The 72,089-nt window shown below is 38.3% G+C and overlaps 1 protein-coding gene and 1 long non-coding RNA gene across 2 annotated transcripts; both read left to right on the top strand.

Annotated features, from left to right (window-relative positions):
• The first annotated feature begins 26,390 nt into the window (after positions 1-26,390).
• On the top strand, positions 26,391-31,253 carry LOC140842922 (probable U3 small nucleolar RNA-associated protein 11). The gene is made up of 3 exons (XM_073211126.1): positions 26,391-26,512; positions 30,974-31,073; positions 31,131-31,253. The coding sequence occupies exons 1-3, from the start codon at positions 26,391-26,393 to the stop codon at positions 31,251-31,253; spliced, it is 345 nt and encodes a 114-aa protein (XP_073067227.1).
• A 26,199-nt stretch (positions 31,254-57,452) lies between these two features.
• Positions 57,453-58,430, top strand: LOC140803384 (uncharacterized). Its single transcript, XR_012111860.1, has 3 exons — positions 57,453-57,682; positions 57,769-57,825; positions 58,372-58,430. It is a non-coding gene; the product is annotated as an uncharacterized lncRNA (long non-coding RNA).
• The last annotated feature ends 13,659 nt before the right edge of the window (positions 58,431-72,089 follow it).

The raw sequence follows: 72,089 nt of genomic DNA, 5'->3' as shown, positions 1-72,089 counted from the left end.
CAGCCAGATAACTCCGGTGAGAATTATATTCCCAGTATAAATCAACGAAACATGCCATTCATATAAATAATATAAAGCATGTAACAGACATTCATAACATGTATCCAAATCAGAACATAATCCATATCCAGAATAAATCCTATTCTAAACATGTACCATCATCAGGAACATAAACCGTCATGTACCATATTCAGGACATAACCAACATCAATCAATATAAATTGTCAATTAGACTCGTGACTCCATATTTTAGACTAGACTCAATCCTAGCCTAGGGATCCCGGTATCCAGACGTTGGCATTCCATATCGACCAACAGTAATAGAAGAAAATCTTATTCTATCCACGTCGATATGATATCGATCACCAGTAATAGAAGAAAGTCTGATTCTATCCACATCGATAGCCAATCATCCGGTGACAGACTTTGGCACTAACGCCAATACATTATCTTGTGACATTGTGCAATGTGCCCGTGGCTACCCCGCCACTATCGGGTACTTTTGTCACAAGATTACTCATCTAATGCATACTCCTATAAATCCATAGAACATGCATTTAATCAAATCAATAAACACAATGATAAAGAATAATCATAAGTATGTGATTTAAGGAAACTCAAGTACATCCTACTTGAGTCGATGTCCCAATACCACATTGACTTATACCTTTATCTTCTCGGTCGGACGAAGACGAAGTCCCGAATTCAACTCTGTCCATACCCAATCTAATAATGAAAATCGAATAGGTATAGTATCAATAAACAATTCAATTCAATACATGTTCTGATCAATGCTCAAATCACAATACAATCTGATCAGTGTCAATCGACATACGATACAATAATACAATCTCAATCAATACGAAATCTGATCAATATCAATCTACTAATGTTTCGACGGCATAACAATACAGTCTTGATAACCCCGTCAGTCCCAATATCACAGATATAATACCAAACTTCGTAATCAGTACCAATACCACTCATAATCTGAACGATAATACAAATCTGATATGAAATCTTAGCCAAATCGATTCTGAAAATCATAACAATTACAGAAAAATTTTGTTCTTTAATCTGACTTTAATCATACGATGTCTAATGTATCAGAAACACCATATATAATTCCTATTTAATTCTGACAATATCATAATTTCAAATCGTATCTAAACTTAACAAAACTTACGTCCGGTTATAGCCTGTGTCGCTAGAAACTCGGTGTTGTATTCGGATTCAAAATCGAACAAATGGATTTGGCACAATCGGAATTGGAAATCATAAAGAAGCTAAAGCTTTTCCTGGAACCTTTTCTCGGTTTCCTTTGCTTTGGAATGAAGAAAACTTATATATATATATATATATATATATATATATATATATATATATCACACGTTGCATGGTTAAGGGCAAGTGGCAACTTTTCATCCTGCATGACTCGCGCTCGGGCGGTTACAAATTACCGCTCGGGCGCTGAAGTTTCTGTCCAGATCCTCAACCGAACATCTCCTGGCGCTCGGGCGGTCACAAATTACCGCTCGGGCGCCACACTTTCTGTCCAAGAAGTAAAAATTGGCGCTTGGGCGGTTCTTTTCTACCGCTCGGGCGCGAGATGTTCGGTCCAACATCTTGAGATGTTCGGTTCAACATCTTGGCTTATATTGTAACGATGCTCTGCTTCTTCATTTGAGTTCCTATAACCTCAATTCTATCAATTAATCGTCTGATGACAGTAATTAAATCTCGGGCATTACAAGAATACTCTTCTACCATGTCGTGTAATGCTTTGACTAACTCAGTGCGTGTAAATTCATCAGAATCAAAGTCAAATACCTCTCCAGATGTCGAGGTTGAATGATTATTTGCCATCAGACATTTGATCTCATCTTCATCACTTTCACTTGAATGGCTTTCAGAACCAGAAAATTCAGAACTTGAGTCTGCCCATTTGGACTTACTTTCTTCTGCAATCATTGCCTTTCTGTCTCTTCTGGTCTTTTTATCATTGCGTTTGAAACCCTTCTTCCTCTGGTCATCCTTCTTTGGTTTTGGACAATCAGCAATGAAGTGTCCAACTTTTCCACAGTTAAAGCATGCCATATCACTAGGTGATGATTCCTTTTTGAAATTGCGGTTGGGACTTTGAAATGTTTTGTGATTCTTTCTCATGAATCTGGAAAACTTCTTAACAAATAATGACATTGCGTAATTGCTTATCTGTTCAGCACTTCTCTCAGAAGTGTTCTCTATAGCAGTAGCAGAAGATGAAATTGGGGCAACTGTAGTAGTAGAGTTAATAGTAGCTGCGAGAGCTTTGGTTGGTGGATTTGCTAAGGGCTCTTCTCCACTTCGAACTTCATGCTCAAACTCATATGCCTTTAAATCCGAGAACAAGTCATGCAATTCTAACTTGTTTAGATCTCTGGAAGCTCTTACTGCCATTGTTTTGACGTCCCATTCTCTGGGTAGGCCTCTCATTACTTTTAATGCAATTTCTCTATTTGCAAAGTCTTTCCCAAGAGCTGAGAGTTCATTGACGAGGCTGCTGAATCGTTCATCAAATTCATTTATAGTTTCTCCAGCCTTCATCTTCATATTCTCAAACTTCTGCATGGCTACAGACAGTTTGTTTTCCTTTGTTTCTTCGTTTCCTTCACAGATCTGAATTAATTTTTCTCAGATTTCCTTGGCAGTGTGGCGCATCTTGATTTTGCCGAAGGTATTTTTGTCGAGTGTCTTGTACAAAATTTCCTTCGCAACATTGTCAAGATTGACTTTCTTCTTGTCTTCACTTGTCCATTCATATCTTGGTTTTTCAAGCATCTGAGGTGAACCTTCGGTGATAGTAATAGCTGGATTTGGCATAAAGATTTTTAATGGACCATCTTTGATGACATATCACATGTCATCATCTTGAGCCGCAAGATGAGCGTGCATTCTGATTTTCCAGTCATCGAAATCTTCTTTTGAGAACATTGGAACTTTGCTGAAATGAGCCATTTCTGTTAAATATTTTTCAGAACAAGAATAACTCTGCTCTGATACCACTTGTTGAGGATCGAGTTGAGTTTAGAAGGGGGGGTTGAATAAACTCGACGACAAACTTAATAAATTCTTCTTTTGATGTGCTAAAATCCTGTTAGAGATATTAACAATTCTTGTTCAAGTTCAAAGACCAGCAGATCACAAGATAATGTGCGGAAAACGATCTGTTGGTTAGTGGGTGAAAAATGATAAAGCAGAAAAACAGTAGATAGCACAAGGTTTGTTTCTGGAAGTTCGGAGATGAATCTTCTATGTCTCCCCTTCTTCTGTTTACAGAAGATATCACTAAAAGACTTTGGTGAATACAGTACAGCAGTTGTACACACCCACTTCAACAGGACTTACCCTTCGCCTATTGAAACTCTTAGCTTTACAACTCAACTTCTTGAATGATCTTAAGTTCTGGAAAAGACTCTTTTCCAGTTACAAATTCTTCTATCAATGAGTTGGTGAAATGAATAGCTTAAGAAGATATAACTGAGAATAGCTAGCACAATATGATCTTGATGATCAAAAGTATGCAATGAAGCGTGTGCTGATTTTTCAGTGTTGAGCTTTTTAGATAACTGAAAGTTCTAACAATGCTTGAATGATATTATTAATTCAGATTTTTTGTTTCAACACCGATACACTTGACAAAATCCTTCATCTCCATATATAGGCTCCATTTAACGTTCCAAAATCTGAACGGCTCTTTAACTTTTCAGTGGTTCAGCTTTATTGCTTAAAATGGACCCTACAAAATACATTAAAAATAATCAGTCTCAGTTCATACCAAAAATGGTAAACCGTCTTAAATGTTCTCGTATAACATTTAATGGCATTTAATGAAGCAATAAATGCTAGTATCACGTTAATAGATCAACGTAATATTTAGAGACTTTGAGATACGCAAGATTCTGTTAGTGTTTTCGAATTTTGTATCCTTCTAGTTCTGGTTTTAGCTAAGAAATTATTTGTTTAAGCAGTACTTGATAAGTGCTGCTACTAGTTTTAATGCGATCTAAGTGCTTCTGGTTTACATCTACTGGTTTTGTACTAACCCAACATCTACTGGTTTTTCTTTAGCATCTCCACAATAAATTTAATTCTAACAGAGTTAATTATAATTCCATTTATGCGTGCATGATAAATATTTATGGCCGTGTGTCCTTTTTGTCTTGTCTGGACTTTCTACTGGGCTTCTATTTCTTCCCAGAGATCAATTCTATCCCGTCATTATGAGTGCTGTATCTTTGTATAAATTTAATGGGAATTGGGGGAAGATACTTTTCTCCATCATTTATCCTTGCCACTTGACGAACTTTGGTTCAAGAAATCGAATTGATGCACAAGTGCTAGAGCATTTAAACCCAACTGATGTTTCCTTTATCATGAACTACTATCTATCATATTCCCTAAAGGGTCTTGCTTGTTGGCAATCGTTGCTGCATTTTCCTAAAATTTAATCCTTTTTTTATGTTGTATCTTTCTACTTTGATTTTGGGTATTTAGTTTTATTCCAAATGACTTTTTTGTTTCTTGTAAAACATAACTTTATCGAATCAAATGGTTGGTTATCTGTCCGCCGTGCACAAATCCTTTTCCTTTTGATGAGTTTTGCTTTGGTTGATTTCCAAATTTCTTTTCAGTCTCTCCTTGGATTTAGGCCTTCATATTACTTTTGTTTCTCTTCTACATCGAGGAAGTTAGACTAGAATTTGTGGTTGAGGAGTTTAGTTTAACCGTGTATAGAAACACGGTCAACATGCAGGAAGACAGATTCTTCATATCGACAGCTAGAGGCTAGAACAAAACGGTTAAAAGATCTAGAGAAAATATACACGGATATGTCTATGTAGAAAGAGTTACAGATATCAATATTTAAGAGAGTACGTTATACGCTTCATTTTTTCCTTGTTTCGCTGTAGGGTAATCATTTTAATGCATCATTGGTGCAGAAAAGGGGTAAGAAACGCAAACTGCGTGAAGATGAAATGGTTAGTCCCACTTCAAGACCCGTGTATAAATGACGACAGGAAAGGAAACGTTGAATAGAATACTTATATAACGAAGATTTCTTGAATGAGAGAACCTGAGGAGGGGACGTGCAACAATATCCTGTAGTCATCTAGGAAGCACAATTTTCGTAACTGTGTTATTTTTTAATCGGTACAACCGTAAACGTTGAAACATAATTTTTCTGTGACTGATGTTGGAAACAAAAGTATACTTCAATGTTTTCATAACCGGATCACCTTCATAACCGGACCGGTGGTCGAATCGAAAAACACATGTTGAATTTATGGTGTGACTGAAAATTGTTATATTATATAAAATAATAATATAATATTATAAATAATGAAAAAGATATATTTACCGATATAGTGATATTTCATGCTTTTAAGTTCCCAAAAATACTCTGCCATTAGAGCAGTCAGATCCATCAAATTTCACTGCGAAGAACTACAATAATGTGTGTAAAGTTTATAGCTTATATTTTCATTGTCGAAATTTTTTCCATAAAAATATAATAGAAAAAAGTGAGAAAATAGAGTGTTGTTTTGAATGTTTTTTATATATATTTAGAAAACTAACATTTAAAAATATGTTCTATTTAGATATATGTGTAATAAAAGAGTTATATTGGATAGAGTTCAAACAAGTTTTATGGTTTATCCATAAGTTTTTAGGTTTGCTACCTTTTGCTATGACAAGCGAGCAAACTTGGGCCGCCACACATCGATTTGGTATTTAAAGAATTCGGTAGTGAACCCAAGTTGGTGATTTATTGTTAAATTTGATCGTGAATTATTTAGTTCTGGCCATATTGATAAGTTGTTTTTGATACTGGGTGAAGAAATTTGAAGATAAGGCATTTCTAGATTTGATAAAAAGATTGTATGTATGTAAGATAGTCAACATTGAATTGGGTGAGGTTTGTTTAGGCAGGGGTCTGCCTCAAGAATCTGCCTTGAGTTCGATGTTGATCAATGTTTACTTTAATGTGTTTGATAAGGAAGTTCAAGAATTACTATTAAACACGAATAAAGAGATTCCTAAGTTCGTAGAAAATGATCTTTTATCGGCTGAAAGAGATTCAGACCATGTTTTTTTAAAAGCCATTGAAGATTTATGCTAACCGATTATTGGATGAGATATTGATTGTTACTTCAGGAACAAAGATTGATGGCTTTAGAATTGAAGAATAGCGTAGTGAAGTTATTAGAACGTGATTTGGATTTGAGAGTGGATAAACTTACAAATGTCATTCATAGCGCGGTTCACTACAAAAAAAACGGAAGTCGTAGGGACGGTTTTATTAAAAAAGTCGCTATTATAACAACGGTTTTTCCTAAAACGTCGCTGATAAGTACAATTTATTGTACTTTTATTACTTGTTTTTAACTTGGAATTTTTTGATTTTTGAGCAGGTTTTATTTGATATGTTGTTGTTTTTGTTATTGTAGTTTGGAAGCTTAGAAATGAGAGTTTGGAGTGATATAGTGATGAATTAGAAGGTGCAAAGGACAAAGAGACACGAAGCAAGAGTGAACCCGCGCTGCTTACAAGAGCGCACCCGCGCTGAATGTCGAGGCATGACCGCACCCGCGGTCATGCAAGCGCCGCACCCGCGGTGTCACTTGATGAACAGGAGAGTTTTTTGCGAAAAGGTACCGCAGCCGCGGTCCTTAGACTACCGTACCCGCGGTCATGCACAAACATTCCTCCGGAAATTGTGAAACTTTGTAGACTTTGAGGAAAAGAAGGGGAAAATGGTGTGCCTCGTGGGATATCTTGTCTAGACTATAAAAGGGTCTCTTTTTCATCATCTAGGTTATGGAGAGAAGCTAGAAAAAGGGTGGAGGCTACAAAGAAAAGGATTGAAGATCAAGAAGATCATCTCCAACAAGTTCTTGCACATCTTTGGACAAAAACTTCATACACTCCAAAACTCTTGTTCTAAGTTCTTTCTTTCTTTATTTTTACTCTTATTTTGATATGTCTTGTTTAATATTTATGTGTTGTTGTTTTATTTTCATTATTATGAACTAAATCTTAATTCTAGAGGAATGATGGAACAAAACTAGAAACCATGTGTTGAGATTCATGATTTATGCTATATAAGTTGTCTTTATTGTTCATTTGTGTTTTTCCAATCTTAATGCTTTCATTTTATTGGCCATATCTTGAATGATTTGTATGTTTATAAATTATCACTTGAAAAAGGGAATTTATAATCAAGAAAGGGAAAAATACATCGATGGTATTTATATAGTTCGAGAGCACATATATTGCTATGGAAGCCATTAAAAGAATTTAGCGCTTGTTGTGTTATTTAATTATCGATTGTTGACGGAGACGTTGCAATCTTTTGTTAGATAATTAGTATCTACTTAGCTCTCGAGAGAGGGAGTAGATAATTATAGAATTCTTGGTTAATGAATAAGAAGGACAATTATAATATAGCTACACAAAATAACACATGGTGGATAGTTGCGTGAAATCGGACCTCTAGATCTTTTATTCCATTGTTGTTCAACTCTGTTTGGTATTACAATTAAATTTATTTTCAATTCAGTTATTGATGCGAACAAATCTGTTATTTGATTATTCTAAATAAAATCAAGACTATTTTAATTACAAGCATTAATATAAATTCAGAAAGACATTCCTCGTGGGATCGATACTTGTACTTCAAAATTACATTTTACTATAACTTGACACCGTGCGCTTGCGAGCATTAAAGAAAACACGCAACAAGTTTTTGGCGCCGTTGTCAGGGAGTGTAAAATTTGAATTTATATTAGTATTGTTACCAATTAGTCTAGATTTTAATTTAGAGCTATTTTTATTATACTACATTAAACACAGATTTGTTTATTGTTTTTGTTTGACAGTGCATGCGAAGATCGCAAAATCTTGACTTGCTTATTTTTTATCCTGAAATCGAAAGAACCGCAAGAAGGTTAAGAAAGGCAAGAAGAGAAGAGATTCGAGCAATGGCTGAAAACAGAGACAATGAAAATCTACCCCCTGCAATACCCATCAGAGATCATTTTAGGCCAGTATTGAATGCTCATTATTCTGGTATAGCACGAGGAACGATTAATGCAAACAACTTTGAGCTCAAACCTGCATTGATAAACATGGTTCAACAGAATCAGTTTGGAGGAGCCGCTACTGCAGATCCTCATTTACATCTCAGAACATTCCTTGAAATTACTGACACGGTAAAAATAAATGGTGTTTCTGATGATATAATTCGATTGCGTTTGTTTCCTTTTTCTCTTAGGGACCAAGCAAGAGGATGGCTCCAATCGCTTCCTTTGGGGAGTATCACTACATGGCAGGATTTAGCAACCAAGTTTCTTGCAAAATATTTCCCACCTGCAAAGTCTGCACAGTTGAAAATCGAGATAAGTACTTTTAGGCAGACTGATTTTGAGCAATTATATGAGGTATGGGAACTGTATAAGGAGTTGTTGAGAAGATGTCCAAACCATGGTTTCGAAGATTGGGTACAGATTGAATTATTTTACAATGGTTTAAATGGACAGACAAGAGGCACTGTTGATGCAGCAGCTGGTGGCACAATATTTGCTAAATCACCCGATCAAGCATATGATTTGCTTGAACAGATGACCATTAACAGTTATCAGTGGCCGACTGAAAGATCAGGAGTGAAGAAGCAAGCTGGAATTTATGCCATAGATCCTATTACATCACTCACAGCTCAAGTTTCAGCTTTAACAACTCAAATTGCAGCAATGAACAAAGCTAGTACATCAGAGGTTGAAAATGCATCTGTTGTCACTGAAGAACCACATATTCCTGATGAGGCTCATTATATCAACAATAGGAATTTTGGTGGTTATGGAGGATATCGAGGTAACCCTCCCCCTAACACTTATCATCCGGGTTTGAGAAATCACGAGAATTTTTCATATGCCAATAATAAGAATGTTTTGAATCCTCCACCGGGGTTCAATGCATCAAAGGGGAAGGAAAGCCTTCACTTGAGGATTTAGTTGGGACATTTGTTGTTGAATCTAATAAAAGGATGGATAGGACTGAATCTCGTCTTGATGGCATGGAAACTCACATGGGAAATATGGGAGCAACTATGAAATCATTGGAGACACAGATTGATCAATTGGCTAATGCATTGAAAGATCAAAATAAAGGTCAGTTCCCAAGTAACACTGAAGTGAATCCAAAGGAGCAATGCAAAGCTGTAACTTTGAGAAGTGGAAAAGAACTTGAGGTTAAAAATTCCAATGAGAAGGATGAAAATGAGGTGATTGTTGAAGAAGTTGAAACTGAGGGATCTAATACTAAAGTTGAAGTTGAAGTTGAACAACCTCCGGTATTTAAGCCGACTCTTCCATATCCACTGAGGTTCAAGAAGAAGAAATTGGATGATCAATTTGCCAAATTTTTGGAGATCTTCAAGAAGATTCATATCAACATTCCATTTGCTGATGCTTTAGAGCAAATGCCAAACTATGCAAAGTTCATCAAAGATGTAATGTCAAAGAAGAGAAAGTTGCATGAGTTTGAGACAGTGAAATTGATAGAAGAGTGTAGCGCCATACTTCAAAGGAAACTACCACAGAAACTCAAAGATCCAGGGAGTTTTACTATCCCTTGTGTTATTGGTGGTTCTAGAATAAATAAAGCTTTGTGTGATTTAGGTGCCAGTATTAATTTAATGCCTTTTTCTATTTATAGGACTTTAGAGCTTGGCGAGGTGAAGCCTAGCACTATTACCTTGCAGCTGGCGGATAGATCACTTACATATCCACGGGGTATAGTGGAGGATGTTCTGGTAAAGGTAGACAAATTTATATTTCCTGCTGATTTTGTCATTCTAGATATGGAAGAAGACCAGGACACCCCACTTATCTATGGAAGGCCATTTTTGGCCACTGGAAAAGCTTTGATCGATGTGCACAAGGGTGAGCTTACATTGAGAGTAGGTGGAGATGAAGTCATGTTCAACATCTACAACACAATCAAAGAACCAAATGAGGTAAGTACTTGTAATAGCATTGATGTAATTGACTCATGTGTATCTCATGTTGGTGCAGGAAGATTGACAAAAGATTCTTTGGAGAGATGCTTGTTGGAATCGGCGTCTATACTGGATGAAGATGATTGGGATGTGCAAGAGGAATTACTTGCTCTCGATACATTGCCTAGAGAAAAGATTGATGTGCATAATGTAGAAATACTTGAAGATGCAATTATAGAGGTACCAAAAGTATCCCCTGAATTGAAGGAACTTCCAAGTCACCTCTGTTATGCATTTTTAGGTGAAAATTCAACATATCCGGTAATCATCTCTTCTTTTCTTACTTGTACTGAAAAAGAAAAATTGTTGAGGGTGTTGAGAGAATTTAAATCTGCTCTGGGATGGACAATTGCTGATATAAGGGGAATTAGCCCTACTGTTTGTATGCATAAAATTTTGATGCAGGAATCATATTCACCTTATCTTGATCATCAGAGAAGGCTTAATCCTGCAATGAAAGAGGTTGTAAGGGCTGAGGTGTTAAAATTGTTAAATGCTGGTGTTATTTATGATATATCTGATAGCTCATGGGTTTCACCAGTACAAGTAGTGCCTAAGAAGAGAGGAATAACTGTAGTGAAAAATGAGAACAATGAATTGATTTCAACTCGCCCAGTGACTGGTTGGCGAGTATGCATAGACTACAGGAAATTGAATGATGCTACTAGGAAAGATCATTTCCCACTTCCATTTATTGACCAGATGCTTGATAGAGTTGGTGGCTATCATTATTATTGTTTTCAAGATGGTTATTCAGGTTACAATCAGATTGTCATAGCACCGGAGGATCAGGAGAAGAATACTTTCACTTGCCCTTACGGTACATTTGCTTTCAGGAGAATGCCATTTGGACTATGCAATACACCTGCTACTTTTCAGAGGTGTATGATGGCCATATTTTCTGACATGGTTGAGGAAATAATGGAGGTTTTTATGGATGACATTTCTGTATTTGGTACATCTTTTGATCATTGTTTGCAAAATTTAATGCTCGTTTTGCAGAGATGTCAAGCTAAGAATCTAGTTCTGAATTGGGAAAAATGTCACTTCAGGGTTCCCGAAGGTATTGTGCTTGGCCACAAAATTTCAGCTAAAGGAATAGAAGTTGACAAGGCCAAAGTTGTGGCAATTGAAAATCTTCCACCGCCAAAGAACGTGAAAGGAATAAGAAGTTTCTTGGGACATGCCGGGTTTTATCGTCGTTATATTAAAGATTTCTCTAAAATTACTAGACATTTATGTAATTTGTTAGAGAAAGATTCGACATTTATTTTTGATGATGATTGCTTGCAGGCATTTAACAAGATCAAGGCAGCACTGATTTCAGCACCCATCATGATAGTACCTGATTGGAAGGAGCCCTTTGAACTCATGTGTGATGCTAGCGACTATGCTGTGGGAGCAGCATTGGGACAGAGGCGAGATAAGATGTTCAAAGCCATCTACTATGCAAGTCGTACACTTAATGCAGCCCAACAGAATTACACCACTACTGAGAAAGAAATGCTAGCAGTGGTGTTTGCATTCGACAAATTTAGAACATATCTCATTGGCACAAAGGTAACGGTTTTCACTGACCAAGCAGCTTTACGTTACTTGTTTGCAAAAAAGGATGCCAAGCCCAGATTGATACGATGGATACTCATACTTCAAGAATTTGACTTTGAAGTCAAAGATAAGAAAGGTTGTGAGAACCAGGTGGCTGATCACCTGTCACGACTAGAGCTGGAAGAACGAACTGAAGGTGGAGCTATCAACGAGTCATTCCCAGATGAGCAACTTTTCAAGGTAAGTGTTACATATCTGTGGTTTGCAGATATAGCTAATTTCCTTGCTGTAGGAGAATTGACTTCGGATTTAACGTATCATCAAAAGAAGAAATTTCTTCATGATGCTAAGTTTTACCTGTGGGACGATCCATTCTTGTTCAAGAGATGCGCTGATCAGATAATCAGACGATGTGTAGCTGAGGAAGAAGCAGGTACGATTCTAGAGCAATGTCATTCTTCACTTTACGGGGGACACTTTGGAGCATCTAGAACAGCAGCTAAAGTATTACAGTCAGGTTTTTATTGGCCTACTTTATTTAAAGACAGTTATACTTTAGTCAATTCATGTGATAAATGCCAAAGAGTTGGCAATATTTCTAGACGACATGAATTTCCACTAACAAATATTTTGAAGGTGGAACTCTTCGACGTCTGGGGTATTGATTTTATGGGTCCCTTCCCATCTTCGTTTGGTCAATCATACATTTTACTTGCTGTCGATTATGTGTCAAAATGGGTGGAAGCAATTGCCACCAAAACTAATGATGCTCGAGTTGTTGTTAAGTTTGTCCACAGGAACATCTTCACGAGATTTGGAACGCCTAGAGCCATTATCAGTGATGAAGGTACACATTTCTGTAACAAAATTTTTAATTCACTATTGGCCAAGTATGATGTGAAGCACAGGGTGACACTGGCATACCACCCGCAAGCTAATGGGCAAGCAGAGATATCCAACCGGGAGATTAAGCAAATATTGGAAAAGACAGTGAAAACAAACCGGAAGGATTGGGCAATCAAGCTAGATGACGTTTTATGGGCATACAAGACTGCATACAAGACACCTATCGGGATGTCACCTTATAGGTTGGTCTTTGGGAAAGCTTGTCATTTACCTTGGGAACTGGAGCACAAGGCATTTTGGGCCATCAAAAAGCTAAATTTTGATATGGGAGCATCGGGCGAGCAACGACTGTTGCAGTTGAATGAGATGGACGAATTCAGGAATGATGCATACGAGAATGCCAAGATATACAAAGAAAATACCAAGAGATGGCACGACAAGCAGATTCTTCGACGAGAATTTGAAGCAGGACAACAGGTGTTATTATTCAATTCTCGACTGAGGTTGTTTCCTGGTAAGTTAAAATCCAGATGGTCTGGCCCATTCACAGTAGAAAAAGTGTACCCACGTGGTGCAATTGAACTAAAATGCAAAAATGACGAGACATTCAAAGTCAATGGTCAGAGGGTCAAGCATTACTTTGGCAATGAAGTGCGACACATGGTCAACATCCCACTGCGAGAACCAAAGTAGACTGATGAAAGTCAGGCTGATGACGTTAAACCAAGCGCTTATTGGGAGGCAACCCAATTTTTTTTGTTTATTTTGCATTTTGATTTTGGGGTTGATTTTATTTTTGTATCATGTTATTTGCGTTTTTGTATTTTTAGATATAATGTGTGATTTTATCTTCCCAAATTTAATGATTTTCAATTGTTTTCTTTTTAGGACTGAAAAGTTGAGAAGAAAAAAATTTTGATAAAACAGGAGCGCCCTTACAGTCTCATGTGCACTGCACCTATGCTTGAGGTGCATTACATTTTCAAGAAAATTCGAAGCAGGAGTGCACCCGCAGCACAAAGACAGCGCCCCCGCGCTAGGAGTGCCGAAGCACTACCGCACCCGCGGTGCTTACATGACCGCACCCGCGGTCGTGCATTATGGAGAAATGCGCGTAGCTGCCGAACACACAGCGCACCCGCGCTGCCTAAGCGATCGCCCCTGCGCTAAACTGCCGAGACAAGAGCGCACCCGCGGTGCTTACATCACCGCACCCGCGGTCGTGCACTATGAGAAATTCATGCAAATGTCGAGAATATAGCGCACCCGCGCTCATTAAGACACCGCACCCGCGCTTCTTATTCGAACACACACCGCACCCGCGGTGCTTACATTACCGCACCCGTGGTATTTCTTTTTAAGGGAAAAATCGAGCATTCCTCAACCATTACCGAAAATTTCATTCTCAAGAACCCTCACTTCCATTTTCGAAATCCCTACTCCAAACACAACTCATACACCAAATCTTTGTTCTTCTTTCAACAAATTCATCACTACAACTTACAAATTTTCACACATTCCATCAAATACCTCATTTCTTTCCATCAAATTCAAAAATCCAACCTAGGGTTGAAAAAGGGGATTCAAAATTTATTCAAGAATTTGAACAAAACTTTGTTTTTGTTCTTCAAGAAACAATTCAACACACCCAAGGTGAGCAAATTCTAGCAAATTTGTTGCTAAATTCGAAATTTGTTATTAAGGAAGGAAATTATTCATTTTGTGAAGCATATTGTTGATGTTGGGAATATTGTTGATTGAGTATTGTGTACATTGTTGAAGTGTGAATATTGTGAAGTAGAAGTTTGGGGGATTGCAATAATCTTGTATTTTGAGAAGTGGGTTGAATTAAAGTTGTGTTGAGAAGGTGTTCGACAAAATGCCACTAAAAAGAAAGTCATCAAAGGGTGCTTCATCCTCATCAAGGGTGAACTACGATGCGAGTAGGTTTTATGATGAGAGGGCGGAGGAACAATATGGGAAGATTTTGAATAAAAGCATTATTAAGGAGAGGGGATTTGATCTTAGTGCCCCTGATACTCAAATTGAACAAATGCTTAGGGTTCGAGAGTGGGAGGAGTTTGGAAGACAACCACAGGATGCTGTCATATCACTTGTGAGAGAGTTCTACGCTAACTTAAAGGTTAGACATGATCGGTTAACGGTATTTGTGAGAGGAAAAGAGGTAGCCTTTGATGCACGTACAATCAACACGATATATGGCTTTCCTGAAATCATGCACGACGAGTACGAAGAATACAGAAATGAGCATGTTGATTATGACAGTATTCTTCAGACTATTTGTACACAGGGAGCCGAATGGCGAATGAGAGAAAATGTGCACTTGAGCCTAGCAAAGTCTGACCTCAAGGAAATGGCCAAATATTGGTATTCATTCATTTCTGCTAGGATCAAGCCTACCGAACACACCACTATCGTGATCAAGGAGAGATCCATTCTCACATTTTGCATTATGACAGGGAAGACAATTGATCTAGGTCGATTGCTTCAGAATTCAATTTTCGAATATGCAATTGGCAACTCTCTGAGTGGACTTCTCCACCCCTTTCTCATCACCATATTGTGCCAACATGCGGGAGTGACTTGGGATCCGAATGAAGAAGTTCTGAAGCCGAAAAATCCTATTGTGATAGCTCAGGCATTTGTGGGAATCAGAGGTAATCAAGCAGCACGTCGAGCTGAAAGAGAATTCAATAGGAGAGCTGCAGAGAGACGTGACCAAGCCCAAGCTCAAGAGCCACAGCCGCAGCAAAGGCATAGGAGAAATAGGTTGAATCAGTTGGAAGAGGATATGCGGGTACAATGTCAAGAGAATGATGCTTTTCGGTATAGGACCGATACATTCATGGATTATATGATGGATTTCACATCGGCGTTGGTTCATCAATTTCCATCTGCTTCCACTTCGTGACATCCATTTCCACCTCCTCCCCAGTGGCCACCAGTTTACCACCCGCCGGAGTTCCAACCACCCAACAATGATGACGACGACGAGGATGATGGCAATGACCACTGACGGTTGTTGCCCAGTGTATGTGCATTTTCCTATTTATAATGCCTATTTACATCGAGGACGATGCACATGTTTAAGTTTGGGGGAGTTATTTTATTTTATCTTTGTGTGTTTTGTTTTAATTTATTTGGAGTGTTTATTTGCTTTTGTGTGTTTATTTATTTAGTGTATTTTTGTGTGTTTAATTTTTTTGGTTTATTTTGCGTGTTTGTAGTATTTTAGTCATGAAATGTTTAATGAATTGGCCAGTGATGAAAATATTTTTTGTTATGGAAAAGCAATGTCATGCATCAAATTCATGTTAATTGACCACTTTGAAAATTTAGAGAATAATCATGAGATTTGGTGAGTTTGAGACTTAAAATTTCTATAAAACTTTGTGATTTTTATTTGACATTGAAATAAAATTTTTGCAAACATGTAAATGATTTAGGCAATCTTTGAATTCATTTGGGCCATGTATATTATTCATAAACATTCATTTGAAGACCTTTTGAGCCTATATGAGAATAAAGTTGTGTTTTTTTTTAATTCCTTGGAAGCCAAGCACATTTCTTTTTGAATATATATGTATTTGGTTGATGCATTGAGACACCATTTTCACGATGATTAGAATTCTACTCTTTGATGGTGAATTGAGATTTTGTCTAGAACTATCCAAACATCACTCGAGGCGAAATACGGACAAATTATGATTTAGGTGATTTTTTGATCGATTGAGCCTTTCAAGCTACCAAATAAATTATTTTATCATTTGTCACCTCTTTGAGCTTATATGACTTTGAATGGCACACGTAAATATGTGTAAAAGACCCCATTCAAATAATTTTTCAAGTATCCCACAATTACCAACCTTTTGAATATCTTATACAATTAATTCCTACCTTCTCAAGGGAGTAAGAATTTGAAAAAAATTGATTTTCTCCTACAAAAGAAAAATGACTAATGATACATTGTTGAAAATTGGAGAAAAATGGGAGAAAAAGAGATGAGATGAATAAAGAAAAGAAAAAGATAAAAATGGAGATCTAAAGAAATAGTGGAGTTGAAAAAAAAAAAGAGAAGAAATTCAATTTACTCCCTTATTTGAACTCCTAAACTTTATTTGTAGCCATGAACCGAGGCCTAACATTATAACCATTGAAAATCCTATTAACCTAGTCATAGTTGTCCAATATACTAGTGGAGAGTGATTAGGAGGATCTAGCCTATGGACAATCGATAAACACTGTATTTGAATAAGAATTTTGATCAATTTTTCACACACCTCATTGCATCAAATATTTATTGGGTATCCATTTCTTGAATGAATATTGCTTTGAACCCAATTTTTACCGAAAAAGACCTTGTGATATGTGTTTGTAAAAAAATTTGAAATCAATTGATAATGATTTGAAACATGGTTGAAGAGATTTGAAGTTAGAGAACGAACCAATCACATGATTCTATCCGGATGAACAAGTGGTTGAAGTGATTTGAATTGTAAATGCATGATGGATTTTGAATTTATATTGAGGCCAAGTTCTTTAAAAATTTTCATGACTTATTTATTTGTTTGTTTGTTTGTTTGTTTTTGTTGTTTTATTTTGTTCGGGACTAGCAAAATCTTAAGTTTGGGGGAGTTTGATAAGTGCAATTTATTGTACTTTTATTACTTGTTTTTAACTTGGAATTTTGTGATTTTTGAGCAGGTTTTATTTGATATGTTGTTGTTTTTGTTATTGTAGTTTGGAAGCTTAGAAATGAGAGTTTGGAGTGATATAGTGATGAATTAGAAGGTGCAAAGGACAAAGAGACACGAAGCAAGAGTGCACCCGCGCTGCTTACAAGAGCGCACCCGCGCTGAATGTCGAGGCATGACCGCACCCGCGGTCATGCAAGCGCCGCACCGGCGGTGTCACTTGATGAGCAGGAGAGTTTTTGGCGAAAAGGTACCGCACCCGCGGTCCTTAGACTACCGCACCCGCGGTCATGCACAAACATTCCTCCGGAAATTGTGAAACTTTGTAGACTTTGAGGAAAAGAAGGGGAAAATGGTGTGCCTCGTGGGATATCTTGTCTAGACTATAAAAAGGTCTCTTTTTCATCATCTAGGTTATGGAGATAAGCTAGAAAAAGGGTGGAGGCTACAAAGAAAAGGATTGAAGATCAAGAAGATCATCTCCAACAAGTTCTTGCACATCTTTGGACAAAAACTTCATACACTCCAAAACTCTTGTTCTAAGTTCTTTCTTTCTTTATTTTTACTCTTATTTTGATATGTCTTGTTTAATATTTATGTGTTGTTGTTTTATTTTCATTATTATGAACTAAATCTTAATTCTAGAGGAATGATGGAACAAAACTAGAAACCATGTGTTGAGATTCATGATTTATGCTATATAAGTTGTCTTTATTGTTCATTTGTGTTTTTCCAATCTTAATGCTTTCATTTTATTGGCCATATCTTGAATGATTTGTATGTTTATAAATTATCACTTGAAAAAGGGAATTTATAATCAAGAAAGGGAAAAATACATCGATGGTATTTATATAGTTCGAGAGCACATATATTGCTATGGAAGCCATTAAAAGAATTTAGCGCTTGTTGTGTAATTTAATTATCGATTGTTAACGGAGACGTTGCAATCCTTTGTTAGATAATTAGTATCTACTTAGCACTCGAGAGAGGGAGTAGATAATTATAGAATTCTTGGTTAATGAATAAGAAGGACAATTATAATATAGCTACACAAAATAACACATGGTGGATAGTTGCGTGAAATCGGACCTCTAGATCTTTTATTCCATTGTTGTTCAACTCTGTTTGGTATTACAATTAAATTTATTTTCAATTCAGTTATTGATGCGAACAAATCTGTTATTTGATTATTCTAAATAAAATCAAGAATATTTTAATTACAAGCATTAATATAAATTCAGAAAGACATTCCTCGTGGGATCGATACTTGTACTTCAAAATTACATTTTACTATAACTTGACACCGTGCGCTAGCGAGCATTAAAGAAAACACGCAACAGTCGCTATATAGCGACGGTTTTTATTAAAACCGTCGCCTTTTAAATTTAGCGACAATTTACTAACACCCGTCGTTATAATAGCGACGGGTTTATTAAAACCGTTGCTATATTAGCGACGGTTTTTCATTAACCATCGCTAATATTGCGACAATTCCACAAACCGTCGCCATGTGCGACGATCTTGTATTCTACCGTTGCTATGTTAGCGACCCTTTTCAATCAACCGTCGCTTAATTTTAAAGACGACGGGTTTTATCAAAACAGTCGCTATAGAGCGACAGTTTAAATAAACCGTCGCTTAATTTGATAAGCAACGGTTTTCATAAAACCGTCGCTATATAGCGACGGTTCAAGCTAAATATAGCGACGGATTTTACGAAACCGTCGCTAAATATAGCGACGAGTTTTTAAAATCGTCGCTAATATTAACGACGGTTTTGTATAAACCGTCGCTTAATATTAACGACGGTTTCTTAAAACCGACGGTTTATACAAAACCGTCGCAAAAATAGCGACGGTCTTCTTCCAAAGAACCGTCGCTATAAGCGACGGAAGTTGAAAAACCGTCGCTTCTAGAATGCGACGCAACCTCCGATGACGGATCGCGAAACCGTCGTTAAAACCGTCGTCTTACCCTTTTCATTATCTAAATAATAATTCCAAACTATAACAAAAGAATCATTAATATTTTCAATATCAATCTTCATAGTTTAATCTAAAAATTAATGAAACTCTAATCAAATAATTGCATGCACAATGATATTAGTATTATTAAACATTAAGAGACCTGAAGTATTTAAATTTAATGTCATTATCTAATTTTTATGTAACAAAAATCAGCTCAAAAAAATGATAAAATATTTTATTTTGTTTAATAAAAAAATACCGCCAAAGCCTATTTTTATAAAATTTGTGGTTCGTCTATAATTATCATGACTGGACAAAGAAACCTACTTTCTGAGATAGTAAGTTGCACTGGACCAAAGATAACTTTTGGAGACAACTCAAAAGGTAAAATCATGGGTAAGGGTAAGATTATCCATGGTAACATAACTATTGATAATGTTTTATTAGTTGACAATCTTTGTTACAATCTAATCAGCATTAGTCAACTATGTGATAACGGTTATTCTGTGGTTTTTCAAAAGCATTCATGTATAGTTAGAGATTCTGCTGAAACTACTGTGTTAACAGGAAAAAGATAAGGCAACACTTACAGAGTCTCTTGGAACTCAAATCCTGTCAATACTCCTACATGCTTAGTTGCTTCTCTTAGCAATAAACACTGGCTATGGCACAAGAAATTAAATCATCTAAATTTCAAGTCAATCAATTATCTCAAGAAGCAGAATATGGTTGATGGATTACCTGACATTAATTTCGTTAAAAATCATGTTTGTTCTGCTTGTCAGCTTGGGAAACAGATAAGATCCAGTTTCAAGACGAAAGATAGCAAATCAATTTCAAGATGTCTGGAACTATTGCATATGGATTTATTTGGTCATATCCCCATCATGAGCTTAGGGGGAATGAAATATACTCTTGTTGTTATTGATGATTTTTCTAGATTCACTTGGGTAATCTTTCTCGCAGGAAAATATCAAACCAGTAGTCTCTTGATCAAGCTTCTGAAAAGGATTCAAAATGAAAAATCTACTACCATCATTAAAATCAGAAGTGATCGGGGCACTGAATTCACTAACAAGTATCTTGAGCTATATTTGAATGAACAGGGAATTCATCATGAATATTCAGCTGCCAGAACTCCTCAACAAAACGGAGTAGCTGAGAGGAGAAATAGAACTCTAAAAGAAGCAGCTAGAACAATGCTAGCAGATACAGACATTTCTCAGCGCTTCTGGGCTGAAGCTATCAATACTGCTTGTTACACGCAAAACAGATCTATGGTCAACAAAAGACACAATCAAACTCCGTATGAAATATGGAAAGGGAAGAAGCCTAACGTATCATATTTTCATGTGTTTGGTTGCAAATGTTTTGTACTGAATAATGGCAAGAATCATTTAACTGCATTTGATTCTAAATCAGATACTGGAATATTTCTGGGTTACTCTGCTGTAAGCAGAGCTTTTAGAATCTTCAACAATAGAACTCTTAATGTTGAAGAATCGATTCATGTTGTCTTCGATGAAGACAGCAGTGCTGAAATTTCTAACATATCTGATTTAAGTAACAGGTTAGACATGATTCACTTGGAAATTGACAGTGAAGATGATGTAGAAGCTAATACCAAGGATCTTCAAAATCCAGAACCAGACATTCCAATAGTGGAACCAGATGTACAGACTTTGGATCTACCAATACCAGCAGAAGATGTTCAAGAACCTACTACTGGTTCTGTGGAGGACAATCTTAACATATCAAATCAGGAAGATGTCCATTTAAATCCGTTTATCTGGAGAAAATCTCATCCTCCATCATTGGTTATTGGTAATCCAACAGCGCCTTTGAGAACCAGAAGGCAAATGCTTAATGAATATATGCATGCTGTTTTTATATCTCAGGATGAACCAAAGAAAATTGAAGAAGCTCTTCTGGATCCTAGTTGGATTGAAGCCATGCAAGAAGAGCTGAATCAATTCAAACGTAATGAAGTTTGGTTTCTAGTACCTAGACCATCTCACCAAGCTGTCATTGGAACTCGGTGGGTATTTAGAAACAAACTCAATGAAGAAGGCACAGTGGTGAGAAATAAAGCTAGACTGGTGGCTCAAGGCTTCAGACAAGAAGAAGGCATAGACTTTGATGAGACTTATGCACCAGTAGCAAGGCTCGAAGCAATCAGAATATTCTTAGCCTTTGCTGCTTTTAAGAATTTCAAAGTATATCAAATGGATGTGAAAAGTGCTTTTCTGAATGGTCTACTACAAGAAGAAGTTTACGTGGAACAACCTCCAGGTTTTATCGATCATTTCTCTCCTCATCATATATTTAAATTACACAAAGCATTATATGGTCTAAAACAGGCACCTAGAGCATGGTATGACACTCTATCACAGTTTCTTATTGATCATGATTTTACCATTGGAGCAGTAGATAAAACCTTGTTTACTTTAGTCAAGAATAAGCATACTCTTTTGGTACAAATCTATGTTGATGATATCATCTTTGGGTCAACTAACCCCAAATTATGTGCAAAGTTTGGAAAATTGATGCAGGATAAATTTGAGATGGGTATGATGGGAGAATTAACATTCTTCTTAGGATTACAGATCAAGCAACTAGAGACTGGAATCTTTATAAATCAAGCCAAGTATACCAAGGAGCTTCTGAAAAAGTTCGGAATGGAAGCATGCTCTGCTGCTTCTACTCCAATGAGCTCACCTGTTAAACTTGATAAAGATGAAAGTGGTATTCCAGTAGAGGTAACTCAGTATCGCGGTCTTATTGGTTCATTATTATATCTAACTGCCAGTAGACCAGATATCATGTTTGCTGTTTGTATTTGTGCTAGATTTCAATCTAACCCCAAACAATCTCATTATATTGCTGCTAAACGTATTTTGAAGTACTTGAAAGGAACTCAAAATGTCGGCTTATGGTATCCCAATGATTCATCGTTAAATCTTATTGGATATTCAGATGCTGATTATGCAGGTTGCAAACTAGACCGAAAAAGCACGAGTGGTTTTTGTCAATTTCTTGGTGATAGGTTGATATCCTGGTTTAGCAAGAAACAGACTTCCATAGCCACATCTACTGCAGAAGCAGATTATCTGGCTGCTGGAAGCTGCTGCTCTCAGATACTGTGGATTCAACAACAGTTAAAAGACTATGGGATTCAAGCCTCCGAATCACCTATATTCTGTGACAATACCAGTGCAATTGCAATCACACAAAATCCAGTACTTCATTCCAGAACGAAGCACATTGACATCAGACATCACTTTATTAGAGATCATGTGCAGAAGAAGAACATTCGTCTGGAATATATTTCTACTGATCAACAAACAACAGATATCTTCACGAAACCCTTACCAGAAAATAAGTTTTCTTACTTTCAGAATTCTCTTGGTTTGATAGATTTAACTTAATCATCTTCTGATATCTTAGTTAAAATTTTATTTTTATTTAATTGTTTATCGCATTGAACTAACATTAAGATTTTTGCAGAAAAGCAGAAGAGAAAAGTCAGATACGCAAACTGGAGTTTTATTAGAAACAATTTCAGTACATTACACGATGCAAAAATGAAAGCAGTAGATCTACAAGTGCTTCTTTAACCAGAAACTTTACATTTAACTTTTGCTTTCAGTTATATCAGCAGAGCAAAGTACTTCAGCAGGAAGAAGGATGGTCTTCTTCGAAAAGAAAGTCCTAGAAAGAATCTAAGCAAGGCTCGGCCTTACGAGAATCTGGCAAGCTTGGGACTTGTCAGCACTAATATATTGGAAAAGGCTTGCCGAGATAATACTGAAAATTTTAGCTCCATCTATCCACCAGCACTCACTTATTGCATGAGCGAGCCTCTGGACAAGATCGATGCTGCTTTTCAGACTCCAAGAGTTTGATTCAAGGATCATTACGTAAATAATGATATCCTCAAACATCTCTCTGAACACCTTTGCTTCGACTCCAGGATCAGACTCTAACTCTCCTTTTACTTGTATTTTCATTCTAGATCTTACTTGTTTAATCTCGCTCAAAATATGCAGGTATTTATAGAGGAAACAAAGACTCTTGTGACTGATCAAATTCAACGGTTCAGATTAAGAAACAGCCAAGAGTCACTTGTCGCTTTAATGACCATTTATTAATTGCATTTACCGAGGGGGAACAGTATCTTAGTCAGACCAAGAGTTTGACACCTTTTCAGAAAACAGATAGGATGTTTGTCTTTTCGATAAAACTACAAGTCTACTGGTTTTGTCAGAGTGCTCAAATATTTCGGCACTCTGAAACTTCCAGCAGACGTTATCATAAAATGACAAATCCTCTTCTGATTTCTTTAGTAACCGTCTGGACAGCCCACCTTTTTCAAATTTTTCAAAATCATTCGTGTACCTGACAGTTTCTGCAAAACTTTTCAAACACTCAACCAAGAAAATACTGACACGTGTCTTTATGTTTATTTGACGGCTGTATATCTATCTCATATTTCACCTTTTTCAACTTTACTGTTTCATAACTATCGCTATTCAGCTACTGCTTTCTCTCTATCATTACTAACTACTGCAAAAATTTATCTGATCTCATCTGCATACAGAAATGGCTGGAGCATACACCCTTAATGCTTATCAAGTTAACTTTGCTTCGGTTCTCAACATCAAGGATGAGAATCTAGTCAAAATGTTTAAGGATATTGAAAAATCCGGACTCAGAAAATTCCTGGAAGCGCCAGCAGTTATTTACAAAAATGCTCTTCTGGAATTTTACGCTAAAGCAACAGTGCATGAAGGAAGGATCGTTTATACTCAAGGAGATGCATCTATCTCTATTGATGCCGCACACTTAGGAGCAACCTTCCTCCTTCCACTCTCAGATATGTCTGAACTGTTTGATATTTCCAAGACAAATATGTCTGTTGCACTCACCTCTTTCTCAGCATCTGGAGAAGAAGTATCTCCTTCTTGTCACAAGAAATTGCTCAAAATAGAGTATCAGATTCTGGCCGATATTGTGGCTAAAGCTATTTTGATCAAAGCTGGCACCTTCGACAAGTTGACGAAAGAGAAAGTTCAAGTAATGACTGCCATCTCTAAGAGAATTAAGGTGGACTGGAGTCATTTTATTTTCAGAATTTTGAAGGATATGGTTGTCAGGAGGAGCTCTGGTTTCGCTGTTCAGATCAGCGCTATGCTCAAGGATGCTGGTTTCGCATCTACCAGTGATCTAGATGCTACTTCTGTTACCATGATTGATGCAGCAAATGTACTGGCTTTAAGGCCTAAACCAACTGTGGCGGAATTTGTCGTCTTGAATAAGGAAATTGGGGAAACTGCTTCTGAGGCTTCAAAACCTCAAAAGAAAATTTTAAAGAAACGGGTGGTTATTTCGACGGACTCAGACAAAACAACATCAGAAGAGTTTGCTGCTGATGTTCAACCACCAGTACCAACCCCGGCCAAGAAGAAACCGCGCACTATTCTTAAGATTAAGAAGACAGCAGCACTGTCTGAAATTGAGAAGGTACCTATCCGACAGGTCTTTCCAGAAGCGGTTCTTTCTGCTCGATCTACTGTCTCTTTGACTGCACAAGCTACTGTGTCCATTCCAGAATCGGCTACTGCTTCTGTGTTCAAGCCGACATCTGGAATCGTTATTCGAGAACCAGCAAGCGGGTCTTCTCCTTTCCGACCCATTATGCTTATTTCATCTTCTGACAAAGGCAAAGGGAAATTGGTTTAAGAACCACCGATTTTTGGTCACAAAACTACTGTCACTACCGGCGTTGATCTTCATCTAGCCGAGATTGAGACCTCTGCAAACAATGACATGAATTTCTTTGATGAATGGCATACTGTCCGATTGTTTAATTCTTTTGCATATTTCAAGACCAAAGGGAATTATGGCAAAATGATGAATGCAGAAAAGAGAATTTTTCAGCTGGCAAAAACAGAAAATGTCATCGAGGCCCTGTGTAGAAGGAACTTCATCCTCGATCAGCTGAAATGTCAGAAATTAGAATCGGTTCTACAAGTTCTTCAATCGAACTTTGATCCTGTTGTTCCTACTGCTGTTCAGGATCAAAACATTATTATGATTCTATCTGACAGGTTAAAGCAGATGAGTGAGCAACTTCTTGCTCAAGAACAAGGCTTTGGAGAGCCTATTGTTTATCATGTTGGCCTTGTCCCCAATTTTCAACAGACTCAGACAGTTGAGGAAAAGACTACAGCCTCTCCAAAGGCTTTTGCTCTTAGTACTCCTGCATCTGCAACAAGGCCCATTCAGTCTTCATCCCTATTGTCCGTGCATGAACTGGCTTCAGTTGAGGAAGTCATTGAATCGATCGTCCCTACTGTTTCTACTACTCTTGAAGCAGCATCGGCTACTTCATTGCCACCATCTGATTCTCCTACCCCAGGGCAACAATTAGCAGAACCAGATGCTACTTCTTCTCTGCCGAACTTAGAGATATTTTCTGCTGCTCATCAAGCAGAGATGCACACTCTTTTGGATCAGCCCTCTGCACCTTCTACTGAAGAACCATCAGGTTCACAGGCTGTTATTGCACCAATGGAAGAGATGTTGGCCTCTGACTTGGCCATTCCTACTGAAGTTATTGCTCTTTCTCTGATTGCTACTGAACCTACTGATTCTGCAATTCCAGTAGAGAGCTCAGCAGATCCTACTTCTTCTACTGCCGTGGTGGATGCTGCCACTATCTCTACTGATTTGATTACCTCCCCTGCTGCTCCAACTCAGACGAACTCTCGTCTCATTGAGTTTCAGCAATGTATGCTACAGCGAACTCCTTCCCCAGAATCAGATCCTTTCAACTTGGAAATTCAGATTGAGTCTCTGCAAAGAGATCTCAACAACGTGTCTGAGCTGGTAAAACGGATGTCCTGTGAGAACATCTCGGAATTCGCTGGTGCTCAATCATTCAGAGATCGCATGGGAAAACATATTTCCAACACAGCAGAAAACATGGAGAAAATGCTTGCGGAAGCCATTGTGTTCAGTTAGGCTATAGCGCAACACCACAGCAACATGATTCTTACTCAAAATGATATACTCAATCGAATCACGGAGCATGATGATCTCTTCCGATCACTGTCTACATCTGTGGAACTTTTGGATGCCAAGATTGACTCTCAAAATCAATCTATCACTGCATTGGATAATCGCATCTCAAATCAAACTCCGTATCTGGAGATGCTAACTGATGGCATTCACAATATTTCCGGAAGACTGAATGATCTCTTTGCTCATGTTGTTGCCGCTGATGCCAAAAAGGGGGAAGATAGAGGAACTAGAGGTGATCAAGCAGGAGTTAGGCAACCTGAAGATGAGGCTGAACCTTCTAACAGAAGAGATCAAGAACCTCAAAATGAAGAAATCATTTACAGGGATATTGGAACCGATTGATCTTTTTACTTTAATTCTTTATTGACATTATCCTTTTGTTTAAATGATCAATCTGCTTTTTACTTAACGATTTTCTACTGTTTAGGTTTTGGCATCACCACAAAGGGGGAAATTGTTAGACATGAATTTTATTGTGGCGATGATAACTAAAACCAGTAGACCAGTAGACCAGCAGACCAGTACAATAGAATAACTTTTCAGTAGTTGCTGATCTACTATAACTAAACCAGTAGAAAAGGGATAACAATACAAAATCAGTAGAGAACGCTTTACTAACTTTGCTATCTTAATTGTTATCGTTAAAGAGTTCCTAGTACTAGTATTAATTGCAGCATTAAATACTATACGGAGTCATTTAATGCATATTACCCAATTAAGTATAAAACAAGACTGATTGTTTTATAGCTTTTCTGCAGGAACTTCTTTCGGTAATAAAGCTGATTGTATCAGTTATCTGAAGACATACTCTGATTGTGAACATTGAACTCAGTCGATTATATATACTTGGATCAAATCCTTGTTCGACACGACACTTCGCATAATATCATTTTCAAGGAACAAAGCTACTCTCTTATCAGACGAATCTCAAAATTCCTTGAGTACTTAGAAAGTTCAACACAAAGAAAAGTAGCACACGCTTCATAGCTTATCTGATCTTTTAAAGATCATCTTGTGCTACTGATTCTTACACTCTTCAATCTCAAACATCAATTATATTTTATCAAGAAGAGTCTGTAATCTGCAAAGAGTCTTTTTAGAACTTTTTGTTTCGTATATTTGTGAGTTGAGTAACTAAGAGTTTCAGTAGGCTGAGGTGTAAGTCCTTCTGAAGTGGGTGTGTACAAGAGTTGTACTGTAATATCCAAAGTCTTTTAGTTATATCTTCTGGAAACAGGAGAAGGGGAGACGTAGAAGAATTTATCTTCGAACTTCCATAAACAACTGCTGCCTACTGTTTTACTGTTTTTCAACTACTTCATCAGATTGTTTCCGCACGTTTCCATTGTAATCAGGTGAAATTATTCGCACAAGATTAACTATTATCCTTAACAGGATTTTAGTACCTCATCAGAACGAAAAACGAGTAGAGTTTATTCACCCCCCCTCTAAACTCAACTTCGATCCTCAACATAAGGACAGCTTAATATTTATCTTATCAGAGTAGCGCATCGGAAGCGTGGATTATTAGGATTTTAGAATTGAGAGTCTAAACTTTTTGTTTATAAAAGATAAGCGAATTTCGAGGACGAAATTTCTTTTAAGGGGGGAAGGATTGTAGAACCCGTAAATTTGACTACGTATAAGCCATGCATAATTTCTAGTAATTAAATTAAAATGATTTTTTTCTACATGAGTATTTAAATTCTTTTCTTTAAATTTATTTATTTTACGCAGTAGTTTAATTGTTACCTTTTCAATTAAATAAGTGAGGCCGGACTGGAGATGGAGTATTGAGATAAGTTAATAAAGACTTATTTTATCTAAGAAGTGGTGATTTAGCATGTTAGTAAATATAATTTAAAAAGTTGGCATGCATGCAAATTATTAAATTTCTTTGGTATGTTATTAAATTATTTTAAAGCATAAAATGCATGTTTATTCCATCAATTGATGTTTAATTATTTTTATGTATTTTATGCATAATTCATGCAAGGTAGAATTTAATTCATGAAATTTTTAAAGTTCGTGCATTAAGATTTTTAAGTTGGATTTCACGTTCGAACGAGGATCGGAGACCGGAGATTTTTCAGAAAATTATTTTAATTACACGATTAATTTTTATAAATTAATTTAGAGCATTTTAAGTGTATTTTTCTAAAATAGGATTTTATTAGGGTATTTTTACCCCTGAGATTTTTATTTTTAACGGTACGTAAATTTTATCGAATCGGGGGACTTTTTAATGGTTCGGCTAATATTTTCAAAATCTTTTCAACACGAAATATTTTTCGTGAACGTGTTTGGATTTAATGGGCCTACTTTTAAGCTTATTGGGCTTAATTAGCTTTTAAACTTTTAATTGTTATTTTAAAGCCCATTATCTATTATTTATCTATTTAATTAACACTTAAACATTATTTGCCCTAAACCTAATCTCATATCAGCCGACACCCACCTCCCAAAAACATCCTCTCTCGGTTTCTGAACACAGCAGCTGAAAGCTTGAGTTGTTGGTTTGTTTTGCAAAGAAAAATTTCCACCGAGTCACCATTTGCATCGTGGTTGGTTCCTCCTCTCACCAAGGCACACATGTTTCTTCCTTTGTACATAATACACGCTGATATTATACAAAATTTATGTTAATGCATGTAAAACCTTTGATCTAGCTTGGTGTTGAAAGTTTCTTTCGTTTTTGGTTGCAAACTCATGCATTCTTCTGATCCACTCACGTGTCCCTTGAATTGTTGCTAAGGGGTTGCCGAGTTCTTGCTGTTATGAGGCTAGGAACGGTGGTTTATTGCTGTCAATAGGCTGGAGTTCGAGGGATGGTGCGCTATGCTAGAGGCCGTGAGGTGTAGTGGTGTGCTTGGTGTGGTTTTTGGGGCACGTGTGATTTTGGAGTAAGTTCTACAAGTAGGTCCAGTAGGATTTGGACATGATCTTGGGTGAGTTGGCTTGTGACCATGTGGCTTAGGCGTGAGTGGAGGAATGGGAGTGGCCCTTTAATTGTACAAAAGAAGGAAATAATAGTCACGTATAATGTAGTAGTCTGTCTAGGATGGTTCGAAATTTTCACGGCTCGGGTCTTGAGATTCTAGGGTCTTTAGAATGATTTTAAAGTGTGATAAAAAGTTGAGGAAAAATTTGGTTGAGTTTCGGTTTGATTCGGGTTAAAACCGGGACCTCGGTCTAAGTTTTAAAACGAATAGATTAAGTTTGGTTTGGACTCGAGTTTACGTTTAGGAATACTTTTAAATATGTTTTGGAATATCCTAAGGAGTTTGGTAAGCTTCGGGTCAATTTTAGAAGTCTAGGGGTAAAACGGTAATTTTTGGGTTTCCAAGGGCAAAATGGTCATTTTGCACCCGGGGTGACATTTTGGTCCTAGCAGCGCCCTGAGCACGAATCATAATATTTTTAAATGTTCATGCATCATGTTTATGATTTTTTTTCGCTATTATAATAAATATGGTGTATGATTAATTTAAATGAATTAAGTGAGAAAGTGAAGAGAACTCCGTCTCCACCGTGTCGCGTCAGTATTTCGTTTGTTTTCTGTCAAAACAAACCCAGGCATGTTTATATCTCCTTTGACTCTTCAATCAAGTCATATAGATTTTTTAAATTATCGCAAGTAAATGATTTTAATACAGGAGATTGAAATTTTTCAGATTTGATTATGTCATTTAATTATATTACGTGCATAGAAATTTAAAATGTTCATTTTTGAGATTTATGCGATATTGCTTGTGTCCGTAGCACTATCATGGGAGACTTTGTAAATCCGGTCGCCAGTTACCGGTCAGTTTCAGTTTGTACCACCCAGTATACTGTGGCATTTTGTCTGATCAGACGAGCATATTTAAATCCGATCGCCAGCTATCAGTCCGGTCGCCAGTCACCGGTCATTTTGCAGTTTATATTAGTGCAGTGGCCACTTGCGGATACCATAATCTCACCAGAAAATTATTACTTGATATTTATGACAGGGCTCGATGGAGCAACCATTTTTACTACGATGTTCAGTTTAGTTATGCACATATTATAATTGTTTATGGCGAAGTATTTTCACTTTATGACTCCTGATACGACATCTTACCCCATGCAAAATTTTACTATTTATTTATGTACTCGCTATATACGATTTATGCATGCTGAGTCTTTAGGCTCACTAGACTTGATTGTTGTAGGTACTGCTGATGTCGGGGCTGAGGGCGGGGACCGGTGAGCCAGCTCGAGTCGGCAGTAGTGGAACTCGAGGACGTCATTTTCAGCACTTACGATTTTTATGCTCAAACATTTTATCCCTTGTTGAATTATTTTAAATTGTTACTTTGCAAACATTAAATTCTTCCGCTGCTATTTTTAAATATTAAACATTATTTATCAATTTATTATGATTGAGGTCTTTTATGAATTTAATACTTCATTTATTTTAAAAGAAAATTTTTAATTTTTCCGCAAATTTTCAAGTACGGATTTCCGGGTCTTTACACTTTTCTCTATCATTTATCCTTGCCACTTGACGAACAAATCCTTTTCCTTTTGATGAGTTTTGCTTTGGTTGATTTCCAAATTTCTTTTCAGTCTCTCCTTGACTTTAGGCCTTCATATTACTTTTGTTTCTCTTCTACATCGAGGAAGTTAGACTAGAATTTGTGGTTGAGAAGTTTAGTTTAATCGTGTATAGAAACATGGTCAACATGCAGGAAGACAGATTCTTCATATCGGGAGCTAGAGGCTAGAAAAAAACGGTTAAAGGATCTAGAGAAAATATACACGGATATGTCTATGCAGAAAGAGTTACATGTATCAATATTTCAGAGAGTACGTTTTACGCTTCATTTTTTCCTTGTTTCGCTGTAGGGTAATCATTTTAATGCATCATTGGTGCAGAAAAGGGGTAAGAAACGCAAACTGCGGGAAGATGAAATGGTTAGTCCCACTTCAAGACCCATGTATAAATGGCGACAGGAAAGGAAACATTGAATAGAATACTTATATAACGAAGATTTCTTGAATGAGAACCTGAGGAGGGGACGTGCAACAATATCCTGTAGTAATCTGGGAAGCAAAATTTTCGTAACTGTGTGGAAACTGCGTGAAATTTTTAATCGGAACAACCGTAAACGTTGAAACATAATTTTTCTGTGACTGATGTTGGAAACAAAATTATACTTCAATGTTTTCATAACCGGATCTGTAACGCCCCAGATTCGACGACTGTCCTCACTGTATCAAGATGGGTCTTTCCAGCGTGCTTATGTCCTCACTCACACGCACCCTGGAAAACTTCCCAGGAGATCACCCATCCCAAAATTGCTCCAAATCAAGCACGCTTAACTTTGGAGTTCTTATGTGATGAGCTACCGAAAAGAAGATGCACCATCGTGATATGAGTAATACCAATCAAATCTTTTAAGTCCTCTTCAACTGTATAGTTTATTACATTGAACAGTCTCGGAATCTCTCTCATTCCCATGTGGGTCGGTTCATTCATGTTCCCTCCACCTAGAAGCCTTCCAGGAGCCGCTCATTGTCCGTGCAACTGATGGCACCGGCGATCACCCCCCGCCCTCTTCGGCCCCGGGCCTCACATGCCCACCAGCTTCTGCTTGGTTCGTCCCCGAACCACACACCGTACTAAGAGAGTTCGGCTCTGATACCACTAGTAACGTCCCAGATTCGACGACTGTCCTCACTATATCAAGACGGGTTTTTCCAGCGTGCTTATGTCCTCACTCACACGCACCTTGGAAAACTTCCCAGGAGGTCACCCATCCCAAAATTGCCCCAAGTCAAGCACACTTAACTTTGGAGTTCTTATGTGATGAGCTACCGAAAAGAAGATACACCTTCGTGATATGAGTAGTACCAATCAAATCTTTTAAGCCCTCTTCAACTATACAGTCCATTACATTGAACAGGCTCGGAATCTCTCTCATTCCCGTGTGGGTCGGTTCATTCATGTTCCCTCCACCTAGAAGCCTGCCATGAGCCGCTCATTGTCCGTGCAACTAATGGCACCGGCGATCACCCCCCGCCCTCTTCAACCCCGGGCCTCACACTTTCTGCATAGAAATATCCGTGTATATTTTCTCTAGATCTTTTAACCGTTTTTTCTAGCCTCTAGCTCTCGATATGAAGAATTTGTCTTCCTGCATGTTGATCGTGTTTCTATACACGATTAAACTAAACTCCTCAACCACAAATTCTAGTCTAACTTCCTCGATGTAGAAGAGAAACAAAAGTACTATGAAGGCCTAAAGCCAAGGAGAGACTGAAAAGAAATTTGGAAATCAACCAAAGCAAAACTCATCAAAATGAAAAGGATTTGTGCACGGCGGACAGATAACCAACTATTTGATTCCATAAAGTTATGTTCTACAAGAAACAGAAAAGTCATTTGGAATAAAACTAAATACCCAAAATCAAAGTAGAAAGATACAGCATACAAAAAGGATTAAATTTTAGTAAAATGCAGCAACGATTGCCAACAAGCAAGACCCTTTAGGCTCGTGCACGAATGACATAATCTTTATGTTTTTCGAGCAGCCCAAATTTCCTTCTCAAATGCCTGGTACACACAACAAATCATCAATTGAGTGAACCGGAAATATACGTCAAAATATTTCAAAACGGGCAATAAAGAAATTAATGGCCCCAAAAAATAATCAAACTTACGGCTGAGCGCGCTCCTTGTGAGCTTTTCTTGGAATAGCATTCCTTAAAGACGACATCTTTATGCTAGCAAAAAAAATTCACAGAACTTTAAAATCAATTTACGCACTTCAGAAAGGCAAAAACCACTACAGAAAACATAAAGGGCTAACAAAAATCTTGAGTTGAAATAATTTAACCGTGAAACAGTGAAGATTATCGATACAGAAAAAAACAACGGATTTCTTTCGTATTTACACCAAATTCAAAATAATTATTAAGCACAGAAGACTCGCCTGTGGAAAGCAGTGAAGGCTTAGGGTTTAAGGGAGACACCAATGCAGAGAATCTTGATTTGATGAAAAGTAATTTATATTGTGGAAAAAAAATTATTCTAAATTAACTAAAATTCAATCATGCAAATTGGCTTCCGGATTGAGTGCAAAAACTTATGTGAGATGATATCATAAATCGTATTTTGTGAGATGGATCTCTTATTTGGATCTTCCATGAAAAATATTACTTTTTATGCTAACTAAGAGTATTATTTTTTATTGTTAATATCGGTAGGGTTGACCCGTCTCACAGATAAAGATTTGTGAGACCGTCTCACAAGAGACCTACTCTTGATTGAGTATACAAATACACACACAACACACAAAATTATGATATCACAGAAATAAAAAAACAAAATCTTGATATTATATAAAAAAAATTAGAAATAATTTTTATATGATTTTCTTATAATTAACTAGAATAATTACTTAAATATGATAGTATTTTATTATTTCATATTTATGAAATTGTTAGACATGATATCTTATTTTAAATGATTAATTTGGTTTATAAACATAAAGAAATATTTATTAGCATATGATAATTATAGACGAACCACAAATTTTATATAAATAGGCTTTGGCGATAATTTTTATTAAACAAAATAAAATATTTTATCATTTGTTTGAGCTGATTTTTGTTACATAAAAATTAGATAATGACATTAAATTTAATTACTTAATGTCTCTTAATGTTTAATAATCTAATATCATTGTGCATGCAATTATTTGATTAGAGTTTCATTAATTTTTAAATTAAACTACGAAGATTGATATTGAAAATATGAATGATTCTGTTGTTATAGTTTGGAATTATTATTTAGATAATGAAAAGGGTAAGGCGACGGTTTTAACAACGGTTTCGCGATCCGTCACCGGAGGCTGCGTCGGATTCTAGAAGCGACGGTTTTTCAACTCCCGTCGCTTATAGCGACGGTTCTTTTGAAGAAGACCGTCGCTATTTTTGCGACATTTTTAAGAAACCGTCATTAATATTAAGCGACGGTTTATACAAAACCGTCGTTAATATTAGCGACGGTTTTAAAAACCCGTCGCTATATTTAGCGACGGTTTCGTAAAATCCGTCGCTAATATTAATCGCCGTTTAAGAAGCGACGGTGTTTATCAATAAAATCCATAAAAAATAAATACTACACAAATATTAAAATTATGTATTAAATTTTCTGTAAAAAAAAACTTTAAAACCTGATTTGCGCGAAGATATGCAGCTTCACGTAACGCTGGAATATCGCACCGACGAGGAAATCTACGAAATAAATAGGAAAAAATGTTAGTACAAAATAAAAAAATCGAAACTTCAAAAAATTTGATAGAGTTTTGCTACTACCTGAGATAGATGAAAAATCGTTCAAGGAAATGTTCGCGAACCTCGGTATATATAGAATCATAGCGACGGTTTTTGCCCAAACGGTCGCTATATAGCGACGGGTTTTTCGAAAACCGTCGCTTTAGCAAAATCGTCGCTATAATAGCGACGGTTTGGCATATACCGTCGCGGATCTAGATCGGCGACGGTTTGTTCATAACCGTCGCGGATCTAGATGGACGACGGTTGATGCATAACCGTCGTTATTATTGCGACGGTTAGCTTGAACCGTCGCTATATAACGATGGTTTTATGAAAACCGTTGCTTATCAAATTAAGCGACGGTTTATTTAAACTGTCGCTCTATTGCGACTGTTTTGATAAAACGCGTCGTCTTTAAAATTAAGCGACAGTTGATTGAAAACGGTCGCTAACATAGCGACGGTAGAATACAAGACTGTAGAACCCGTAAATTGAACTGCGTATAAGCCATGCATAATTTCTAATATTTAAATTAAAATGATTTTTATTGCATGAATATTTAAATTCTTTTATTGAAATTTATTTATTATACGCAGTAGTTTAATTGTTACCTTTTCAATTAAAGAAGTGAGGCCGGACTGAAGATGGAGTATTGAGATAAGTTAATAAAGACTTAATTAAGAAGTGGTAATTTAACATGTTTATTTCATTAAATTATGTTTAATGATTTTAACATTTTATGCATAATTCATGCATGACAGGATTGGTTTCATGAAATTTTAAAAGTTTGTGCATTAAGATTTTTTAAGTTGCATTTCACGTTCGAACGAGGTCCGGAGACTGGAGAATTTTCAGGAAAATTATTTTTGTTTCACGAATTATTTTTATAAATTAAGTTAAAGAATTTTAAGTGTATTTTTGAAAAATGGGAATTTTTGGATATTTCTACCCGCAGATTTAATTTTTTTATCGGTACGCAAATTTTATCGAATCAGAGGACTTTTTAATGGTTCGACTATTATTTTCAAAATCTTTACAACTCGAAATATTTTTTAGGAGTGCGTTTGGATTTAATGGGCCTAATTTTAAGCTTGTTGGACATAAAACCTTTTATTTAGTTTTAATTATCAATTAAGGCCCATTAATCATTTGTTAGCTATTTAAATGATACTAATTAAACCTAAAACTCATCTTAACCTAACCCTAATCATTCCTCTTAGCCGACACCTCCCTCAGCTGCACTTTTCCTCTCGGTTTCCCCATCAGCAGCCTAAGGAAATCATCGGCCACTCCAATTCTTGCATAGAATAATTCTCCCGGGTCTCCCCCTCATCGTTTTACTCTCCAAACATCTTAAGGCATGTCTTGTATCATTTTTCTGCATCATACACGTTAATATATATACTGATGGTGGTGTGCTTGCATGAAAAGTTTCGATCCAAGCCTTTCCATGGAGGAAATTTTCGGTTTTCATCCATGTTATGCATTCCTTTTATTGTATTCATGTTTTCTGGTTATGATTGTCTAAGGGCTGCGGTTTCAGGGTTGTTAGTGATTGATGTAGGGGACAAGATGTCGTTTGAGGAATAAAATCAAGCGCTGATGCCGTAGGGTGAGGGATCGAGGGTTGTGTCCTAGTAGTGCACTGTTGGGGCTGTGGTTTGGTTAGGGTGTGGGTCAAGCGAGGTGATGGCTGAACCAGGGCACGGACCCAACCCTGGTGGGTCTGAGTCACGGACCAGCAAGGCCATGCCACTGCTGGAACCACTGGGCTAGCCGGCTGCACGCATTCAGTAGGGGGAAGCTCGGGAGGAGTGTTGGGAGGGTTGTGTTCGCTGCTGCCAAGCAATCTTGCATGGGACTGTTAGCGTGGTTCTGTTAGGTGGCTTGGGGACTGCTCTTGGTCCCTAGTAGGTTGTACGTGGCTGGTAAGAAGAGCTTAGCTTGAGGCGTGAGTTTTTGGGAGGAAATGGTCCATGAGGTGGTGAATTAGTATAGGACCGAGAGTTAGGTGAGCTTCTGGAATTTTAAGCCGTGTGTTATGGGGCTGATGTCATGGTTTCAGAATCATTTTAGTGTTTTTTAGGAAGCTCGAGTTTACGTCTAGGAATGTTTATAAAAAGGTTTTGAGACAATTTAAGAAGTTTCGTAAGCTTCGGGTCAATTTTAGAAGTACAGTGTTGAAACGACAATTTTTGGGTTTATAGGGGCAAAATGGTCATTTTGCACCCGGGATGAGATTTTAGTCCTAGCAGCGCCCTGAGCACCAATCATGATATTTTTAAATGTTCATGCATCACGTTTACGATTTTTACGCTATTATAATTGTAATAACCCGAAAATTCGTGTTTGAAAATTTGCGGAAAAATTTGAGAATTTTCTCTTTAAATAAATAAAAGGCCTCATTCATTTATTAAATTGATAAATAAAGTTTAATGTTCAAAATGGCAGTGGAAGTATTTAATGTTTGCAAAATAACCGTAAAACAATAATCCAACGATAGATAAAAATATTTGATCATAAAATAATAAATACTGAAAAATGAGGTCCTCGGGTTCCACTACTTTCGACTCGAGCTGGCTCACTGGTCCCCGCCCTCGGTCCTGACATCATCAATACCTACAACAATCAAGTCTAGTGAGTCTAAAAGCTCAGCATGCATATATCGTAAATAACGAGTAAATAAATAATAAAGTCGCATGCAAGTGAAAATATCCTGTAATGATTTGTAACGTCAAATATCATTTCAATGGTAATTATAGTACGTGCATAACTGAACTGAAAATATCATGGTAAAAATGTTTGCTCCTTGGAGCCCTGTAATGAAATAACTTGTAATGATTTTCTTGGTGAGATTATGGTCTATGCAAGTGGTCCCTGAACTGAACTGACCCGTAACTAGCGACCGGGCCGGTAAGTGGCGACCGGAGGAAACTGACCGGTAACTGGCGACCGGGTGAAACTAACCGGTAACTGACGACCGGACCGGTAACTGACGACCGGGAGCTGAACTGACCGGTAACTGGCGAACGGATGAAATAATAATCCCATGATAGTAAAGTGACCCCAAGCAATATCGCATAAATCTCAAAATGAATATTTTGCACGTGATATAATTAAATAACGTCATTAAATATGAACAATTTCGATCTTCTTTCATTAAAATTATGTACTTGCGATATTTAAAAATACCTATATGACTTGATTGAAGAGTGAAAGAAGATATAAACATGCCTTGGTTTGTTTTGACTGAAAACAAACGAAATAACGACGCGGCGCGACGGAGACGGAGTGCTCTTCACTTTCTTACTTTTTCTCTCTCTTAATTCCTTTAAACCAAGCATGCACCATGATTATTATAATAGCGTAAAAATCGTAAACGTGATGCATGAACATTTAAAAATATCATGATTGTGCTCAGGGCGCTGCCACGACCAAAATCTCACCCCGGGTGTAAAATGACCATTTTACCCCTGGAAATCCAAAAATTTCCGTTTCAACCCTGGACCTCTAAAATTGACCCGAAGCTTACCAAACTCCTTAAAATTTCCCAAAACATATTTAAAAATATTCCTAGATGTAATTTCGAGCCAAAAATACAACTGAACCGATTCGTTTTAAGAACTTAGCTCAGGGTCCCGGTTTTAGCCCGGATCGACTCGAAACTCAACCAAATTTTTCCCAACTTTTACCACACCTTATAAACATCTAAAATACCCTAAAACCATTAAAATTAGACCTTAAAACTTTCGAACAAATCCCTAAACGGCTGCTGGAAAAATCCAGCAAGTTACCAACCGTAACCCGAGTGCATCGAATTCACGTTCTAACCTTCCTAGACCAAACCATCGAGGACCAGCCATGATTAGACCTCGCCTAGGCCTCCCTAGGACCTACTGGAGTCACTTGAAACGAACCTACAGCCCCATGCAAGCCCTCAACCCTCGCACACTCCAAGACACACAAGGAAGCACCCCTCGGCCACTAGCCCTCACTCGACGCCAACGCTTAGACCACCCCTAGGATACGACCAGCTGCTGTTGAGCCCTTCTTGTCCATTCCTCAACCCCCTCAAGGGCTGCACCGTGGTTTTTTTAGGCTCTCCTACAGCTGGAACTCTTCCCACCACCCCGATCAAGCCGCAACGACCAAAATGAAACAAACTCGATCGGATATTCCCACAACTCACGCAACCTTCGTCTCCAACACTATTTTCCTTAAGCCATGGCAGCAATAAACCTCTTCACAATGACCCTTATCAGCAGAACACGGCAGCCCTTTGCACTAAGCAAGAAAAGCGTGAGTTTCATGCACAATAAATCAAGATTCACATCAAACTTTGCTCAAAAACATAAACACCATGTAGATCGATAAATTTATAAACAAATACATGATTTTCAGCATATTAATGGAGTGAGTGATGAGAAAACGAAAATACAAGCATGCCTTTGCGTTTATACGCTCGAAAACTAGAAGAACCGCGCGAAGGGGAGGCACCGGAGGAGCTAGGGACGACCTTGCTTGCAAGAAAACTAAGGGGCCGAAGCTTGCTTATGGAATGGGAGAAAAATGCTGCTGAAAAACGTGGGGAGTGGCTGCTAAAAAGTGGAGTGGGCGGCTGCCAAATGGAGGTAGGGAGATTAGGGTCTTAATGATAGGTTTAAATATAATATAATTAGTATAATGAGCCTTTAATTAAAATTAATGATGTTAAGTTGAATTTTAGACCCATTATGCATAAAATAATCCCATTAAGCCCAAAAACACTCTCAAAAATATTTTGTTTAGGTACATTTTTTGAAAATATTTCCCGAGCCCTCAAAAAGTCTATCGTTTCGTTAAAATTTACGTACCGATGAAAAATATGCTCTAGCGGGTAAAAATACCCAACAAATCCCATTTATTGAAAAATACATTTAAAACATCTTATAATAATTAATAAAAATTAATCATGTAATTAAAATAATTTTCTTGAAAATTTCCCGATCTCCGTTCCTCGTTCGAGCGTGAAATGCGTCTAGAAACACTAATGCATGAACTTCTAAAATTTCATGAAATAAATCCTATCGTGCATGAATTATGCATAAAATAGATAAAAATAATTAAACATAAATTAATGAAAGGAACATGCATTTAATGCTTTAAAAACAATTAAATAAAATACCAAAGAAGTTTAATAACTTGTATGCATGTCAAATTTTTAAAATATATTTACTAACATGCTAAATTACCACTTCTTAAATAAGTCTTTATTAACTTATCTCAATACTCCATCTCCAGTCCGGCCTCACTTATTTTACTGAAAAGATAACGATTAAACTACTGCGTAAAATCAATAAATTTAAAGAAAAGAATTTGAATACTCATACAATAAAAATAATTTTAAATTTAAATACTAGAATTATGAATGGCTTAAATACGTGATTTAATTTACGGGTTCTACAATCCTTCCCCCCTTAAAAGAAATTTCGTCCTCGAAATTCGTTTATACTTGATAAACAAAAAGTTTAGACTCTTAATTCTAGAATCCTAATAATCCACGCTTCCGATGCGCTACTCTGATAAGATAAATATTAAGCTGTCCTTACGTCTCCTCAATCCTAAATAAATTTGTCTATCAAAATCCTCGTTAGTGAAGCGCAACTTAAAACAACTTATGGTGACTTAGTTCTATTCAACGATAGCCCCGAATTTTGACTTATCCCGCAATTCCTCATACTAGAGATTGATGTCCAAATTTAACGCACTTTACTTTCCTCATATTATACCCAAGATGTTCATTGACGTATTATATTCCATTATTGAAATCTTAACAACATCCTTTCTTAACTTTATTGAACTCAAGATACGTTAAAGCTTTAAATCCAAGTATTGGCATTCATGCAGTTCGACTTAGGAGGTCTTAGCACCAAAATTTTTTTTTTCGACTTCTGTCCTGTGATAAAACACCTAAAAGTTAAACCTTATCTCAATCTCATAATAATATTAGACTAAGATCCTTGAATCGAATTTTTATCTTACCGCACCAAGATTACCTAACCTAACTATTTAGAGGTATATCCCAATATAACGTTGTTGCAAATCTTAAGTTCGAGTAGTCTTAATCCATAAAACCCAAAATATACGATACCGATCTTCTACATAAATAATAAAATTATTCTGTCACCAATTACAAGCTTAAACTATTTCTTTTTCAATTAGAATAAAATTGAGACCTAAAACCCTTGGACTTTCCTTATTGAAGCGAATGTCGCAATCTTATTGAAGCGAATGTCGCAATCTTAAGTATCCTTAATGCTTAATTAATACCAGCGTATAAACTTAATAAGTTAGCCCATGGTAGCATTAGACTAACTTTAATAAATCAATTTCACTTATAACCCATAGAATTCTAGAATCCTCACAAGCTTTTAGATTTCTTACTTGATAAAAAAAATCTTAATATTCAGCAATTGATAACTTATATTGAACACAACTATAATTCCCTTTTGCTTTTATTTCACCCAAAATTTCCGTATGAGCAAATATCCCATAAATTTGAAATTCGAACTTACCTAATCCAAATAGCTTTGAATAAAATAATTCCAATACACATATCCGTTTAGTCCCAAGTTTGTTAATGACTTCCAATATTTCTCAAGACAAGGTATCTGCCTCACCTCTTACATGCGTCTACCAATTAAACTAACCATCATCGTACCCAACTTTCCTAAAAATTTTAAATTCTCACAAGGTATAATCTTAAATAGTAAGATTATGACTAAAACTTGTGACACATCAAACTTATGTTCCCAAAAATTTACTAACTCAATGTTTATCCTTATAACTTAACTAACCGATCAAATTTACCTTAAATCGTCATCACTTTAATTTCTTAATTTGCCACAACATTATTTCACTAACGCTTAAATTTTCACGCCTAAGATTGATCCATCCTACAATGTCCTTGGTTGCTATTCATTATAACATTATAAACCAAATATCTAAATATTCTATATTTCCTTCGAGCCTAAATAACCGAAAATTCCTACCACTTAAATCGTTCAATTCTCACTTACTACTAAATAAGTTCTCAAATTTCTTAAAATTGTAAAATTAATTCTTACTTTCCTCGAATGTCGTCCAATTTTCCCTAAATCTCGAAAATTCCTCAATTACCAATGAGTCCTCAGTATTCCCAATTTCATTTTATAGATTTACCGTATCATAAGATTCAATAGTCTTAAGTTTATTAACCCAAAATTAATTCCCATAACACGTCTTATATTTCTATAAATACTTAAAATCCCAAGTGTTCCTCAAAGGTTCGCAATTACATCCTTAAAATTTTGAAACTTGCAATCTGGCCCTTACAGTTTTCCAAATTTACATTTGGCCTTACAATTCTTCGAAATTTGCATCATTGTCCCCATAAAATTTTCCATCTTTACCTCATTAAACTTTTAAATTCTCGAACTCAAAATTAAATCTTAAAATTTGGTAAATTCGAAAATAGTCCCTTAGGATTTTTGTTTTGCACTTATGTCCGCAAATTATTAGTTATTACAATCAGGTCCCTAAAATTCTCAATTCATGCAATTCCATCCTTAGATCTAACTAGGTAGAGCATGTATCCTAAACAAATTCTATGTTCTATACTTCCAAATATCGTCGTAGTCTTCGAATCATTAATCCTTACATGCAATTCTCAAAAATTTATTTCGACTAGCAACCACGAACCATCACTAATTTCTTACAAATTCTACATCGGACTCGGTCTGCGTCCCCCAGCTCCATAAACTCAAAGATGACCTCGAGGGATTTGATCCATCCCTCGGCAACCATGGGGTCAGATGTCCCAGAGAATTCCTTTGGACGCATTTTCATAAATCGTTCGTAAACAGCCTCGGGCCCTGTCGGCCTAGTCACCACCGCATTGTTCTCCGCAAACTGTGCGAAGAACTGTGTCATCCCAGCTAGCATCTGGGCACTCATGTCCGGTGGGGGCGGTGGAGGAGGAGGAGGAGGTGGAGGTGTCTGCCTCTCTTGTCTCTGGTCGTCATCGTCCTCGCGGCGGTGCTTGCCACCACCTCTCGGGCGTCCTACTTGACATCTAGGGGGCATACTGTTCCAACATAACCCATACGTAACTAACATGCATAATTCCATAATTTATTTTAAGTGAACACTGAAATACTGAAAATCTGGAAGCATGCTGACAAAATAATTCATGCTTTAAATAAAATGCTGAACAAAATGCTGAACTGTAAAACTTACAGACCAAAGACGTGGCTTCGTGAGCTTCTCGCGGTCAGTAGTAGTGTACCCTATACAGAACCACCGCTCTGATACCAACTGTGAAGGCCCGAAAATATTTACTTGAAAATTTGCGGAAAAATTAAAAATTTTCTTTTTAAAGAACTTAAATTGCCTTATTCGTAAAATCAACTGATAAATCAAGTTCAATGTTTAAAAATATAGCAGCGGAAGAAAATAAAGTTTGCCAAAAATTACAGTTTAAGAATATTCAACGACTGATAAAATGTTTGAGCATTAAAAAAATATGGCAAGTGCTGGTACTGAGGTCCTCGGGTGCCACTACTGCCGACCCAAGCTGGCTCACTGGTCCCCGCCCTCGGCCCTGGCCTCATCAGTACCTACAACAATCAAGTCTAGTGAGCCTAAAGACTCAGCATGCATATATCGCAGGTAACGAGTAAAAATATGAATTAAAATATGCACGGGATAAAATATCATGTCATGAGGCATGCTGAAAATAATCTGTACTCATGCTGAAAATAAACTGTACTGAGCAATTATAATACGTGCATAACTGAACTGATAATCACAGTAAAAATGTTTGCTCCTTGGAGCCTGTACTGAAATAACTGGTAAAATTTTCTGTTGAGATTATGTTTTACGCCTGTGACCACTGCACTAAGCTGAAACTGATCGGTAACTGGCTACCGGGGAGGCTGAAACTGAACTGAGCTGGCCGGTCACTGGCGACCGGGTGGTACCATACTGAACTGATCGGTCACTGGCGACCGTATAAAATAACACTCCCACATAGTGAATGAACCACAAGCCATATCGCATAAATCTCAAAAATATCATTTTCTGTTTTCATGCACGTAATATAATTTAACTGGCATAATGAAAAATCCTGTAATTTACCAACTGGATTGGATTGGATCGTCCCCAGGCTCGCTGCAACCTAACTGTGTCATGAAAAATATGCAATGGATAAAACTTGACCAACTATGCAATTTACGTACAAAAGATGCGACTATGACGCCTAATGACTTCGTATTTAATCATGACTCTGAACCAAACCCGAACCAACACTGAACCGACATATGGTCATGATTAAAATACGCTTAAAATACTGAAATAATGCTCCTATAGGGATGAGGGTCGAAATCTAGGTGAAATGGAGGCCAAAACATGAAACGCTCTTTCGAGAGTCAATTTGGCACATCGCACCGTAAATTCTCGTACGACCTCAAAAATGATCCGAATCACGAACGGTCAAAAACACGACCTTTCTAACTCAATGGGGCACTGTCCAGTCCAAATCCATAGGCTAAAAGCCGACCGAGAACTCGAACGAGCCGCCGAACCGACACAGCAACTTGCTGTAAATTCCAGCAGCTGTGCACTCGCTAGTCTTGTGTTGGTTTCGAGTCTATCGGCCATTGGGGCGTGAACCACCGACCAGAGACCCTTACCAACATCCTAAGGAATGATTTGAACCATGGCTAAGGGCTTTTGGCCAGCCAAAGTTCGAACCATACCAGAAACAAAACCGAAACTCCAACCGAGAACCAACGTGCATGGGGGTGTAGTGTTTTACTTTGATCGATGTCTTGAGTCGTTCCAGTGGCCATTTGATTGACCATGGCACGATCTAGACATCTTGAGGCATGATATGAACCGTGGATAAGGGTCATAGGCCAACCAAGATCCATACCAAGCAACCAAAACCGAAATACATATGCTGAAATGGGAAGGGGCCGAAGGGACATGGGGGCTGTTGTGATGTTTTTATTAAAAACCGAGGAGCCATGGACCAAGCCACCAAAAGGGCGACTTAGTCACGTCTTAGACTTGCTAGGGGAGTGATCTAACCATGGCTAAGAGCCCTTAGGGCAGCCAAGATCAGATCAAACCCTCCTGACAGGAAAACTGAAATTTCGAAACTCAAAAGATCACAAGTTGGATGTTTGCTGTCAATTTCGATTTCCAGAAAGCATGGGGGCTGAACTAATGGACTAAAGTGATCCTAATCCATCCTAGATTATGTCTAGATGTTGCCTTGGGAGCCTGGAATCGAACCAATACCTGAAACCACAACACCAAAGAAAATCGTGAAGCATGAAGAAACAAAGGGCCGAAAATCTGCATGTAAAACTTTCTGAAAATTGCTGTCATGTTTCGGTTTTTGCACTGATAATAAAATGAAGGGGAAATATTGTTATCTAGTTGATAATTAATACCTATTAAAAGCATCACTAATCCTTTAATTAATTTAGTGAGCTAACCCCTTAATTATGCCACTTAAATGAGCTTATTTCTTAATCACCTCAAGAAATTAAATTAAATCCTCAAACCTCCCTTTTTAATTTAAATTAACTTACTTGCTAGCTAAAATAAATCATGGAAATATTTCTCGATTCTTAAATTCTATCTCAAAACTCCAACTCCAGTCCGGCTTCACTGAAATAACTGAAATGCTGAAATCGAACTACTGGACTGAAATAAAATAAATAAAAAAATAATTAACTTCAAAGAAATGCATTAAAATAATCATGCAATGAAGTCAATTAAATTTTAAAAATCTAGAATTATGCATGGCTTATACGTCTACTGATTTACGGGTTCTACAGAAAATATCCTCTAATGATTTGTAACGTAAAATATCATTTCAATGGTAATTATAGTACGTGCATAACTGAACTGAAAATATCATGGTAAAAATATTTGCTCCTTGGATCCCTGTAATGAAATAACTTGTAATGATTTTCTTAGTGAGATTATGGTCTATGCAAGTGGTGTAATGCACATGGGCTGTTCCCGATTGGGCTGTATCCCTCTAAGGCCCTTAACCATGGTTCAAATCATTCCTTGGAACGTTGGTAAGAGTCTCTGGTCGGTGGTTCACGCCCCTAATGGCCGATAGTCTCGAAACCAACGCAAGTCTTGTAGTTGCGCAACTGCTGGAATTTACAGCAAGTTGCTGTGACGGTGCGAAGGCTCGTTCGAGTTCTTGGTTGGCTTTTAGCCTATGGCCTTGGCCTGGACAGTGCCCCATTGAGTTAGGAAGGTCGTGTTTTTGACCGTTTGTGATTCGGATCATTTTTGAGGTCGTACGAGAATTTACGGTGCGATGTGCCAAATTGACTCTCGAAAGAGCGTTTCTTGTTTTGGCCTCCATTTCACCTGGGTTTCGACCCTCATAATTTTAGGAGCATAAATTCATAATTTTAAGTGTATTTTAATCATGAAGTCACGTTGGTTCAGTGTTGGTTCGGGTTGGTTTAAAGTCATGATCAAAATACGAGGTCGTTAGACGTAATTGTCGCATTTTCACAATTTAATTGCATAAATTTGCCCAAGAAAATCCATTGCATATTTTCATGGCATATTTAGGTTGCAGCGAGCCTGGGAACGATCCAATCCAATCTAGTTGATAAAATTACAGGGTTTTTCATTATGCCAGTTAAATTATATTACGTGCATAAAAACAGAAAATGATATTTTTGAGATTTATGCGATATGGCTTGTGGTTTCTTCACTCTGTGGGAGTGATATTTTATACGGTCGCCAGTGACCGCTCAGTTCAGTTTGGTACCATCCGGTCGCCAGTGACCGGTCAGATCAGTTTCAGTTTCAGCCTCCCCGGTAGCCAGTTACCGACCAGTTTCAGCTTAGTGCAGTGGCCACAGGCGTAAAACATAATCTCAACAGAAAATTTTACCAGTTATTTCAGTACAGGCTCCAAGGAGCAAATATTTTTACTGTGATTATCAATTCAGTCATGCACGTATTATAATTGCTCAGATCAGTTTATTTTCAGCATGATTACAGATTATTTTCAGTATGCCTCATGACATGATATTTTACCCCATGCATATTTTTACTTCAGATTTTACTCGTTACTTGCGATATATGCATGCTGAGTCTTTAGGCTCACTAGACTTGATTGTTGTAGGTACTGATGAGGCCAGGGCCGAGGGCGGGGACCAGTGAGCCAGCTTGGGTCGGCAGTAGTGGCACCCGAGGACCTCAGTGCAACAGTTGTTATTTTATTTCACAAACAATTTTTATCAGTCATTGGATAATTTTCAAATTGTTATTGTTGGCAAAAAAAAAAACTTGATTTTTCTTCCGCTGCTATTATTTTAAACGTTGAACTTGATTCATCAGTCGATTTTATGAATGAGGCCATTTAAGCTCTTTTAAAAAGGAAAATTTTAATTTTCCGCAAATTTTCAAACAAGGAGTTTTAGGGCCTTTACAGTTGGTATTAGAGCGGTGGTTCTGTATAGGGTTACACTACTACTGACCGCGAGAAGCTCACGAAGCCACGTCTTCGGTCTGTAAGTTTTACAGTTCAGCATTTTGTTCAGCAGTTTATTTAAAGCATGAATTTATTTTGTCAACATGCTTCCAGATTTTCAGTATTTCAGTGTTCAGTTATAATAAATTATGGAAATATGCATGTTAGTTACGTATGGGTTATGTTTGGAACAGTATGCCTCCTAGACGCCAAGTAGGAGGGCCGTGCGTACCGTCATGAGAACGAGTTTGATCAGAGTCAGGAGAGGCAGGCACCTCCACCTCCTCCTCCTCCTCCACGTCCACCTCCGCCGGACATGAATGCCCAGATGCTAGCTAGGATGACGCAGTTCTTCGCACAGTTTGCGGGGAACAATGCCGCAGCCAGGCCGACAGAGCCCGAGGCTGTTTATGAGAGGTTTATGAAAATGCGTCCGAAAGAGTTTTCTGGGACTTCTGACCCCATGATTGCCGAGGGATGGATCAAATCTCTCGAGGTCATCTTCGAGTTTATGGAGCTGGGAGACGCAGACCGAGTCCGATGCGCCACCTATCTGTTCACTGGAGACGCCCGCTTATGGTGGGAAGGAGCTTCGGTAGCCTTGACTTTGGCTACACTTTCTTGGACCCGCTTTACGGAGGTTTTCTACTCCAAGTATTTTGCTGAGGAGGTTCGCACCAGGCTGACCACCGAGTTTATGAGTCTGAGGCAAGGAGATATGACGGTTACGGAGTTCATCCGTAAGTTCGAGAGGGGCTGTCACTTTGTGCCCCTGATAGCGAATGATGCCAGAGCCAAGCTGATGCACTTCATGGTGGGTTTACGGCCGATCTTGCGCCGGGATGTTAGGTTATCTGACCCTGCTACTTATGAGATTGCCGTCTCCAAGGCCCTAGCCGCAGAGCAGGATCTGCGGGATATCGAGAGGGATCGCCAGGGCAAGCGCCCCGTCCAAGTACCACACCGCCCTCCTCCTCATCAGCATCAGCAGCAGAATAAGAGGCCTTTTCATGGACCGCCCAGGAACCGAGGCCAACAGCAGCAGCAGCGGGGACGCCCAGCCCCGAGGACTCAGGAGCACCCAGTCTGTCCGAGGTGCTCACGTCGCCATCCTGGAGCATGTATGGCTGGCTCAGGAAAGTGTTTTAAGTGTGGCAGTACAGACCACATGTTGCTGCAGTGCCCTCAGAGGAATCTGCCTACTCAGGGCAGAGTTTTTGCTCTCCATGCCGCAGAAACAAACCCTGAGACCATGTTGTTGACAGGTACCTTTAAGCTTTAAGTTATCATTGAAATTCTGTGTTTTGACTATCGGGAGTAAGATTTGAACATAGAACCGCGATAGGATTGCATGCTCTACTTAGTATTATTTTCGGGACTTAGTTAGAAGAACTTTGACCTTTGCATGTCTATAAGATTAGCTCTTGTGATCGTTGGGTTCTGCTTAGTATTCCGAACTTTCAGGGAGAATTTTCATAGCCGGCAAAGCTACCAAGGCCTTGATAGATTCAGGGGCCACTCACTCGTTTATATCAGAGGTCTTTGCAAACTTTCTGAAGATCAAGACCATTGGGCTAGACATAGCCTTTTCAGTAGTGTTGCCGTCAGGCGAGGAGATGGCAGCCACCAATGTTATCCGAGATATAGACCTTGAGCTGCACGGTAAGCTTGTATATGCAGATCTGATTGTGCTACCGATGCCGGAATTTGACATCATCCTAGGGATGGACTGGCTACTGAAGAACAGAGTATTGATAGACTTCCAGCGGAAATTTGTTTTTGTCCGACCGCCTGGAATGGATCATTTCTTATTTGAGCCGGACAGGTGCTTTTCGTTACCGTGCATTATTCCATATGTTCAGGCTAGAAAACTCATGCATAGAGGGTGTCGAGCATTTCTAGCGACCTTTTTGGCTGTCCCCGAGGAACCCATCCAGTCCGCCTCAGATGTTCCGATCGTCAGAGATTTCTTATACGTTTTTCCCGAGGACGTCTCTGGTATGCCACCTGAGAGAGATGTGGAGTTTTCCATTGAGCTGATGCCAGGTACGGCTCCGATATCCAAAGCGTCGTACCGACTAGCACCGACAGAGATGGCAGAGCTTAAGAAGCAGATTCAGGAACTTCTGGACAAGGAGTTCATTCGCCCGAGCTTTTCACCATGGGGCGCGCCGGTCTTATTTGTAAAGAAGAAGGATGGCTCGATGAGGCTTTGCATTGACTATCGGGAGTTGAACAGGGTTACAGCTAAGAATAAATACCAATTGCCGACGATTGAAGATCTGTTTGACCAGTTGCAGGGAGCTTCGATTTTCTCCAAGATTGATCTGCTTTCTGGTTATCATCAGTTGAGAGTAAGAGATGCTGATGTCTCGAAGACTGCTTTCAGGACTCGTTATGGTCACTATGAGTTCCTTGTGACGCCGTTCGGTCTGTCGAATGCGCCAGCGATCTTCATGGATCTCATGAATCGCGTATTTCAGCCATACCTCGACCACTTTGTGATAGTGTTCATAGACGACATCCTCGTCTACTCCAAGAGTCGGGAGGAGCACAGCAGACATCTGACCACAGTGTTGCAGACCTTGAAGAAGCACAAATTATTCGCAAAGTTCAGTAAGTGCGAATTCTGGTTAGAGAAGGTGGAGTTCTTGGGCCACATTGTTTCCAGCAGTGGTATTGAGGTAGACCCCGCGAAAGTTGCAGCAGTCAGAGATTGGGTTGTGCCTCAGAATGCATCCGAGATCCACAGTTTTCTTGTGCTAGCAGGATATTACAGGAAGTTCATTCAGGGATTCTCCTCCATTGCCGTTCCACTCACAGCACTGACAAAGAAGAATGTGAAGTTTGTGTGGAGCGATGAGTGCCAGAAGAGCTTCGACACTTTGAAGCAAGCTCTTATTTCAGCACCAGTTTTGGCCACACCTTCAGGACCCGGTGAGTTTGTCCTTTATACCAATGCTTCGAAGCTCGGTCTTGGCGCAGTATTGATGCAGCATGGGAGAGTGATAACATATGCTTCTCGACAGCTGAAAATCCACGAGAAGAACTACCCCACCCATGATCTAGAGTTGGCCGCAGTAGTTTTTGCTTTGAAGATTTGGAGGCACTATCTGTATGGAGAGAAATGCCAGATCTTTACCGACCACAAGAGCCTCAAGTATTTCTTTACGCAGAAGGAGCTGAACATGCGTCAGAGGCGTTGGTTGGAGCTTGTGAAAGACTACGATTGTGACATTAGCTACCACCCGAGTAAAGCTAATGTAGTTGCGGATGCTTTGAGCAGAAAAGTCGCAGTGATGGCTCATTTGACGATGCAGAAACCTCTTCAGATTGAGATGCAGAGGTTCGATCTTGAGACTTATCCTCGAGGTAGAGTTCCTCGTTTATCTACCTTGACAATTCAGTCTTCCCTTTTGTACCGTATTCGCAGTGGGCAGTCCGCAGATGAGCAGTTGGCACAGTGGAAGAAGAGAGATGAAGCCAAGGGCAGTGTCTTATATACAGTCAGCGATGGTATTGTGAGATACCGAGACAGGATATGGGTTCCTAGCAGTGATACTATCCGAGCAGACATCTTATCAGAGGCCCATACGTCCCCGTACTCCATTCACCCTGGGAGTACGAAGATGTACAAGGATCTGCAGCTATTGTATTGGTGGCCAGGAATGAAGAAGGACATCAGGCGTTTTGTATCCGAGTGCCTGACTTGCCAGTTGGTGAAGGCCGAGCATCAGAGACCAGCAGGTTTGCTCAAGCCTCTTCCTATTCCCGAGTGGAAGTGGGAGAACATTACTATGGACTTTGTGACCGGATTGCCGAGGTCAGCCAAAGGGTCGAATGCCATTTGGGTGATTGTAGATCTTCTTACCAAATCAGCGCACTTCTTGCCTATTAAGACGACTTTCACCATGGTTCAGTATGCAGAGTTGTATAACCGGGAGATAGTCCGACTTCATGGTATTCCAGTTTCGATCGTATCCGACAGAGATCCCAGATTCACTTCCTCATTTTGGAAGAGTTTGCATTCGACTTTGGGTACGAAGTTGCTGTTTAGCACAGCTTTCCATCCGCAGACAGATGGACAGTCGGAGCGAGTTATTCAGATTTGGGAGGATCTTCTTCGCGCTTGCGTCATCGATTTCTCAGGGAGTTGGGAGACGAACTTACCATTGGTTGAGTTCACTTATAACAACAGCTTCCAGTCTTCTATTGGTATGGCTCCGTATGAAGCGCTGTATGGACGCAAGTGTCGATCTCCTGTTCATTGGGATGAAGTAGGAGAGAGAGCAGAGTTGGGTCCAGAGATTGTTCAGCAGGCAGCAGAGGTAGTAGCCAAGATCCGTGATAGGATGAGGACTGCCCAGAGCCGACAGAAGAGTTATGCCGATCAGCGGAGGAGAGACTTAGAGTTCGCAGTGGGCGATCATGTCTTCGTGAAAGTGGCACCTATGAAGGGTGTCATGAGATTTGGGAAGAAAGGGAAGCTCAGTCCGAGATTCATTGGACCGTTTGAGATCCTTGACAGAGTAGGGAAGCTAGCGTATCGTGTGGCTCTTCTGCCGAATCTGGCCGGAGTACACAATGTCTTTCACGTCTTGATGCTGAGGAAGTATATGGCAAATCCTTCGCATGTGCTAAATTTTGAGCCGTTGCAGCTTACTCCGAACTTATCTTATGAAGAGAGACCAGTGCAAATCCTAGACAGACAGGAGAAGAAGCTTCGGAACAAGCTTGTTAAGCGAGTCAAAGTCAAATGGCTCAACCATTCTGAGGAGGAAGCTACGTGGGAGTCTGAGCCGGAGATGAGGGAGCGTTACCCCGAGTTATTCGGTGAGTGCTAATTTCAAGGACAAAATTTCTTTTAAGGGGGGAAGGATTGTAGAACTCGTAAATCAGTCTACGTATAAGCCATGCATAATTCTAGATTTTTTTTTTAAAATTGACTTCATTGCATAATTATTTTAAATGCATTTCTTGAAGTTAATTATTTTATTATTTCAGTTCAGTAGTTTGATTTTTAGCATTTCAGTTATTTCAGTGAGGCCGGACCGGAGTTGGAGTTTAGAGATAAATTTAAGATTTCAGAAAATAGTTCCAGGATTTAATTTAGCTAGAAAATAAGTTAATTTAAGTTAAAAAGGAGGTTTGAGGATTTATTTTAATTATTTGAGGTGAGTAGAAAATAAGTTCATTTAAGTTTCTTAATTAAGGAATTAGTTCACTAAATTATTTAAAGAATAAGTGAGGCTTTAAAGGTTTAAAATTTAGCAACTAGACAATATTTTCCCATCATTTTTATTACTTAATTTCGGCCACCTTAGGATATTAAGCAATTCAATTGCCAACTCTTAATCTTTGACCCATTCTTTATTTAGCTAGCATGTAAACCTTTTAAATATTGAGCAACCTTAATTAATGAATTAATAAGTATTATCCTAGTCTAGCTAGCATGAGAGGAATCGGTCATAGCCTCCAACAAAACACCCCAACAAATATTTGATATCAACCAAAAATTCAAATTTTGAAAGGTGGAGACCTAGTCTTATTTTTCCCATTAAATTTGCAACCATTTCCCTCACTCCCCTAACCAATATTCCTCCTCCTCACTCACAAAATCTGAGAGCAATATCAGAGGTAAAATCAGTGGAAAAATCGTGAGCCTTAGCTAGGGAGAAAATCGAGAACTAGAAGGATCAAGAGAAGCCACTCCGTCGTCGTCTCTTCATTCGTTTTTCATTAAAACGAAACCAAGGCATGTCTAGATTCTTTCAAACCTCAATCAAGCCATAGTAGTAATTTCTGTTACATCAAAGTCACGATTTTACAGCATGAAAACCGAGATTTTTGGACAGCAAGGTGCTGAAATTTTCTGCACAGATTTTTCCTTCCTTGTGCTCTTCACGGTTTTGCTTGTTTGTGTGTGTCCAGGTGATTGGCTCGACTCCAGGCTCCCAGGGCGACTTATATACATATAGTAGGATGCATTAGGACCATGTTGGTCCATTCAAACCAGCCCCAAGCATGCTAGAAACTCGAAATGACAGCAGCACTCCCCACTGCCCCTTTTTGTGTCTCGAAAATCTGATATGCTGTCATGGGAAGGGATCCGACCTTGGCTGCCCTAAGGGCCTATAGCCAGGGTTAGATCACTCCCCTATCATGTCTAAGACGTGACTAAGACGCCCTTTTGGTGGCTTGGTCCATGGTGTATCGGTTTTAAAATAACAAGCAAGAACAGCCCCCCCTCTCGGCCCTTTGGTTTCTTTGTGACAGCACATGTGTAGTTCGTTTTGGTGGCATGGTGTGGATCTGGTTTGGCCTATGGCCCTTAGCCACGGTTCATACCATACCCCTAGATGTCTAGATCATGCCATGGTCAATCGAATGACCACCGGAACGATCCATGACAGCAAAACAAGAACAAGAGCCCGACGTGCAGATTTTTGTTCTCGGGTAGGAATTGTCGGTTGGTTGCTGGAATGTGCGAATCTTGGCTGGCCTAGGGCCCTTAGCCATGGTTCAAATCATTCCTTGGGACGTTGGTAAGAGTCTCTGGTCGATGGTTTACGCCCCTAATGGCCGATAGTCTCGAAACCAACGCAAGTCTTGTAGTTGCGCAGCTGCTGGAATTTACAGCAAGTTGCTGTGACGGTGCGAAGGCTCGTTCGAGTTATTGGTTGGCTTTTAGCCTATGGCCTTGGACTGGACAGTGCCCCATTGAGTTAGGAAGGTCGTGTTTTTGACCGTTTGTGATTCGGATCATTTTTGAGGTCGTACGAGAATTTACGGTGCGATGTGCCAAATTGACTCTCGAAAGAGCGTTTCTTGTTTTGGCCTCCATTTCACCTGGGTTTCGACCCTCATAATTTTAGGAGAATAAATTAATAATTTTAAGTGTATTTTAATCATGACGTCACGTTGGTTCAGTGTTGGTTCGGGTTGGTTTAAAGTCATGATCAAAATACGAGGTCGTTAGACGTAATTGTCGCATTTTCACAATTTAATTGCATAAATTTGCCCAAGAAAATCCATTGCATATTTTCATGGCATATTTAGGTTGCAGCGAGCCTGGGAACGATCCAATCCAATCTAGTTGGTAAAATTACAGGGTTTTTCATTATGCCAGTTAAATTATATTACGTGCATAAAAACAGAAAATGATATTTTTGAGATTTATGCGATATGGCTTGTGGTTCCTTCACTATGTGGGAGTGATATTTTATACGGCCGCCAGTGACCGCTCAGTTCAGTTTGGTACCATCCGGTCGCCAGTGACCGGTCAGATGAGTTTCAGTTTCAGCCTCCCTGGTAGCCAGTTACCGACCAGTTTCAGCTTAGTGCAGTGGCCACAGGCGTAAAACATAATCTCAACAGAAAATTTTACCAGTTATTTCAGTACAGGCTCCAAGGAACAAATATTTTTACTGTGATTATCAATTAAGTCATGCACGTATTATAATTGCTCAGATCAGTTTATTTTCAGCATGATTACAGATTATTTTCAGTATGCCTCATGACATGATATTTACCCCATGCATATTTTTACTTCAGATTTTACTCGTTACTTGCGATATATGCATGCTGAGTCTTTAGGCTCACTAGACTTGATTATTGTAGGTACTGATGAGGCCAGGGCCGAGGGCGGGGACCAGTGAGCCAGCTTGGGTCGGCAGTAGTGGCACCCGAGGACCTCAGTGCAACAGTTGTTATTTTATTTCACAAACAATTTTTATCAGTCATTGGATAATTTTCAAATTGTTATTGTTGGCAAAAAAAAAACTTGATTTTTCTTCCGCTGCTATTATTTTAAACATTGAACTTGATTCATCAGTCGATTTTATGAATGAGGCTATTTAAGCTCTTTTAAAAAGGAAAATTTTAATTTTCCGCAAATTTTCAAACAAGGAGTTTTAGGACCTTTACAAGTGGTTCTTGAACTGAACTGACCGGTAACTGGCGACCGGGCCGGTAACTGACGATCGGGGGAAACTGACCGGTAACTGGAGACCGAGTGAAACTAACCGGTAACTGACGAGCGGACTGGTAACTGACGACCGAGAACTGAACTGACCGGTAACTGGTGACCGAGTGAAATAATAATCCCATGATAGTAAAGTGACCCCAAGCAATATCGCATAAATCTCAAAATGAATATTTTGCACGTGATATAATTAAATAACGTCATTAAATATGAAAAATTTTGATCTTCTTGCATTAAAATCATGTATTTGCGATATTTAAAAATACCTATATGACTTGATTGAAGAGTGAAAGAAGATATAAACATTCCTTGGTTTGTTTTGACAGAAAACAAACGAAATAACGACGCGGCGCGACGGAGACGAAGTGCTCTTCACTTTCTTACTTTTTCTCTCTCTTAATTCCTTTAAACCAAGCATGCACCATAATTATTATAATAGCGTAAAAATCATAAACGTGATGCATGAACATTTAAAAATATCATGATTTGTGCTCAGGGCGCTGCCACGACCAAAATCTCACCTCGGGTGTAAAATGACCATTTTACCCCTGGAAACCCAAAAACTTCCGTTTCAACCCTGGACCTCTAAAATTGACCCGAAGCTTACCAAACTCCTTAAAATTTTCCAAAACATATTTAAAAATATTCCTAGATGTAATTTTGAGCCAAAAATACAACTGAACCGATTCGTTTTAAAAACTTAGATCGGGGTCCCGGTTTTAAACCGAATCGACTCGAAACTCGACCAAATTTTTCCCCAACTTTTACCACACCTTATAAACATCTAAAATACCCTAAAACCATTAAAATTAGACCTTAAAAATTTCGAACAAATCCCTAAACGGCTGCTGGAAAAATCCAGCAAGTTACCAACCGTAACCCGAGTGCACCGAATTCACGTTCTAACCTTCCTAGACCAAACCATCGAGGACCAGCCATGATTCGACCTCGCCTAGGCCTCCCTAGGACCTACTTGACTCACTTGAAACGAACCTACAGCCCCATGAAAGCCCACAACCCTCGCACACTCCAAGACACACAAGGAAGCACCCCTCGGACACTAGCCCTCACTCGACGCCAACGCTTAGACCACCCCTAGGATACGACCAGCTGCTGTTGAGCCCTTCTTGGCCACGCCTCAACCCCCTCTTGGGCTGCACCGTGCTTTGTTTATGCTCTCCTACAGCTGGAACTCTTCCCACCACCCCGATCAAGCCGCAACGACCAAAATGAAACAAACTCGATCGGATATTCCCACAACTCACGCAACCTTCGACTCCAGCGCTATTTTCCTTAACCCATGACAGCAATAAACCTCTTCACAATGACCCTTATCAGCAGAACACGGCAGCCCTTTGCACTAAGCAAGAAAAGCGTGAGTTTCATGCACAATAAATCAAGATTCACATCAAACTTTGCTCAAAAACATAAACACCATGTAGATCGATAAATTTATAAACAAATACATGATTTTAAGCATATTAATGGAGTGAGTGATGAGAAAACGAAAATACAAGCGTGTCTTTGCGTTTATACGCTCGAAAACTAGAAGAACCGCGCGAAGGGGAGGCACCGGAGGAGCTAGGGACGACAAGCCACACCCAATTCAATGTTGACTATCTTACATTGAAACAACCTTTTTATCAAATCTAGAAATGCCTTATCTTCAATTTTCTCACCCAGTATCAAAAACAACTTATCAATATGGCCAAAACTAAATAATTCACGATCAAATTTAACAATAAATCACCAACTTGGGTTCACCACAGAATTCTTTAAATACCAAATCGATGTGTGGCGGCCCAAGCTTGCTCTCTTGTCATAGCAAAAGGTAGCAAACCTAAAAACTTATGCATAAACCATAAAACTTATTTGAACTCTCTCCAAAGTAACTCTTTTATTACACATATATCTAAATAGAACATATTTTTAAATGTTAGTTTTCTAAATATATATATATAAAAAACATTCAAAACAACACTCTATTTTCCCACTTTTTTCTATTATATTTTTATGGAAAAGAATTTTGTAGTAGCCCGAATGCCGAATTGGGTAATTAACGGATTATTGGTGATTAAGAAGGTTTAATGTGTAATTTTGACCGAGTCATGATCGGAAGGTCTGAAGATGGTTCGGAAGCACCGAAGAGTTCGGAAGGTCCGAAGTGAGTTCGGTGGATCCGATCATTAGGTGTCAAGAGTTGGTCGACACGTGGGAGTTCGGACGTTCCGAAGTGTAGGTTCGGTGGATCCGATCATGAGGTGTCAAGAGCAGCTGGACACGTGCATGTTCGGACGGTCCGAAGTGTATGATCGGAGGATCCGATCATGAGCTGTCAAGAGCCGATGGACACGTAAGAGTTCGGACGTTCCGAAGAGGGTTCGGACGATCCGAACATGGCCTATAAATAGTGGTCGGATTTCCTCATTTTGACTCGCCAATTCAGAGAGTTCCATAGCATTTCAGTCGTTTCTGACAGGTTCTAGTCTTGTTCCGAGATTTGGGCACTAGCAGGGAGCTGCTGGTCTTGTAGCAGAGCTGTGCTCTAGTTGGGAGCTAGCGGCATCAGCGGGCTAGCGACGGACGAAGGTTTGGAAATTTATCAGTATTTATCTCAGGATTATCTAGTTAAGTCTGGTAGATAAGTTTAGTGATGGTTTTCACTTGATGAATAGGCTTGGATTAGACCTGTTGTCTGGTTGTTCCAGTGGATTAGGATTGCTGTGATAGAGGTACGAAAGTACTATCCGAGATATCCTGGTTGAGTATACATTCTTATATGTGTTGCATGATTATGTGGTGCATTGATATATGTCATATGATGCATGTTATTATGTCACGTTTATTACTGCACATTGCATTTCACGTTGAGCCGTATTCTCCTTCGAGATAGCCTTTACTGTTGAGCTGTATCTCTTTCGAGATAAGCTATATCTTGGGACCGCTCAGCCCTGTCTTGTGGACGCATGGACACCGAGAGTACACAGTGGCCGACGGGTCGGGAGGGCTTCGGTGGTCCGGGACATTTTAGGTCCACGTCTGTCTTGTAGTGGATGCAGTGACCCAGAGGTTGGACCGCGCGGCACTATCCACTTGGCGCCTCTAGACTGAGCATTGTTGAGATCCTTTTGTGACTCCTGTTTCTTGACTACCCCGGTATCATGATCATAGCATGTGCATTTCATATAGGTCTGTATACTCATACTTTTGTACTGGGCGTTCTTATCGCTCACGTCCTCGGTTTTGTTTATCTTGGACACCCCATTCCCACGGGGCAGGCCTCAGGTTGGACAGCTCAGGAGGAGCAGGAGGAGGACGTTGAGTAGCTGGTTGGTTTAGTTTATCGGTATTGTTTTGTTTCGATATGGTTGTATTGGGTATTTTATTTTGAGTTATTCTAGACTTCGATTGGGTTGTATAATTATAGTTGTTGACTTTTTCCGCTGTTATCTCTGATTACTGTTATTAAGTAAAGTGCATGCTTAAGTTCTTGCTTAGTAGGTGATCCTGGAACGGGTCACTACAAATTTCGACAATGAAAATATAAGCTATAAACTTTACACACATTATTGTAGTTCTTCGCAGTGAAATTTGATGGATCTGACTGCTCTAATGGCAGAGTATTTTTGGGAACTTAAAAGCATGAAATATCACTATATCGGTAACTATATCTTTTTCATTATTTATAATATTATATTATTATTTTATATAATATAACAATTTTCAGTCACACAATAAATTCAACATGTGTTTTTCGATTCGATCACCGGTCCGGTTATGAAGGTGATCCTGTGAAAGCCCGTATTTCGTATTCATATTTTTTTTTTTGCGGAATTATTAAAATTTTTCTAAATAAATAAATAACTTGCTTCAAAATAAACATGTAAATAATTTCAACTTTAAAATAACAGCGGAAGGAATATTGTTTCAAATACCAACTTAAAAATAATCCAACATATTAAACTGAGTTTAAACATAATAAAAATGCATAAACTAAAACATGAGGTCCTCGGGTATACTACTGCTGCCCAAGATAGCTCACTGATCTACGCCCTCCGTCTCGACCTCATCGGTACCTACAACAATCAAGTCTAGTGAGTCTAAAGACTCAACATGTATATATCGTGAATAACAAGTAAATATACAATAAAATCTCATGCAACGTAAAAATATGGTATCATAAAGCGTATGATGAAAATGGTATCATGAGTAATTATATCTACGTGCATATCTGAAAATCATACGTAAAAGCTTTGCTCCATAGAGCTCTGTCATATCATATCATAATTTTCTGATAGAGATAATTGTAGAACCCGTAAATTGGACTGCGTATAAGCCATGTATAATTCTAGTATTTAAAATTAAAATGATTTTTATTGTATGAGTATTTAAATTCTTCTCTTTAAATATTTACGCAGTAGTTTAATTGTTATCTTTTCAGTAAAATAAGTGAGGCCGGACTGGAGATGGAGTATTGAGATAAGTTAATAAAGACTTATTTAATAAGTGGTAATTTAGCATGTTAGTAAATATATTTAAAAAAAAAATTGACATGCATGCAAGTTATTAAATTCTTTGGTATTTTATTAATTTGTTTTAAAGCATTAAATGCATCTTTATTTTATAAATTATGTGTTTAATTATTTTTATGCATTTTATGCATAATTCATGCATGATAGAAATTATTTCATGAAATTTTAAAGGTTTTTGAATTAAAGATTTTTAAGTTGCATTTCACGCCCGAACGAGCAACGGAGGTCGGAGAATTTTCAAGAAAATTATTTTTATTACAAGATTAATTTTTATTAATTAATATAAGATGTTTTAAAGGTATTTTTCAAGAATTTGGATTTATTGGGTATTTTACCCGCAGCGGTGTGCAACTTTTATCGATTCGGGAAACTTTTTGAGGGTTCGGCGAATATTTTCAAAAGCTTTCCAACACGAATTATTTTTCGAGAATGCGTTTGGACTTAATGGGACTACGTTTAAGCTTGTGGGGCTTAAACGCTTTTTAAAACCTTTAAGATGCAATTTGTGACCCATTAACAAATTAATATCCATATAATTAGACCTCTAATCACCCATTTAACCCTAAACCTAATCTTTTACTCCCAAACCAGCCGACACGCTTCTGAATTCATTCAGCTTGAGGACCCATCGGTTTCACCATTTGCAACTAGAGGTCCCCATCGGTTTTGTCTTGTTCTTGCTCCTCCAATCTTAAGGCACGCATTTGTACCTTTATTTCTGCATCATCCAAGCCTTATACTATTGTTTGTATGTATATGTATGAGGGTTTTTCGATCTAGCCATGTGCAGGTGAGTTTTCATCTTTTTGTTCAAATACATGCATCATGGGTTCACTACTCACGTTTTCTGTAATCTGTCTTGTAAAGGGGCTGCTGGTGTAGTTTTTCGGAGTCGTTTCTATCAAGGGTTCCAGTAGTGTAGCTGCTGGAGGCGTGGTTGGTCGATAGGGTGAGAATACATGCTGGATCGGTGAGCTTGGAAGGGTATCGGGTAGATCATGAGTTGGGGAGAGAGGCCACCGGCGTCAGCTTTATTCCAGGCGTTGGACATGCCCCTGAGGGGTATGAACCACGACCTGGGAGAGCTCTAACCCCTCTGGTCCGAACTCTCGAGCAAGCACGATCGAACCTAGCTTGAGGGAACTCGCGGTGTTGGCGTTACTGCTTCTAGCATGTAGGCGGGTAGTGCAGGCTGTATGGGGCTGGGTTCTTGGTGCTGGTAGACTCCTTGGGGTCTGGTCTAAGTCCACAATAGGCTGGCTAGGGGCTGGAGCCATCGGTTTGAGTGTAAGAGTGGGGTTTGTGTGCTAGTGGTTTGGTTAGAGGTGAGGGGTGAGCTGCTGGATCTTTCAGCGGCTGCCCAGGGGGATTCGAATGTAGAACCCGTAATTTAGACTACGTACAAGTCATGCATAATTTTTAGTATTTAAATTAAAATGATTTTTATTGCATGAGTATTTAAATTCTTTTCTTGAAATTTATTTATTTTACGCAGTAGTTTAATTGTTACCTTTTCAATTAAATAAGTGAGGCGGACTAGAGATGGAGTATTGAGATAAGCTAATAAAGATTCATTTAAGAAGTGGTAATTTAGCATGTTCATTTCATTAAATTATGTTTAATTATTTTATGTATTTTATGCATAATTCATGCATGATGGAATTTAGTTCATGTAATTTTAAAAGTTCATGCAATAGGATTTCTAGGTGCATTTCACGTTCGATCGAGGAACGGAGACCGGAGAATTTTCAGAAAAATTATTTTATTAAATGATTTATTTTTATAAATTAAGTTAAAGCATTTTTAAGTGTATTTTACAAAAATAGGAATTTTTGGGGTATTTTTACCCACGGGACTTTATTTTTAACGGTACGATAATTTTATCGAATCGGGGGACTTTTTAATGGTTCGGCTAATACTTTTAAAATCTTTCCTACACGAAATATTTTTCGGGAGTGGGTTTGGGTTTAATGGGTCTACTTTTAAGTTTATTGGGCTTAAAACTCTTTTAAAACTTTTAAATTGCAAATTTTGGCCCATTAACTAATTGTTATCTATTTATTTAACTACCTAAACACACTTAACCTAAACCTAATTGTCCCTCATCGCCGAAACCTCCTTTCAGCCGCAAAACCTCTCGTTTTCAGCAATTATATCTAGAGACCCCATCAGCTTTCCCACTTGTTCTTGCAAAGGATTTTCCTCCGGCCTTCATCTCGGGTCCCTCATGGGTGTGTACACCATTTAAGGCACGTTCTGCACCTTTATTTCTACATCATTCAAGCCTTATTCTATCGTGTGTATGCATATGTTTAAGGGTCTTTCGATCTAGCCATGTGCAGGGGAGTTTTAATTTTTTTTATTGTTCGAATACATGCATTCTTTGTTTCAACTCACGTCTCCTCTGATTTGTTGCAAGGGGGCGGCTGTCATGTGTGTTGAAGGGTGGTTTCACTATGAAAGAAAGAGTGGTTAAGCTAGAAGTGTAAATTGATCGAGTTTCGTTGTAGGAGTTGAGGGCCGATCGTTGGTGAGTTGGGTGAGGCTCGACCTATGTTTCTGCCGTGCTAGCCATGCGACGGCTTCCTCCAGCCCTGGACCAGACCCTGGTGGGTCTGATAATGGGCTGGGATGATCGAACCAAGCAGAAGGATAGGGAACGAACATTAGAGCCGTGGGGTAGAGTAGTCGCGAGAAAGGGGGCTGCTGTCGTGTCTAGGTCCCTAGGAGTTAGCCGCTTGCATGGGACGGGTGGCTTGGTTCAAAGGGGTTCCTTGGTGCCTAGTCTAGCTCTACAGTAGGTGGGTTCATGGCTGAAACGATGGATTAGCGTGAGGCGTGAGTTTTGGTTAGGATTGTGTGCATGAGGTGTTGAGAGGAGAGTGGACCGAGAATTTCAGCAGGTTCTGAAATTTTGCCGTGGGTTTTTGGGAGCTTAATGACGTTGTTTTAGGGACTATTTAATTTTTTTGAGATATGGTAAAAGTTGTAGAAGATTTGGGTAAATTTTGGATTTATTTGGATTAAAACCGGGACCCCGGTCCAAGTTTTTAAAACGAATCGTTTAAGTTCTGATTTTGGCTCGAGTTTACGTCTAGGAATATTTTTAAATATGTTTTGGGTCATTTTAATGAGTTTGGTAAGCTTCGGGTCAATTTTAGAGGTCCAAAGTTGAAACGATAATTTTCGAGTTTCCAGGGCAAAATGGTCATTTTGCACCCGGGGTGAGATTTTAGTCATAGCAGCGCCCTGAGCACAAATCATAATATTTTTAAATCTTCATACATCACGTTTACGATTTTTACGCTATTATAATAATTATGGTGCATGCTTAACTTAAAGGAATTAAGTGAGAAAGTATAGAGCACTCCGTCTCCACCGCGCCGCATCGTTGTTTCGTTTGTTTTCTGTCAAAACAAACCAAGGCATGTTTATATCTTCTTTCACTCTTCAATCAAGTCATATAGGTATTTTTAAATATCGCAAGTACATGATTTTAATGCAAGAAGATCGAAATTGTTCATATTTAATGATGTTATTTAATTATATTACGTGCAAAATATTCATTTTTGAGATTTATGCAATATTGCTTGTGGCCATTTCACTATCATGGGAGCATTATTTTATCCGGTCGTCAGTTACCGGTCATGGGAGCTTTATTTTACATGGTCGTCAGTTACTGGTCATGGGATCATTACTAAACCCGGTCGTCAGTTACGGTCATGGGATTATTACTTCATCCGGTCACAAGTTATCGATCAGTTCAGTTCAGTGCAGGGGCCACTTGCGTAGACCATAATCTCAACAGAAAATTATAACATGCTATTTCAGTACAGGGCTCCGAGGAGCAAACATTTTCACTATGATTTTCAGTTCAGTTATGCACGTATTATAATTCCTCATGATAAATTATTTTCACGATTATGCCTAATGACATGATAATTTTACTCACATGCAAATTTTACTATATTATTTACTCGTTATTTATGATATATGCATGCTGAGTCTTTAGACTCACTAGACTTGATTGTTGTAGGTACTGATGATGTCGGGACCGAGGGCGAGGACCAGTGAGCTAGCTTGGGTCGACAGTAGTGGCACCCGAGGAACTCAGTTTCAGCACTTGCCATTTTAGTTTTAATGCTCAAATATTGATGTGAATCTTGATACGAATAAATAGCAAACACGATTAAAAATAAATCACACCCTCTATTCAATTACGATAATAAGATTCGTGTGTTTTTCCCGATCTTTTGAATCATGTAAGGTTGTGTTATTCACCTCTAAACCACGAAAGTCTAGCAACAAATAAACAAGGAATAACCATCGAAAATTAGAACGAACCTTCGAAGAACGATGCCTACGACAATCCGCACAAGAACGATCGACAAACGCCACAAAGTTATAAATTTTGATAAGTTTGATTTGATTTGACAAAGCTAAAGATTTGAAAAGTTGAGAGAAAATTCTCAAAAATTTGATAAAATCAAAATATTATGTGTGTTGTGTGTTCAAATTTCGTCCAAGATGATTACATATCAAAAGGATTGATAGAATCTAGTTTCCTAACAAAGTAAAACTCTAAAGAAGGAAATAAAATCGCGCAGAAAACACTAGACACGGACCCCGTGCAGACCTCCGTGTCCGGGTCCGTGTACATACTGTAAAACTCTTCAGTCGGAAACAAGGGACACGGACCCCGTGCTCTCCTCCGTGTACGGGTCCGTGTAGGCACTGTATTCGCCAAATGCATAGGGCACGGATCCCGTGCCTGGGTCCGTCTTCAGGTCCGTGCAGGCACTGGATTTGCTCATCTCATGAAGTACAGGACACGGACCCCGTGTGCAGGTCCGCGTACACGTCCGTGTAGTCTCGGTCAGCAACACCAATGCTTGAACGACATTCCGTTGGCCTCCAAACGTACTCCCATGCATCACGACCTCTTCCGGCTTGCTCATGACTCCTTGTAGCGCCTCCTTGAATCTCTTTAGTCGACCCCTCGTGATTGGTCCCTCCGGCAACTGCAAAGGATCCCATGCTTTCCTTGGGACGTCCACGTTCGCATCATCCTCCCCTTCTTGAAAAGGATTTGTCCTCAAATCTTGCTCGTCACCTACATCAAACAACGACAAGTCACTAACATTAAAAGTAGAGCTAACATTATACTCTCCCGGCAAGTCGAGTTTGTAGGCATTGTAATTGATCCTCTCAAGAACTTGGAACGGCCCATCGCCCCTAGGTAATAGCTTTGAGCGTCGCTTCTCCGGAAACCTCTCCTTCCTCAAGTGTAGCCACACCCAATCGCCCTTCTCGAATACCACCTTCTTTTTCCCTTTGTTGGCTTGCTTGGCATATTGCTCATTTCGCTTCTCAATATTAGCTTTTACCTTCTCATGCAAACTCCTAACGAATTCAGCCTTCTTTTTGCCTTCTAAGTTTAACATTTCACTCACAGGTAAAGACATCAAATCCAACGGAGTCAAAGGATTAAAACCATATACAATCTCAAATGGCGAATAGCTAGTAGTAGAATGCACGCAACGATTATATGCAAACTCAACAAATGGCAAGCAATTTTCCCAATTCTTTAAGTTCTTTTTAAGAATAGCACGCAAAAGTGTCCCTAAAGTTCTATTAACAACTTCAGTTTTCCCATCCATTTGAGGATGACAAGTAGTAGAAAACAACAATTTTGTGCCAAGTTTAGCCCATAAAGTCTTCCAAAAGTAACTCAAGAATTTAACATCGCGATCAGAAACAATAGTCCTAGGCATGCCATGCAACCTAACGACTTCTCTAAAGAATAAATCCGCAATGTTAGATGCATCATCAGTTTTGTGACAAGCAATGAAGTGTGCCATCTTAGAAAACCTATCCACAACAACTAATATAGAATCCCTCCCCTTCTTTGTCCTAGGCAACCCCAACACAAAGTCCATAGAGATATCAACCCAAGGTTCACTAGGGACGGGAAGTGGTGTATATAGTCCATGTGGTAGTGTCCTAGACTTAGCTTGTCTACAAGTTATGCACTTCTCACAAATACGCTCAACATCACGCTTCATGTGTGGCCAATAAAAATGTTCATGCAATGCACTTAAAGTTTTAGCCACCCCAAAGTGTCCCATTAGACCACCCCCATGTGCTTCCCTAACAAGTAATTCACGAATTGATGACTTGGGAATGCACAATCTATCCTCTCTAAACAAGAAACCTTTATGCAAGTAGAATTTATCATGTGGACCATGCATACAAGTTTCAAACACTTCCTTAAAATCATCATCTAGCACATACAACTCTTTAACAAGTTCAAACCCCAAGATTTTAGATTCCAAGGTAGAGAAAAGTACATACCTTCGGGATAGTGCGTCGGCCACTACATTTTCCTTACCTTGCTTATACTTGATCATGTAGGGGAATGTCTCTATGAAGGCCACCCACTTAGCATGCCGCTTGTTCAGCTTTTGTTGCCCCTTAAGGTGCTTAAGAGACTCATGATCCGTGTGAATCACAAACTCTTTAGGCCTCAAGTAGTGCTGCCACGTCTCTAGGGTCCTCACAAGTGCGTAGAACTCCTTATCATACGTGGGATAGTTCAGCGCCGCTCCATTGAGCTTCTCACTAAAGTATGCCACCGGCCTTCCTCCTTGCATCAACACGCCACCAATACCTACACCTGAAGCATCACATTCAATTTCAAAAGTATTAGCAAAATCAGGTAACACAAGTAAAGGAGCATTAATCAACTTTTGCTTAATGATATTAAAGGGATTCTCTTGCTCCTCGCCCCAAGAAAATGGAACATTCTTCTTGATCACCGCCGTCATCGGTGCCGCCAATGTGCTAAAATATTTGACAAACCTCCTATAGAAGCTTGAAAGACCATGAAAGCTTCGAACTTGACCAACATTAGTAGGCGTTGGCCAATCTCGAATAGCACTTACCTTGTCTTCATCAACTTGTATACCCTGTGAACTTACCACAAAACCAAGGAAGACAAGTTTGCTAGTACAAAAATCGCATTTCTTCAAGTTAGCATACAAATTCTCAGCCCTTAATGTGATTAGCACAAGTTTCAAGTGATTAACATGCTCTTCTAAGTTTTTGCTATACACTAGGATATCATCAAAATATACCACAACAAATTTTCCTATGTGTGCACGCAAAACATGATTCATCAACCTCATAAAAGTGCTAGGTGCATTAGTTAAGCCAAAAGGCATAACCATCCACTCATACAACCCATATTTAGTTTTGAAATCAGTTTTTCACTCATCACCTTCTCTCATCCTAATTTGGTGATACCCACTCCTCAAATCAATTTTACTAAAAATGCAAGACCCATGCAATTCATCTAACATATCATCTAGTCTAGGTATGGGATGTCTATACTTAATGGTTATGTTATTGATTGCCCTACAATCCACACACATACGCCATGAGCCATCTTTCTTAGGGACTAGTAAAACGGGCACCGCACAAGGTGACATGGACTCACGCACAAACCCCTTATCTAATAGCTCACTTACCTGTCGTTGCAGCTCCTTAGTCTCCTCCGAATTGCTCCTATAAGCTGGATGGTTTGGCAAGGCACTCCCGGACACCAAATCAATTTGGTGCTCAATCCCCCTCAATGGTGGTAAGCCTTGAGGTAGCTCCTCCGGAAATACATCGTCAAATTCCTGCAATAGTGAAACAATAATGCTCGGAAGGGATCCGGCTATATCACTTGTGTTAAGGAGAATCTCCTTGTAAAGAATCAACACAAGTGGTTCATGTGTGTGCAATAATTGTTTCAACTCACCTTTTTGGGCCATATATGATTTATTTTTGGCCTCTTTCCTCTCATTTTCTTTTCCCTCATTTTCTTTCCTCTCTTTTTTTTGTTTTTGTGGCTATCTCACTCTTTTGATCACTCTTTTTTTCAGCCACTTCATTTTTATTTTCAAAGGCCATCTCACTTTTAATTTCACTCTTTTTTTCGGCCTCATCTCTCTTTTTCTTTTTCAATTGGTCCTCCAATACTTGCTTTGGGGACAAAGGGAGCAATACAATGGACTCTTTCTTTAAAACAAATGAATAACGATTTTTGAACCCATCATGAGTAACGTGCCTATCAAATTGCCAAGGTCTACCCAACAAAATATGGCAAGCATGCATTGGCACCATATCACACAAAACCTCATCCACATACTTCCCAATAGAAAATGACACTAGAACTTGCCTATTTACTTTCACCTCCGCACAATCATTCAACCATTGAAGCCTATATGGTTGAGGATGTTTTATTGTAGGCAATCCCAATTTTTCCACCAACTCAACACTAGCCACATTAGTTGTGGGGACCCGGAAGCTAATCCATTCCTTAATCGTCTTTAGGAATATTTAATCATTCATAATAAACAGGGTCTAAATTTTTTTCTTTAAATTACACAGCGGAAACATAATGTAATTAAATTCAAATTACATATTAAACATAACATACAATTATTGTATGATCTACAATAATCCGACTAGATTCAACTACATGTCGGTGCTGAATCCTAAGTTGCTTCTGAAGCCCGGATCTCCACGCTATCTAATCCAGCCTCGTTCTCGTCTTGACCCCGCTCCTATCCCACCTGTTGTCATGCACACATACAGACAAGACAACAGCCGGATAACTCCGGTGAGAATTACATTCTCAGTATAAATCATGTATACATGCAATCATATAAACAATATAAAAGCATATAACGGATAATTCTAACATGTATCAAATCAGAACATGAATCAATACAATACTAAATCAAGTTCTAAACATGTGTCCTATTCAGGAACATAATCAATATCAAGAATAATTACTATTCTAAACATGTACCAAATATCAGGAACATAATCAATATCAAGAATAGTTCTATTCTAAACATGTACCAATATCAGGAACATAATCAATATCAAGAATAATTCCTATTCTAGACATGTACCAATATCAGGAACATAAATCAGTATTAATCAATACCATTCAATCTAGCTGTCACTCAAGCTCGTGACTCTACGATTTAGACTAGACTCAATCCTAGTCTAGGGATCCCGGTTTCCAGATGTGGTATTCCTATATCGAATTCCGTAAAGGATGGAACCATAATCTCTATTACTCGATATAACCAGTGCCCTGGTATTCCTATATCGAATTCCGTAATAGAAGAATTCCAATACCCTTTACTCGATATAACCAAATATGGTGTTCCTATATCGAATTCCGTAATAGATTCCATTACTCGATATAACCAAACATCCAGTGTTCTGACCTAACCGTCAAGGACTGTAGCTCTATCGCTAATATCCTATCTTGAGACATCGTGCAATGTGCCGTGGCGATACCACCACTATCCGGCACTTCTGTCACAAGATAACTCGTCTAATACCTCTTATCTAATATCAAGAGAACAAGTATATCAATCAACTCAATGCAAATATCAATGCAATAAGGTACAGTATGTGATTTAGGGAAACTCGAGTCAAACCTCACTCGAGTTGTGCAATCCCAACTCAACATTGATTTATACCTTTATCTTCTCGCTCAGAAGAAGAAGAAGTCCCGAATCTATCTCGGTCCATTCTCAATCTGAAAATGACAATATAAAACAGGCACAATATCAATATCAGTTCTGAACTCAAGACTGTCTTTGTAAATCTGAAACGATATATCGAGAATCATAATATGAATATTCCATTCTCAATTCAACTCTGAATCTGATTAATCTGAATTAACTCAAATCAGCGGCATAACGACACAATCTCAGTATTCCCGTCAATACCATATCACCAGATATTAATTACAAATCATAACTCATATCCGATACAATTTGTAATCAATCTATAATCCAAATCTGTTCAATTCTCAATCAATATAATCAGAAAATCATAGCAATTCCAGAATCAATCCGTTTTCTGATCTGACTTCGATTCTACGATGTCTAACATGTCCAGAACATCATATATGAATTATATCAAATTCCTACAACATCATATTTTCAAATGACTCCAGAAATCAATAAAACTTACGTCCTGTAGTAGCTGTCGACGAGAGGATCTCAGTACCGTGTCCGGATTTCAATTCTGATAAACGGATCTCGTACGATCAATTTCTAAGCAAAAATTGAAACTTAAAGCTTCTATGGAGTTCTCGCTCGTTTTCTTCTCTGGAATGTGAAATTGGAGATTGTGATATATGTATCAAGTTATATGGTGGTGACAAGTGTCCCACTCAAGTCATATTTGCGCTTTAGCCCCTGAACTCTACACTATTTGCAATTCAGTCCTCAAAACTCTTTTTAATTCAATTTCAATCCTAAATAATTGCAAACATCCTAGAATATAATTCAACACTCCAAAAGTTTCCAATTATATACTCTCGGATTAAAATAATATCATCTTTATTATCTCGGGCCTTACATTTCTCCCCCTCTAAGATACGATTTCGTCCTCGAAATCACAATCAATCAATTCGTGGAATATAGATAATCATGTCATATCTCAAATCAGATATAAGAAGGAGATATACAAAACTGCAATAAACTCATATCCACGAAATCACTCGTGATAGAATCAACCTCAGAACAATGGCTATACAACATCTGTATATACCAATCACCAGTGCAACAGTTCCATAATAATTTAATATCATCATCTGTTACCAAATCTGTTAATCCCAGTCAAAGATATATTCAATCTTCGGTTTCAAATATCAACAGTCATCGTCCGACGTTGGCTTATTAGTCTATGAATTCTGAGCTATCCTCATTTCTTCTGAATCAGTTTCACTTTTCTTATCAAATTTCTGATCTTATCAAATCCAATCTTAGGCATCACCGCAATATCATTCACATACGAAGTAAATCCGCAGTTCTCATGGTACAATACCTCGACTAAAGCTATTTCGATACTCATCTGATAGTTATTATTGTACAATAATTCACAAGTGACAATGAATCATGTCAATTAGTGCTAAATTCCAGCACTACAGTTCCTGGATATCCTCCAGTGTTTAGATAGTTCGCTCCGACTATCTTTCAATCTATAAATCATAGATGAAAAATCATACTGTACACTCAGCCAAAAGTACAAAATCAAACGAAACTCACAGTCTGATAAAATCAACTTTGGCATTCAATACAATCTGACCTCCGTTTCTGACATATCTCTCAGTCGTCTGGTCATATCAATACGTCATCCTGTACCATATGACATAGGCAGATTTGAACAATCGTTCAATCATAACCACCTACTGGTACAATGTTGGCAAAATTTCGGTAATTCCATCACCAGATCTATAGAAATGTACTCTCATTTCTATTTAAAAATCAATAATCGATATAACCAATCTCCTGGTTTCTATCTTCCTGTTTTCATCATTCAGCGATTTAGACATTTCATACAAATTCTGACATCACTGATTTTATCTGTTTATATCAAAACTGTCCATTCGAATTATCACACATTTCCTGTTACCATAATAGTACTGACTCTACTATTGTGTGCATTTGACAATACCTGTCATTCAAATTCGAATATCTGACACAAACAAATCAGCTAATCATATAAAATAAAATATTACCTACCTGGTATTCAGCTCTGACACACTGTTCTAACTATCAAAATCAAGTTCTGAACAGTCTGATTCAACTTCTGAACTGTTTTAATCTTCAAAATCAGTTCTGACTCGACTGAACTGTATATAACCTCAACGGTTCATAACAATCGATATCAAACACAGACTCAGAGTGATAATAATACCATATCAGATTCAGAATATCAGTACACAATGCTGATCTAATGACTGCATAAGACACAATCTCTGACATTTCTGACATCTCGGAAATTCTACCATATTCAATGTCATTCTCAATCACTGATCCCTGTCTCAACATTACTATAATCAGTCAGTATAATATCTTCAGATATCATGGACTCTGAATAAAATCTGTTACAATCGAGATTCATATCCGAACAATTCTGTATAACACAATCTCAGTTCCTAGAATATTCAATTCAATCATACGCTGCGAATATATCAAAATTTCATAGATAAAACGAGCATAATGTCTTCAGAATATTGCTGAACACAGGATTCATCAACCCATAATCGGAACTGAAGTACTTTCCAGAGAAACATATAATCAAATGTAACTCTAACTCTTAGACAATAATTCTTTCAATTGATTTTTCAATTCTTTCAATTAAATCAGTATCAGTTTATAAGAAATTCTAAAATAAAACCAATACCTGGTATCGAATCAAGGCTGAAATCACTCTCCCTGATATAGATATCAAACCCGTAAATCTGATCTAGGACAACTATAGCCACTCTCCTGCTACTGGTAATTCAGTCCCTGATAGGCTCAACTTCAGTCATCAACTGAATACATAAGGAATTATTCCATTCCTTTCGATAATCATCGAATCATACATAATACGGATAT

The sequence above is a fragment of the Primulina eburnea genome, chromosome 10 (genome assembly GCF_022965805.1).
Source record: "Primulina eburnea isolate SZY01 chromosome 10, ASM2296580v1, whole genome shotgun sequence".
NCBI classification, from domain to species: Eukaryota; Viridiplantae; Streptophyta; class Magnoliopsida; order Lamiales; family Gesneriaceae; genus Primulina; species Primulina eburnea.
The sequence above is the reverse complement of the archived record's forward strand: the minus strand, read 5'-3'. Positions and strand labels throughout refer to the sequence as shown.

Excerpts from the sequence above, each read along its gene's own strand:
- LOC140842922 (XM_073211126.1), top strand. The coding sequence starts at position 26,391 with ATGCTAACTGATGGCATTCACAATATTTCCGGAAGACTGAATGATCTC. Across the intron at positions 26,513-30,973 it reads GGTGATCAAGCAGGAGTTAG|GAAGACAGATTCTTCATATC; the intron begins GCAACCTGAAGA and ends GTCAACATGCAG. Across the intron at positions 31,074-31,130 it reads CTATGCAGAAAGAGTTACAT|GGTAATCATTTTAATGCATC; the intron begins GTATCAATATTT and ends GTTTCGCTGTAG.